This window comes from Passer domesticus, chromosome 6, assembly GCF_036417665.1.
Source record: "Passer domesticus isolate bPasDom1 chromosome 6, bPasDom1.hap1, whole genome shotgun sequence".
NCBI classification, from domain to species: Eukaryota; Metazoa; Chordata; class Aves; order Passeriformes; family Passeridae; genus Passer; species Passer domesticus.
In genome coordinates this window covers 28,062,993-28,135,081 of record NC_087479.1, presented here as the reverse complement: position 1 = coordinate 28,135,081, position 72,089 = coordinate 28,062,993, and the positions used below count along the sequence as shown (strand labels likewise).

The 72,089-nt window shown below is 35.8% G+C and overlaps 2 long non-coding RNA genes across 5 annotated transcripts; one reads left to right on the top strand and one right to left on the bottom strand.

The window, feature by feature from the left end:
* Positions 1 to 13,656: 13,656 nt before the first annotated feature.
* On the bottom strand, positions 13,657 to 22,433 carry LOC135302962 (uncharacterized). Its single transcript, XR_010364507.1, has 3 exons — positions 22,258 to 22,433; positions 18,829 to 18,915; positions 13,657 to 15,777 (listed from the first exon to the last, which is right to left on the bottom strand). It is a non-coding gene; the product is annotated as an uncharacterized LOC135302962 (long non-coding RNA).
* Positions 21,385 to 52,292, top strand: LOC135302961 (uncharacterized). 4 transcript variants are annotated; one of them, XR_010364505.1, is made up of 8 exons: positions 21,385 to 21,784; positions 25,974 to 26,098; positions 28,572 to 28,669; positions 31,782 to 31,833; positions 33,883 to 33,978; positions 37,210 to 37,255; positions 50,123 to 50,213; positions 52,191 to 52,292. It is a non-coding gene; the product is annotated as an uncharacterized LOC135302961 (long non-coding RNA). The 4 variants fall into 4 exon arrangements; XR_010364504.1 differs by having other exon boundaries at positions 36,013 to 37,255; XR_010364503.1 differs by having other exon boundaries at positions 35,998 to 37,255.
* The last annotated feature ends 19,797 nt before the right edge of the window (positions 52,293 to 72,089 follow it).

Sequence of the window (72,089 nt, the reverse complement as noted above, 5' to 3'; positions counted from 1 at the left end):
TTTCTTGGAAATGACATTTGCTCAGATACAAACTAACATTTGGAATGACATATATTGGTTTATTTGGGTTGAAGTAAAGAGAAGAGATGAAGTAAAGGGATGGCAATTATGGCAGTAGAAGTAGAGTCATTAGTTAAAAGTATTGCTTGAATCAGCAAAGCATTTTGCAAATTCAATGGAAGAAATTTCTAACTAGAAAGATACATTGCAGTGAAATATTACAAGTCTACCATGAAGAGTCTGGCTGTAAATTTTGCTGTCTTTTGAATCTCCTGCAAGCCAGTTGTTTTCATTTATGTGTTTAATCCTGAGTGTCTGCTCAGATCTGTACAGAAACACAGTAATAAAGTCTGCTCACCTTTCTCTTCAACAAACTTCACAGCAGACATTGACAAATGTGAATAGTTGTTTTTGGTTTCTTTATGTCCTCTGTAGAATGATAAATCTTGATGAGATATGTCATGGAAGGCTCTAAGGATCAATTATCAGGAAAATGAAAAACTCATCTTTATTAACCCATATACATTTTTCCTCCCAAGAAAATTAACAATTCAAAATCTTGCACTAAACTTCATTAATTTTCTTCATGAATAATTCCACTTTCATCTCAGAAATTTCTTTGAGAGGGTGAGAAGACTTACCCTTTTGTATTGCACTTGCTTGTATAAATGTAAATAAATCACAAGGAGCTAGTCTACTGCCCACATTTGACAAAGGAACATAATACCCTTCATGTTTATTGAAGTTTTTAGGTTACTTCACCAATGTTCCTGTTCAACTTAATTGTGACTGGAAATATTCTTAATGAGCAACTTACAAACTGTTATATATATGTTGGATAATGATACACAGAACTAGTATAACATCCTCAAATTAAATCCCTGAGGAGTCTCATTAGCTATGGTAGGAACAAAATACAAAGATTTAGTGAAAGAAGAGAAATACTCCAGTCTCAGACAGTGACATTTTTGCACTTCAGCATAAGCTTAATTTTAAGTCAGTAGTTCATAAAAAAAATCACATCTTTAATGATCACAACTTGCCAGTGGACATTACTTAACCCTTGGCTTAATCTCTAGTTATCATAAGCCATCTCAAATACCAGTACAAGTTTAGAAATAGTTATTTGTCAAAACTGTATCTGTTAATTTTTGTTCTTTGGTCATACACCAGCCAAATAAGCAAATGTTTTCTTTAGCGCATGAAGTCATGTCATGGTGTAACTTTAATGCTAATTAACATTCATTGGCAAGCCATTTAAGATTGTATGTAGGTTGACATAAAGACATTTTTTCCAAAAAGTTGTTACATTCTTTCCATGTTGCTGCATTGTGGATTTTGTGCTTAGCGTCTGACATGTTTTCTCAACTACTGCTTTTTAATGAAAACATGAAAGCACTCCGGGGAATGTGATAAAAGCAGAAATTCTATGATCTCTGCAAGGTAAATGACAGCATGGAATTTGTCACATCTGGATCAAAAATATTTCATCTATTTACCTAAATAAGCATATCTAAACATGGGTAATTAGGATTGTAATTCAATATAAGTTTCCCTTAACAGCTTTTCCATTTTCACTGATAATTTCATTTGGTCATAAGCATTCAAATGTTGTATGTCTTGCTTTTCTCTATTTCAGACAAATAAAAGATGATTTGAAAAAAAAATTACTTTTTGTGTCTCATCCCTTTTCCTATTAACACTTTGTTTCTTATTTTTCTCTTCATAAGAAGTCATTGTAACTTAAATTTTTAAATTGTATACAGGTAGAAAATAACAGAAACTATTTTTGAGACAACAGGATAAAAACTAGCTGCAATGTTGATAGTACTGAAACTTCAAAACCAGTATTTTTTGTTCAAGATAGGTGAAATTTTGCTCCTTACTCATGCTGGTAAAATCACTTAGACTAAATGGACTTCTTATATGAACAAACCATGTGAGCTTAAGCATTGCTTCTAGATACAAGAATTACCTTATAAATATACAGCAGATTTGCTATCGTGCACTTGTAGAAACATAGTATTTTAATTCAATAGTACTAGTAAACATGTTAAAATGGGTTCATTTAAAACACACTTCACAGAAATCAATTGTTCTAGGACTTTTATTTAACTGATTAAAATTTTTTAGCCAGCTCGTGATTTGAAAGAAGAGTTTTTATGGAAAAATACTTTAAAAATTGCATTTATTCACTTTGTTTTTCAATGAAACTATTTTTAATAACTGTAAAGACAGAGACAAACATTTTGTTTCAGTTCTAGTCACATGTCTTGCTTTGAAATTAAGATAATCATACCTCCTTGCTGAGCTGAAAATGTTTTCTTTAAATTTGGTCATAGGTCCTACTATTCAATTAATATAATCATACCTTCTTCTGCTGCTGAAAATAAAGCAGTTGTTTAATTAAACATGCCAGTTGTTTGTAATATAATGTTACAGAAATACTTGTTTGAAAGAAAGGCTAAAGATTTATATCAAACATTTCAATCTGACAAGTAAATTACATTTCCTCTACCAGAAAGAAAGGTAAGGCAGGAAAATAGTTGCAATATAAGAGTAACTAAGGTTGTTGCACTGAGGAAAAGCACACTTGTTCTCATTACTTGGAGATATGATAGTCATCAGTCTACAAAGATGACCTTTTCCACTCTGGAGATTAAAGCTGAACGTTTTACCTCCTTAAAATAAGGAAATAGACATTATTTTAAAATTATAACTATATTTTAATAGCTAATCAATTCAGAGATGAGAGAAAAAGTGTGAGATTTTAAATTTAAGAAGTGAACAGAATGCGCCTGAAGAGTATCTGTACCGACATTTTTAATAAAAGCAAGAATTAAGTTTTCTCTAAGGGTTTAAAAAGGTCTACTTATCCTCTCTTGCTTTCCCAATCTCAAATTATGATACTGTGTGTCTAAGACCTAAAAGAGTGGTCACTCCAGTACTGAAGCTGGCATAAGTTGCAGTTTATCCACCCCTGCAGGCAGGTTTTCCCATTGGAAGCTCTGGTGCTGGAAATGAAGCACTTCATGGTCTTCAGGATTTTATTGAAGGGATTCAGTGGTTCTTTAAACTGGCCATATCTTAATTCAATTTTTTTTTGAAATATAAACTTGTTTTTGAAGGGAAAAAGTTTTTAAGTGATCTCTGTTATCATTATGAGCAGTCAGAGCTTCTTGATGCCTGCCTGTCTGAAATCAGAAAATATCTCTGATAATAAATGGATCATTTGAAGAGAAGGAGGCAACAGTATCCGCCTGTCATATGAATCTTTTTCAAATCCTGAAAGACTACTGCAGTGTGCTTTCATAAACCAGCCTAGGCAAAATGCGGACTTTCTCTTGGTATCTGAAGAAAAAGAAAGCTTAGCAGCTTCCATCAAGTAATTGCTGAGATAGAATATTAAAAAAGTTAGCTGAAATGATGCTTATGCCTAGTCTTCAGAATTCCATGGGCATGGGGAGCTTTTATTTATCCCTCATGGGCCACAAGAATGAAGATGGGTATGATTTTTGCAAGGGTGAAATAGGTTGTCTGTCAATCGGGTTTAGGCGACAGTCTGTCTGCAGGCCGTAAGATGATCTGCATAGTGCCAGAGGAAAGCAGGCAGAATTCCTGGCTTGCAAGCACAGATATTGATCTACCTTAGCCACCTAAACAATGCCTCACCTGTTTGCCTTGTCCATACCTTATTTTACGCAGTCTAATGCTTGTTTTGTTTGACTTTTCTTTTATTTCTGTGGATCTGAGCTTTGATACACTTTGGGGAGTACATAAACACAGTGTTGTACTTGAACATCACCATCCTGCAGAGTAATCTAGTGGCTTTGGACCACCCCTCCCTGCATGAGAACAGCAGTGTTATTGAAAATTATGAGTGAGCAACTAAGTAAGTAGGCCACATACACAAGTGTTTGATCTATCAGACTAGTGTCCAATGACATTGAATGTGAGATGCTACTAATTACTGCACTATGTACTCCCAGTTAAAATTTCTTAAACTGGAGCTACTAAAAGGGTCTATTTTTATAATTTTTTTTTCAGCTGATGGTTACAAGATAAGCCACCACAGAGTTTAGAATCCTATCTACTTATTTTGAAAACAACTATGTTATTGTGTACTGTCTCAAGCAGGAACGAAATAGAAAACGACATTCATTTTCCCAGTAAAGTATAACATAAATATTTTACCACCATTTATTATTAGTTTGCCATTTCCTGCTGACAGCAATTCCAACTTTGCCAGCAGGCACTGTGTCTCACAATCATATTATGTTTGGAACAAATTAAGACAAACACAATTTCTTATAAAATAAATGAAAAAATTTGCAACAAAAACCTCTTCTGAAGCTAAATGAGCATTTCTTTTAAGTGCTGACACTTGGTATTATTTAATTTGCATACAGCACATTTCACTTTTACTGGAAAACAATGAAGTTAACGAAGAACGAAGTCATCTGTACTTTCAGGGATAATTGAACATTGCTCGATTTAGAACTGTTTTATATTAATGCTGTGAAGGAGCAGCCTACATCATGGTAAGTTTGTCAGCAGTTTCAAATGCAAGCATACTTTTGGCCCAGTGACATATGAAGTGGATGGATCAAAATGGAATGCTAAATAGATTGTAATGACACTTAATTTGAGCTGATATAGAAATACTTTAAATACAGGGAGTGACACTGAGCCTTTTTCTTCCTGTGAGACATAATCCTCACTTCATAAGATTAGTTGATGATTTAAGGTTAATAAAGAGAGAAATCTTTATTTCTTATAAATTTGCTCTTGTCTATGTACTTTCTCTTAGACACTACAGTATTTTCCTGGATGAAGTGGAACAAATAAAGGGATTTATGCTGGGACTACCTTCCAGTGTTTGTTACAGGTGTGTGAAAGCGTGGTGAACCCATGATTTGACTTACTCCCCAAAGGGTTTGAAGATACACTCTACCTATAGTACCTGTGGTACTGATCTTGAGAGTGTGAGTTCAACCTTTTTTAGACTTACAGAGTATAAATAGATAATACCTTTGGATTTCTGGTGTAGAAAATTACAAACAAAACTAATTGCTTAGAAGTAAAGAACTTCAGACGTAGAACTGTAATCAGAGGTAGGAATTGGTCCAACTCATTTATGCCTCACTTGAACTGAGTTTGATATAGAAGTGCAAACTTTAAACTGTACATTCCCTTCTTGATTTCCGCCCCTCTTTGCTGAGTTCACTCTTACTGAAGGCACCCAACTGATAGCATAGATACCAATAATCTTCAGACTTCTATAGACTACATGCATAATTTCTAAAAGAAATTCCCTGTAAAAAACTGCGGATATGCTCCAAACTTTAAATCAAGTAGCCCACCCTTACAGATGAAAGGCTGGTTTAACCTCTCCCTGCTGATTCATTCTTTGGCCGCTCAGCTGGGAATATCAATTGTGATAGTAATTCTTCTTCTTTAAATAATTTGGAAGGGTGACAAATTACAGCTGCTTCAGAAATTTTGCAGTCAGGAAAAAAGTGCAATTTTAAAATATATTCCTTCAAAAAATTTAAATAAGCAATACAATTAGCTAGCACTTACATTTTATTAGCAATAGCAAGTAAAATTAATAAGTAAATTCAATGAAAAAATGATTATGTGTCACAGTATATACTTTTTGCATTGACATTTCACATAATCTGACTTTGCTGAGAGGAGAAATCACTCGTCTGTTAAAATTACTTTTTAAAAGCTGTCAAAATTGGAAAACCTGCTGTCAAAAATATGATGAGAAAAGTTTAAAAATGGTAAAGTATGTTGACTTAGACAAAAAATATTACCTTTAGAGTGGAAAACTTGAATATTGTATCATTATCTTCTACACAGAGGAAAAGCGTTATCTTTTTCCAAGCCATCCTTTTTTTTAACATTTAAAATTTATGTTTTGCATTTACATTTCAATATGAATGGGACTTCATCCAATTTATGCTGCAGCAGAAGCTGAAAGTAGCAGGTATTTGGATATTTATATTTTAATTGTATGCTTGTATTTTATGATTTTTAAAAATGACAAGATTCACAGGCCTCTAAGGGTGAAGTCCACTGTTCATCTCCTCTCTGGCCTTGCAAAGTGCTGTGTGCAAGGGCCCATGGAATGGAGCTTGGCTGCTGGCTGGCTGGTAGGCTGCTGGCAGAGAGAGGTCCATCCTGCTTTCAGATGGCATTTTGGCATCGCCAGTGGTCACAGACCCTGCTTCTTCAGCATGTCTCCACTGTGTTTAAGAAGGACAGTTTCAAAGAAGGTGACAATTCAGTCTCCATGCACATTCAGTCTTTGGCCTCTTTGTTGAGACTGCCAGCAAGGATGCCAATTAGAGCCATTCAAAAAGCCCAGATACGCTGTGGTAATAATGAAGTACAGATTTAGAGGGATACAATCCAAATTCATAATTAAATGGAAATGAGAAAAAAACAGAATCTGAAATAAGATTTGACTAAGAGATACAGAAGTATATCTCTCTAAGTACATCTCATTTTTGCCAGTTACTTTTTCAGCCATTGCTGCCTTTAATACAATACAACCACTAATAATAAATTTTCTGTAAATTGCCGTTCCTGTATGCATGCAGGTAAGATTGACTACACATGAAGCAGTGAGAGTTGCTATGAAGGAAGAGTGCATATGGCAGTAGAAGCTGACTGTGATGTCTTAACCACAGTTCTAAACACATACTATTCAGAAGTCATTAAACTGGACCTGGGGGTGGAAAGTAATCAAAAGATTCTTTTGTTTTTACTTCACTAGTAGTTCGCATCTTCTGGCATTATGTCTGTGATGTCCTTTCACTCTCATCTGTGCAAAAGGAGTGAAGTACTTTTGCCTTCTAACACTCTTCCTTGAAGTACAGCCTGATCTAATCTTGCTGTTCAGCCTGCATTTAATACATCTCGAAATATCCTAATTTTTTCCAGTTTGGGGAATGGCTACAGAAAACTGTTAATGGCAAGATGACAAAACATATAGGGAAGCCATTCATGCAAATGATATTTCTGCTTAGGTCATGAATCAGAACACTCCATGGTTTCAGTTTTGCTTCCTCCAGATCTGAGCAATTCTTTACTTTTCCACATCCAAGTGCCCTTGAAAGATTTTTCTTTCCAGGTTTTCTACACAAATGATGCTTTACAGTTTTTCTCATAGAGTTTTTCTGGCCCACTTGTCTGCTTCTGCTGCTTAGACACGTTGATTCATGTCCTTATTTTAAAGTTAATTTGCACTCTGATGGCTCAAAAAACCTTTTCCAATATAATCCAGTAAGTAGTATTGTCTGAAGGCTTGAGCATACTTTGCTCTGTCTCACACTGGCCACAGAAATGTTTAACAGTCTTTAAATGAATTTGATCAAACGAAACAATTTTGTTAGCAGAGCAAATGGGAATTTAGAGTCAGATGTGGGAGGCTGCATCTCTTGCATTTTATAATCAGCCTGACTCACTTCAGGCTGTGTGGGGGCTGCTCTTTCAGCTCATGAATACCACCACATCAACACAAGATTCTCTGAGGTCCATTTATCTGTCTGTCTATCTGAACTCCCACTTTGTTTCTTGAGTGCCTCTGGTGCGTGTTGTCCAAGTTCTTGGCACTTATTTACTGCTTTAGGTTGCAGCAGAGGAAGGAGGAATAATTTCACTGTAGCCTAACGCACCTAACCAGGATTCTACTTTTGATTCTACTTTGAATTCTAATCGTGATGAAAACAGAGATAGCTGACCTCTAGTAGTTACTTTGGTGCAATACAGAATGATATGCCATTGCTCCAGAGAAGACAAGGAGATATATATTTTGATGAAAATTATTTGAATCTATTCTGAAGAGAAGTCACAAAGGAAGTATATATAAGGACATAAGGCATTTTGGACTGCTAATAAAATGAATGCAAAATCTGACCATACATGGCGAGATGAAACATTAGAATCTGAAGCTGAGACAAGATAAAAAGGAAATTAATCAAATGATAAATGAGAAAACATTCTTGTAAACTGAGGATAATTGGAGTTCTTTGGAGGAGGTTGTTCAGTATTTAAATTGCATGTGTATAGTAATCTTTTATTAGAAACCTAGAGGACCCTTCCGTTATATCAGAGCTGATCAGGTATCAGAAGAATCTCAAGTACCCCTGTGCGAAATAACAATCTTGCTAGTGATCCTTTGGAAAGGTTGGGCCACGCTGAGTATAATTCTAGTGAGCCAGGAAAAAAGGTATATACAGGTACAAGAAGATTTGGAAAATATGACTCAGAGCCCCTTATGTCATTGGAATAATTTGTTGAGGATGTAAACAGATAAAAATAGAGGATAAAAGGAAAATTTCACTCAGGCTTCTGAAATTCACCCTTGCCCTATGTAGCTGGCATTTATATGGCAATTATACAGATTTTAATACAACTTTACCACAGTACACAGACTTAGTGATTAATTTATATAATCCCTTTTGTTAATTTAAACAGCTGATTGCAGCCATCTTCTATAACTAACTGCTGAGATTTAAATTAAGATTACTTTAGTTTGGGAGCTATTAGAGACAAAAATACCATTAGTGTCTCTAAATCTGACAGTTTGGAGAAATAAAGGAGTTTGTTCTAATATGTCTCTATATTATTGCTATTAATACCACTTTCTATCACATTTCATTTGCCTGAGAGCTATATCAGCAGACTGCAGGTTCTGTTTTTTCATCACCCTGATCAGTGCAGCCATGATATATGGGAAGAAAGAGGAATTCATGCTTATAAAGCCAGTCTGTACTCTCAGTAGAGCAGACCATCAGATTAGCCAGAAAGCACTTTTAAAGAGTAGAGAAGCTAATTAAGACACAAGTAAGATCTATAGTACCTCCATGGAAACTCAGGCTCATTTATGAACTGCTGCTGTTTTTATGCTTGTTATGTGTTTTAGGTTAAACAGTGTTTTAATGGCAGGTTTGTTCATCACGGAGGAAATTGCACAGACTCATCAGCATTAACGCACCAAGGAAGAAAATACGGGCAGAAATGTGGTATGGATGTATTGCCAAAATACTAAAAAGGCGTTCTTAGAGACAGAAATAAAACACATGTGCTCGGCTAAAAGAGACATCTCAAACATTTTGATATTGTGTCGAAAGAAGCTGGTCTTTGGCCTGGCCATTCTGTGTCAAACCAGGGTATGCAAACGCTGAGAAATCTCTGACCCCCCTGAATTATGTGGCACCAAGAAAGTTGATGGCGGCCATACCGCAAATCATTTTCCTTTCTAGCACAAATGATTCTAAACAGTGCTTGTAGCATAACTTTCTTTAACTTTAAACGCTTGAGCGGAAGTAATTTTGCAATACAATTAGCATAATTATTGATTTATCATGCATCAGCTGCTCCAGGTTAAATGTTTGAGCCTTGACGCTTACTGTGAAGTTAATTCAAAGTACCTCATGATCTTTATCATGTATGCTGTGGGATTTCTCAGACAGCCTTTGCCACAGAGCAGAGCACATCTGATAACTCATTACTCTGTAATAATTTCTTGTGTTTCAAAGTCCTTTGGATCCAGAAGTATTATGCAAATATTTGAAGTATTCAAGAGCTATGTAGTGGGTGCATAAATCATGAGATTGCCTTAAAAACTGAGACATACTTGAACAGAGTGAGAAAGAATGGAGACATAACTAGAGAGAAAGGTAATAATAGACAGACATAGAATTAGAGGTAGATATATTTATGGATCTTTTTGCTCACATTGATTCAGGCCTAATTTTCAAGATCTTTCACCCAACTATTTTCATAGCACATAGAAGTGAATTAAAAAAAAAAATTAATTAAATTCATAACTTTCACTCTTCTTTCTAATAAACCACCAAATTATCTTGACTGTTTGCAACAAAATCACAGCATTCAGCAATTCTGTGGTTTTTTTTACACAACAGGTCCTCAGACTGCTCTTGACTCTAAAACTGACTTCATGTTTAGCATGTTTTTAAAAAATGAAGGCTGTTTTGCACAGATTCTTTGAGAATGGAATCTTCCTTTAAGCAGCATTGCAACAAACCTGCTGTTGATGGAAAGAATTATTTTCATCTCACCTTCCCATATGGTGCTCAAAAAGAAACTCGATAATCTAATCTTAAAAGAGAATTCTCTATATTCAGATATAGAAAATATGAAATGTTTGGAATAGAGGATGGGGCTTGCCATTGGATTGATGCCATAGGACATCTGTAAACATTGTTTTTCTTGTAAGAGATATTAAAAAAGGAGGTTGAATTGATCTGAAAGATTTTAAGATAGGAGAGTTTGATAAGTAATCAATTGAAGAAAATTGATACCAGTAGTTTAAAATCAAACTGCAAATGAACTGCAGCTACTAAAGAATGTGTTGCTTATTCATTTCTTTAAAATAGCATGCCCAGCTCCTAATCCCTGTTGTATTCTAATAATGACCCTGTCTGCTGGGTAAACTTATGACTCAAATTCACCAATTTCAATGCATTTTTTGTATTCATACATTTTTCTGCATGTGTTCCTTTTGCTCTGTCTTTAATTATAATCAGAAATGAGAGTAGGCTGTGGAGCTGAAACTAGGGAAGTAGGGATTTTAGAGCTTTCTGCTTTACAGAACCAAGAGAAAAATATTAAACTACCAAAAAGTAGTTATATTCTTCTGCCAGCTTCTCCTGGACAGGTTCTGATCACACTTCCTGTAAATCTCCACACTAACTTGATATGCTGATTTTAAAATCTCCAATTTTTCTAAGCTCATAGATTCCCTAGATCTTCCCGAATGACTGTACTTACATTTAGATGAAATTCTTACAGTACAATTTCTCTCAGCTTTATAGTGACAGTAGCAGTGACATACCAAAGTCATAATCACTTCATAGCACGATGTATAACCCACTCTTCCAACTTTGCTATCATGAACTTTTGTGTAGGAGGATCAAATGTTGGCTATTAATGGTTTCTGGAAGAGGCAAATGAAAAGAAGAAATAGGACAATCCTCTCTGTATCTCTCTTAAGAGGAAATCATCAAAAGGAGAGCCTTTTGGTCAAAATGAATACTTCGGCACTTTAAAAAGTCATGTGCAATAAAGCATTTCTGAAATGTCCTCATAGCGAAAGGATTTTAACAAATGAAACAAGAAATTATAATTCCATATCAAAAATCTGAAGAGGGAGGGAATATTTTTGCTGTGTGCAAGCTGAATCAAGTTAATGAGGCATCTAACACTGCGAAAAGAGCGTTCTCTATAAATAAATCCCGTCTGATTGGGATATATTAGTCTTCTGATAACACTCTATAGCATACAGATGCTTTGAATAGAATGTGTATGTGTGCAAATACTCAGATCTATTGGAGTTACTGTTCTCCAAGTCCTTGTCCGTGATGCATATTGCAGTCATTTTCATATTTGAGCACTGAATAAAACCTCAGTCTCACTCCACTGCCCGGTTTGAATAGGTAGGTTCAGCAGCTAGGCTCTGTGAAAGCTCTGCAGATCGTATTTCAAACACAACGATGTGGCTACAGAGCAGCTGTGTAGCCTGTCAGTGGAGGACTCTTCATCTGCTTGCCCCTCTGGTGAGCTCTCCCAACACTTTGCTAGCACTTTGCCAACACTTTGGTAATAATTGTGCTTTCAAGAGCTTTAAAGGATCAAGGGGTGAGGCCTCGTGTCACAGAGTATTTTCGCCCATCACTATCATGGCTCTATGCTTCTATGCATCATTGAGACTGTGGTGACTCTGGAGGCAGCATAGGTAAACAGCCAGGAGAAAAATTAAATGAAGTTACAGTGTCTGATAGCTTTCTCACAAGTCATTGTGTGTTTGCATTCAAAATCTCTAGTAGGAGGGTCAATTCATTGAGGGTTTTTTGGTGGTTGTTGTTGTTATTGATCATTTTTTGAGAGGAAAAGGATTTAGAAAGTTCCTTTGAAAAACTTTTTCTCACTTTTTTTGCTTGTTTGTAAGATTGTTTTTGTTTTATCCTCTAGGAAACTGAAAGGTCTTTCTTTGTGAAGTATCATACCCTTATTTTTCCTTAAAACTGTGCTATAGTTGCCTATGCATTTTGTTTTCACATTTTTCTAATGGATTTTCTTCTTTGGAAATATTATTTATTCTCTACCCAGTTTGTGAACAAAGAGATGGGGATCTTTGGAGAGGGTGTTCATGCTGCTTTGTTGTGGTCAGAAAAGGTAACCTTGAGTTTTGGGAATATTGTGGAGGAATTCAGAAGCTTTAGGAGTATTTATTGTGTGTAACTCAGAATAAAATAAGTAAATACCCAATACTTCAGTTCCAGGAAAGACTGGGAATCAGTAGAGCATAATTAACATGCAATCCTAAGAAAAAAATTAATAAAATACTTATTTTCTTATATATTTCCTTCAAATTTAGTAAGTGCTAAGTGCACAGCCTTTTTTTTTTTTCCCTGAAGACTGGGCAGGAGAGGGTTTACTTTTGTTTTCTATATAAGAGTGCTTGATGGGAAATTAGCTTTTGGATTAAAATGCAAAACTTATGACGAGCTATCAGTTAGTTATTAAGACACTGCCTATTCAAGATCACAGGAATTTAGGACACAGTTTTTTGAAGTCAAGTACCCCTCCATGCCTTTTGAGAATCTACATCACTGGACTCAGAGTGATAAGACTAAGAGTGAGTAATGATATATTTAAAAGTGTACCAACATGTCTAGTTAGGAAAAAACACTTGTCCTGTAGCTCAGGATAATGTGGTGTTACTTTATCAGAGTATTGCATAAAATTAATGCTTAGACACACACTTCATCTTTGCTTGTTTGATTTGTGCTCAATTTTGATAGTACACAAACTTGAATCAAAATGCTTTTTAATAAATCAAATCTTAAGACTCTATGATCAGTACCATTATGCTTTTTGGAGAGGAAGACCTCCCTGAAAAGCTGATATCAATCATTCTTGTCTGAGGTCTGAAGCAAATGTAACCTGCAAAGGCTGGTAGCTGGGCTATCTGCCATCTTTGCTGGCAGCATAAAGGCTCCGGATACAGTGTTCTAATAGAAGGAATATGGAGAGAAATCTGTCTGGTTTTAATGTGTGTTAAGTTTTTGAGATTAATTCATGTTTTTATGTATGGAAACAGTGATCTCTATTTCAGGGTCTATGGATGATGGATGGCTTTCCACTGTTGTGCCCTCTGGACAGTTTGTTGCCCTGTCTACTATTCTAGCTTTCCCCTTTATGTAAGACCATCTCTGTTTTGAGGAATGACCTGGGACAATTATTGGTTCAATTATATCAAAAGGTACAGAAGTCTTGGACAGAGATGTTGGCTTTGCTGTATGAATGTACAGTGCTAGTAAAAAAGGGCCACAATGAAGACAGTGGTCAAATGAAATGAGGACAGGATGGAAACTGCTTCATTATGGCACAAATGGACAGTTAGCAGTCATGCAGAATAGGGAGTGCTGAATACTTAATACTCAGGATTTAGCTACACAAGTTATAATTATCAGAATCTTCCACGACATGTTTAGATTTCCTTTCTGTAAATGAAGGGATTGTACAAATTGCTAATCACCGGATAAAAAATATTTAAAGGAAATACACCTTTAATATCACTTATGATGTAAACACAAACCCTCATTTGAAGTGATGATTGGAAGAAAGAAATAAGAGCATGTGAACAAGAAGAATTACTTTAACCCAGCATTTATATATGCATTAAAATGTTAACATTAATGACACTCTTCAAAACAACCTATAATAGTAAAATATAAAGGTCCTTCTTTTTTTATGCTAATAAGTAGTAGTCCAAAAAACCCCAAACCCAACCTTCAGAAAAAATATACAAAAATGTTTTTCCGCTGAATACATATTTAAAATGAAGACATGATGACAGCTTTCATTTGAGCACTGGACATTTTTTTTTCAGAGTTTGCTGCTGTTCATGCAAAATAAGTTGCTGTGATTGCAACATATGTATTATATGGCACATATGCTACCTCTTAGATAAAAGTGTAACTCTTGTGGTTCCTAGCATTTTTCTAAGGACATACAGTGTTTAACAGTAACAGATCTTTTTATAATACTTTTGCCATGTTTTTGGCAACTAAATATTTTTTCTTTAACCTTTCTCATTCATAAGTTAAATTTGTTGTTAGAGAAAAATGGAGTGTGGAGGTAGAAAGCAACAGTGTGAATAAGAGAGCAAGAGTGTTTTGACTGGCAGTTTTCTCTTTGGCTACCATTTTGTGTTTCTTTGTTGTAATGCAGAAGGGCAATAAATTGCCAGCTGCAAACAAGGGTCTGTTTAGCTGTGCACAGACAATCATATACAATCAATGGCGGGTTAAAATGCTGGTGTGGCACTTTAGAAATTAGGAATAAGAACCACTCCTAAAAAAATGTGGGTTTATTGTCTAATTTCTGACATATACAGTAAAGTACATGTATTTTCTATCTGTTTGTTTGATTGTGTTCAGTTGTTAAATCATTCTAAGGGTGTGGGCTTTGAATTATGGTATATTGAAACATATTTTCACACACATGATAATGAATCACAGCAATAAGACAAATAATCAAAACTCCACCCACAGTGCCAATGATTAAGTGTTTCATCTTGAGAATATTCCCATGAAACCAGTGGAACAAACCATATGAAGGATTTTTACTACAGGTGAGTGAGGAAGACAGCAAGCCCTTCTTTAGGGTTGAACATGAAGGAAGCTTTCTTTAAAGGATAGTATTATTTGTTCCCTACCAAAATCCTCAGTAAATGAAAGTGGACATTCAGTCTTCTCCCTCTTACTCCCAGAAATGATCCCATTATACTGGTAGTTCATAAATATGCAGCAAGGCCCATCTGTTCTATCTTGTGATTTAAGATAGCATCCTGTAATTCTTGGCGACGTCTGGATCTGATCACAAAGGTAGCAGAGGCAGTGCTGAAGCCACCATTACTCTCAGGTGTGTTGGCACAGGGCTTCTGAGGGGCTCTGACAAGACTATCAGTCTTTGTCAGAAGGGATCTTGTGCCCCGCTCTGCTGCCCATGGCTCAGGAGGGTGCTCTGCTCATAGAGCACTTCTGACATGGGGCTACCTGTGCTCCTGGAGGAGGGGCCCCTCGTCAGTCTCTAGAGCACTTGCCTAGGAATGCTTTCCCCAGATCAGGCTGGAGCACACCGTTACACTGTCAGGCTCTATCTTCAGATGGAGATGAATTTTTAGGCAATCTGTAGATCTGAGCTTACTGTCAGAATTATGAAAAGCCTTGGAAGGAATTCCATAAATGTTCAAAAATAGCTATTCATAAGCAACAACAGAATAGAAGTAACAGTTTGAGAGATTTTTTAACTCAATTACTTGTACATATTTATACAATATAGTGCCTGTCACAGATAATGTACAGCAGATTTATCATGCTTTATTATTTTAAAGAAGAGTTTGTTCTCTGAATGACGTTTGAAATAAATTGCAAATAAACAAGATGCTGCTTAATAAAACAATTAGTTCTCTACAGTCTCTGGCAGTGTTTTCTGAATTCTTATCAGCCCTGGTTTACAGCTGTAACTTCAGGATATAATAGGAGATTGAATCGTATACAGGCAACAAAACAGATGATCAAATTCACAAGGGATCATATCAGGCTTTTTCCAGTACCAAAGAAACATATTAATCCTTGTCACTGTTTTTTGAAACGCTGTGACAGAAATAAACCTGTACTGTAACTTGGCCCTTTTAATGAGCTTCTGGAGTGTGGGCCTTCCACTCAGCACCTGAAAAACACAACAAAACACCTTTTACATTAAAGATGTGAGGTTTGCTGCTGGCTAAATTTGTACACAGAAGTCTATAAACCAGTGCTCAGCCAGCTGGGAAGCAAGAAAGCAAATTCAGATTCTGTCATGAACTTCACAGACCAATTATCTACTTGGAATCATGGGAGTTTAACAAACAAATACCAGCCCCTGCTGAGCCTTTTCAGTCCAGCAGCTTATGGGTGATTCAGTTGCATCAGAGGCTTTTAGACTGATCAATTCTTAATCACAAAGCGCAAAAATTATTCTCAGACTCATGTCAGTTTCTTTGGACACCTTTGTTAACAATCTGCTTCAAATCATTTTTTTAAAGAACTGCAGACACTGTTTTTATTGACTTGCCACTTGTAAAATGTTTATAGCTTGTTAATTTATATTTACCCCTTTACTTTTGCCTGCAAATCAACATCACTTAGCACAGTTTGGTTACACTTTGTCCAAAGGAAATTACAGAAGCCTGCTATGGGGCTAAAATGAAGGAAAGCTGAGGAAAATCAATACACTGATGATTAAACAGATCGTAGCAAATTCACGGTTGTAAGCTACAGCATGGAGACATCAGTGTGATGCCTATCTAGCGGTTAATGTCCTTTCAGCCAGTTGAAGAAAATTTTACAATAAGGCAAAATGTAGCAGAAAAAATATAAGCTACTATAGAGCAATCTTTCTTTTTTGCTCGGCAGGAACAGTCCTGTTATTCAAATTTTATTTTGCTATTTGTCTTCACAGTAACTATAGAAAAGGCTTAGATTTAAGAAAAAGAAAATCTATTTTATAAGAAAATTTGCAGTGGGAGTTTTAAAGAACTCTTTGACTTGCAGTATCATTCACATCTACTGTAAAAGCTCTGTATTTACTGTTATTTTAAACCACTCTTTTCTGTCAGTGAAGTTCAAGTGTGAGATTTTCTATTTTAATCTTCCTTTTGCTTTAATTAGAAGACAAAAAGGTATAAGCCTGTTTCTGAACAAGTATCCTAACAAGAATGAAAATATTTAGTGTAAATTGTATATTGTTTAACAAAGTGAGAATCTGTCACTGCTCATTTTAATAGAGAAAAATTAGACTAAAGATAGGCAAATGGGGTTTTTTGCACATTCAATTCTTGTTTACATTTAAAAGCATGGAAGAAGTATTCAAGAAATTGACATGGAAGGAGGAGAACAGCCCTGGGAATAATAAGCAAACACTAGTACCAGAATAAAAGAAGGGTCCTGAGTGGGTCCAGAGACTTCAAATTTGTAGACACTTCTAACTTATGCACAGGACAGGTTTCCTCTCTACTACCCACTGCAGTGCCTCCACAGCACAATGTGACCCTGTGTGGTGTAGGTTTACTAACCAGTAGCCATATACAATAGATTATGTATAATGAACTTGAAGCACTAGGCTAAAATTATCACTATTGATAGGAACAGGGATGTCAGAGAAGAATTGGTTGCAAACAGATGGAACAAAACAACTCTGACTCGAGCTTTTGCATATCAGCATATGCCCATTTCGGGGGTTTCAAAGGCCGGGGTAAGGAGATGGCCCACAGAGATGGCCTCATTCCCTCCTACGAAAGGATATTCAGAGAGCAAAGTTTATTCAGGGAGAGATTATTTCTCTCTCTCACACAGCTTGAGGATGGGCAGAAAATGCTCACCCTGGTGAAGGAGCATTGCTGACCTACTCCTTGATTTTCCTGCCAGCCTGCAGCCTTTCAGTCACCCTGCCCTGGAGGTGCTGGCGCGCTGCTGTGGTGGCACAGCGTGGGCAGAGGCTGGCGGAGCCGGCAGGGGCAGCGGTGTCCGTGCGCTGCCAACTGCTCCGACCACATCCCTCAGCACTCCCCGGAGGGCCCACTGAGTCACCAGGAAAGCACAGCTGCATTCAGCCTTCCTCTTGCTGTGCTTTCCTCTGTTTATCCACAGTTGTGCCATGGTTATAGGCTCACTCAAAAATCAGTAGAAGAATATACTTGGGCCTTACTTTTGAACTCTAATGCGATAATGCAGCTTGTCATGGATGCATACCACCTTTCTTTTGACAATTTCCAGAAGAACCATGGTTTTATACTTGAAAAATAATCCTAAAATTCTTTATTTTAATTAGGAGAAGCATCATAAGGAGAACATGAAGTGCCAGAAACTTTATCTGTGTGCTAAGCTACATTCTGCTGCTGATTTATTTATATGATGGACTGTCTTTATTTAGCTGATAATTTTATCCTTTATCCAGTCTTAAAAAATCTGCTGTTTTTCTAAGAGGTTCTACACCAAAAAAGATTTTTGTTTTGGTTTGAAGCAGGTACATGCATAATTGCTTTAATAAATAGTATTTAATTAGTTGAAAAACAAATAAGCTACAACTAATTTTTCTGAATGATAGCATCTTGTAACCTGTGGTGTCATCTCGGGAGCTATAGATTCAGCAGTATTTTAAGATGTTTAAACATTCCCAGTAAAATATAGACAGAAATATTCTCAATACTAAAAAAGCTAGAACTCTAAATACATACAAATAGATTTCAAAGAAAAAATAGTCTACTCCGAATTCAACCTGTGCAAAAATCCAGTCACATTTCATATTTTTATTTAAAGTTAAATTGTAAACTCTGTACAAAGATGAAGAAAATTAAAAGAAAATGCAAATATGACAGATATTAAATATATAATGCAAAAGAAAATTAAGATAAAATATGTTATTAACAGAAGATTTGTTGCTTCCACAATTCACATGGCAGTTTAAAGTAAAATTTCAACTAAAATGTTTTAAAAAGTGTTAATGATGTTTTCCGTCATCGGAATCATAAACATGAATTAGAAACTTACCTTTGAAAAGATTTACTTCTAGTAATCTGTGTAATAGACTGATAATTCTACTGAAAGATTTAACTTCTCCTGTGTTTTTCTCTAATTCTTTATCTAGACCTGTAATGAATAGGATGAAATAACTGATAGCGAGAGTTGTAGTAAAACATGTCTGCATGATATTGATAGATTAAAAAGTGAAAAAAAAAAACACTGGAAAATGTGGGAAAAGATCCATGCCAGAATCCTCTTGGGTATGCCATTTTAATTGTGCTCTTGGGTATGTAGTTTTAGAGATTTTCTTCAGTTGTGGCATTGAAGGAAAAGTAAAATGAAGTGACAGAACAGATTAGAAGGCGATAATGGAAGGGAAAGTGAATAAACCAAGTGTAAACTTTTGAGAGGAAACACTAGTGTAAAGCCCACTAGTTATGCACTATTTAAAAAAAAGTTTTGTAGCTCCAACACTTTGATGAAGATGACTAATGAACTTTTTAATTAATTTATGATCCATATTCAAGAGTAAATATGAATGTGTTACCAAAATATCCTTTTTCAAGGGGCAGGTTCTTTGAAGTTACTAATAATCTTTGTGATTTATATTAAAATTACACAATAAGTTTATTCTGAAAAAAAATATTCTACTGCTATTCAGTTGCTTACACTTATTCCTATTGGACTATGATATGCTATTTATGAATGGAATTCTTGTTAATTTTGGCATATATAATTTATCTAATTATAGAAAGTATATAATTAAAAGAAAGTATAGCCATAATAAATCTTAAGAGGTTTTTGATAGCAAAAGAAACCAAATGCAAAGTGCTCTATTATGATGTTTGATGAAACTCCCTATCAGCAACAAAATTCCTTGAAAACCTCTGAACAATGCACTTTTTTTTTAACTTTGTCGAGCTGATTAGCTTGCTAAAGATCTGATCATTAAGAGTTTAGATTGTTTCTCTGTTAAATCAGATATGCCTCCTACAATTTTTACAATACTTCCTTTATAAATTAATTGTTCTGCGGTTATTTGTTAAAGAATCTCCCCCACGTGAAAAAGCAAAATCTCAGTAGATGCGGATTTTACACTGCACTAGATCAATCCCAATACCAGTAAATGGATATTATTAAACAGCATGGGGTAGTGCAAACTGGGAAAGAAAACTTGTAGTGTGCTGCCTTTGAGCAGACCTGGCTTGCATGCTGTGACAGGGCAATTGTCGACATGCTTTTTCATGCCAATCTGCAGCTTTTTCAACTCTAGATGCTATGGCAACCAGGGTTTAACAGACTAAGCAGCTAACAAGCTTCCCTGATGGAATTGTCTGGTTGTATGATTGCCTTGTCTTAGTGAAAATATAAAATAGACCAAAGACACTTGTGGACATTTGTCAAACTGATTATAATCTGGACACTCAGCTCATAATTATCTGTTATATATTGCATAGTATTGACCGTCAGTGTTTTCCATGCTGTCTGTAGAGAGCCCAAGTGCCTTTCTGTATACCCTGTTTCCTGTGGAAAGAACGTGTTTTGCTTAGGCTGAGTTGGTCAACATGGGAGATAAAATTACATGGATGTAGAAAATAAATGCCATCCACCTCTTTTTCTGTTTTTTTTTTTTTTTTTTTTTTTTTTTTTTTGTTTTGTTTTTTGTTTTGTTTTGTTTTGTTTCATTTTTACTTTGCTATTAAAATAAAAGAAAGGAAAGAAAAGCAAAATTTAAAGTAACACGATTCTTTACAAACATATGAAATGGAAAAAAACCCAACACTTTCAGGAAAGGGTTTTAAAAATCTGTGAGTTTCTTATGTCGATTTATCAGATAGTTGAGTTCTTTTTGGCCCCAAAGCATGGTTTGTGTTTCTTACTTGCTTGTTTGTTATTTGTTAATTTATTCTCAGAAGAAAAGGGCATTCACCATAAAACACGGGCCTAAGACTACATGTTTCCTAGCACCTTTTACAAGCTGAAATCTGTGGAGCTCATTACTTTGCAAAGGCTGCTTGGCCACTTGTAGAACACTGCTTTATTGTTTTGAATCTCTTTCAATTCTATTAAAAGCTAAGCAGAATGTTTTTACTGTGTTATTTTCTTGTTGTTGTTGATTGGTTGTTTGATTTGTTTGCTTGCTTTTGTCCTGAGGAGCTAAATTCAGAATTCATACTTTTCTATGTAGATTTCTTTGTGGCATTTTTACTCATACTGCATTTTGGGGTGAACCTGAGTAGGCTGCAAGAAGACTCATAGAATGCAGATAAAGTCTGAGTTCACAAGTAGGACCTTTGTCTTTGCCAGTTTGACTCTTGGAATTATGTCACTGCAGATGGTCCTGACTAAAGGTATCCTCTCAATGATCCTATTTTAGGGATGTTGTCTGCTGCTGTACCTCTATGAGGCCTGCAAATACCCAGCTATTTCATTCTTTCCTGTAGGCAGCAGAGCTCCTTATCCAGTTGTGCAGGTCATCTTCAAGGCCTCAGGAGTTAATGTTACAAATGTGCAGTGTTTTTTTTCATGAAGGAGAAGGTGAATGTTATGGACAGGATATTTGGAATCAGGCCTACTTCTTGGAGTAAATATGAGGAGTTCATTCAGTTCCACAGTGAAAGAACACTATATTGTTAAGTGAGTAAGGAAAAAAAACTAACAAACTTTCATTTACTGAATGGACAGACTTGTTAAATGTTCTGATGTTTAAGATGCCGTATTCATGTGTGGTTCATAATTGTGCCCACATGCTCAAAAAGGAGGTTGGCATCCTGGCCTGTATCAGCACCAGTGTGGCCAGCAGGGTCATGACAGGGATTGTCTCCCTGTAGTCAGCACTGGTTAGGCCACACCTTGAGTCTTGTGTTTGGCTCTGGGCCCCTCACTACACAAAAGACATTGAGACATAAACATGTCCAGAGAAGGTCAATAGAGCTGGGGAAGGGTCTAGAGAGTAAGCCACAGGAGGAATGGCTGAGGGAGCTGGGGTTACTTGGCCTGGAGAAAAGGAGTCTTAGGAGATACCTTATTGGTCTCCACAGCTGCCTGATAGGAGGCTAGTGAGGTAAAAATTGGCCTCTTCCCCGAGGCAGCTAATGATTAAACAGAGAAAATAGCCTCAAGCAGCTCTAGATGAGCTTCAGGTTTGAACTGGGAAGAATTTCTTCACTGAAAGGGTGAGTAGGCCTTGAAAAGGGCATCCAGGGAAGTAGTGGAGTCATTGTGCATGGAGGTGTTCAATAAATGATTGGGTGTGGCACCTAGTGCTATAGTGGTGTTTGGTCAAAAGTTGGGCTCAATCATCTTGAAAGTCTTTTCCAGTGTCCAAATAACTAACTTTGGCTGTGGGAAACAGTAACTGTGACCTGTGGTGCCTTTGGTCACTGTCTCATATATGGGCCTTCCAGGTCTCAGCCACCATCTAGCCACAGTGCAGGTCATTAGCCTCTTTTTGGCCATCTGACTTGGTGCATGCACTATTCATACTGTTTGAAGTTCACTGTACTTTGAAACAGAAGATATAAGTTTGCCACTTACAGGAAATCTTTTTACATGAGTTCAAATCAAATATTACAATTAGAAAGAGATATGAAGAAAATTAAAAAAAAAACTACCCCAAACCCTCAATCACTGTATGTGTGATTTATACCTTTCTGCTGTGTGTATTTTACGATGAATCATGGGGATAAAATGTGGAAGTCTCCTCCCTGGAAGTGTTCGAGGCCAGGTTGGTTGGAGCTTTTAGCGGTGTGGTCTAGTGGAAAGTGTCCTTGCTAATGGCAGTGGGTTGGAACCAGATGATCTTTGATGTCCCTCCAAACCCAAACCATTTAATAATTCTGTGATATTTTTTTTTCTTTCTATTAATGTACACATTCAGATTGGATGTAGCTGGCCCTTATCTTTGAAAATCAGATTGTTAGGAGGTAAAAAGCCACCCCAAATAACTTGTTTTTATATTTATTTTTTTTTCCTGAACATCCCAGTTTAAAACAAAATTAAACAGAAAACCATTGGTTTTGGTCCTGTCTGCATAAGCAGAGGTCTGGCAGATTTTGAACTGTGATGAGACTTCATCTTTTTGTGAATATTTACCTATTTAGTCTTAGAAGAATGTGATATTAAATTTTCTAACTATATTTACACATAGAATTTACCCATAGGAAACACAGATTTGTCTTGAAGGAAAAGCTGAAAGGACATCAAAGAAGGTCTGTGGAAATCCAGGGCACCGGGAATATTTCCCTGTCTACTCTGGGGTGCTCTGACCCCCAGGGGAGCACTGACTTCCACCCTCATTCACGGAGAAAGTTTCCTGGACTTCAAGACAGACTAGAATCCACAAAAGTATGAAATAGATTCTAGAGAGTAGTGTAGGTGTATCACCTGGGGAGAAATTTAGGTTTTGGGATTTTTAGTTTGTTGAAGATGGAAGTAAGATGGAGGGCACAGGGTGTTGTCCTGAGTTTCTTCTTCATGGGTTTGGGTGGCATTTTGTAATTGGGCAGAAAAGTCCGCATTGCAGGCTCTTTGGGATCAATTATTGGGTTAAAAGGGAAAATAATCTAGGTGTCAGTTCTTAATTGGATAGCTTAGTCTTAAAAGACTTTGTAAAAAGAGATTGTTAGCCATTTTGTGCCTTCTAATGAAAAGCTGCCGAACTCACAGTAGTGAGACTGTTTTACTGATAAGAAATAATAAACACCTGAGTCCAAACATGAACTACTGTCTCAAGTGTCTTCAATCCAGACCCAGAGAAACTGATGACTGATACAGCCACAAAGGTCCTGTAAGGTACTCCTAAAAAGCATAATCAAAAAGCATTTAGAACACTGGAAAAGTGAGCAACACATCAGCAAGTCATAATCAATATACAAAGGAACTTCTGCAATATTTTGCAATAGAACAGAAACACAGTGGTTTTTTTTTTTAACATGGAATACTATGGATTGTCCTGTTAAACGGAGATCACATTAAAACTACATTTTTTCTTTACATAAACATAAGCATAAGAAAAAACCTGTCTAAAACCTAAATAAAGGAGTGTAGCATCAGAATGTAACTGCCAGTGATCAAAGCAGTTAAACATGCATATTGCCTTCACTTCTGTATTTAATACAGTGGGACTGGCTAAGATTATCTTGATAGAATTCAACTCTGCTCTAGGATCTATTCAATTTTTATGCTATACAAATAGTACAATAAAGAAATGTGAAAAGAATTCCCAGTAAATGTCATGCAGTAAAAAGCAACCAGCCCATCCCTATTTATAGAAAAAGAAGTAGTATCTTTTATAAGAAAATTTCAGTTAGGACAAAAATTGAATTTTTGGTATGCAACTTATCCTCATAACACCTGAATTGTTAACACTAAAGGGAAAGAATTTTAAAGAAGCTAAAATTTAAATTATAGCTGAGACTAACATTTTTTTTTTCTATCCAACTGTGTTGAATCTCAAGTTATGTATCTTATTCTAAACAGGTATTAGAATATATATACCTCACTAGAAATAATTTCACAACAAAAAATGCTAATTTATGCATATAGACTTGCAGATAAACGTGCATATGAGACCTTGAAAAATCTCACCAAAGACTAAAGACAATCTGAACATTTAAAGCTTTCTAATTAGATATTAGAATATTTTGTTATTTTAAGTGTATCCATGTATGCATTAATATATGAATACATACTAATTAAGATATTTTTTTAATAGTGCACAAATAAATTTTTACTTGGTGATCAGATTTCTGATCTTTGCAATAGGGATAAAGTTGCTAACAAAGGATTTCAACTGCTTATTTAGAGTTTTGAACTGAAAACATTGCTTCATCTAGGTTACTCCATTTCCCCTGTGATATCCAAATAATTCTGATTTCCATCTTTTGCCTTTACATGCCTTTTGGTGACTTAATGAATGGCTGTTTCTCATGCTAGAATTAAAACAGTTAACTTTTGCAGAGAAGAGATATGTCAGTACTCATTTTGCTTAAAATGCTGGCAATGGAGAAAAAGAGTAGCAATATAATGTGACCTGTGCATTGTATAAGAGAGAGTAATGCTTCCTTATTATGAGAGAACATTAAAAGACTTTCCTACAAAGGTTTAGCTTCTATAAAAGAGTAATTTTCAGGAGCTTGAAACGGTTGGCTGAAGCACACATCAATTTGTTTGCTATTTCTAGAATATATTTTATCAACACCTTTTCTCTACAATTTACATTTTTCAAAATGTCACTGTTTCTGTGTGAGATACTAAGTATGGACCAATTAACTATTGATGCTTTCTGCCAAGAATAAATGTTGCAATATAGCATATATGCAGGACAGAATAAATATTCTGTGATGGAAATGCAGAAATTATGAGGCTACTGGTGAGTAATGCACTTGAAATTACCTGAAGCCATGAGTCAGATGCTAATTATTAATGTAGAATCTGTTACAGAGATAGTTGAAAATGGTGAGGAAAAAAAAGAACATAAAGTCATCTAATGCTTTAGTTTTTATCTTTCCTAGGGAAAAAAACCCAGTTTACCTGTTTTGAAAATTTATTCAGCTAGGAAATTTTTAAAATATGGTTTATACAGCCAGAATGGTTTCAGCACAATCAGACTAAAAACCTTAGAAAATACCTACACAGAAGGAAGTAGGTCTGAAAAAATTAAATCTTTTCTGAAGCAACACAGAGGCTACTCTATCCAGGTGAAGTTGTGATAGAAAATAGAAGGGGTCTTTTAGAAAATCTCTTATCCTCAAAAGTATTTCTTGTTCTTTTAAATGATCTGGAGAGAAGAAGAACAATTTCAAGTCTTGTGGAGCCTTTCAGGTTTTTTTTTTTTTTGTTTGTTTTTCTGGTGACTAAAGTAGGGACTGAGCAATGTCAGAACATCTGGAGGTGAAAGCAGTTCACAGGTACTTGCTGGTGGTTCCTGTGTTCCCTGTTTATAGATAACTGGCTATTAGTCAAGAAATCACGGGTCTTGGCAGTAACTCAAACTACCAGTAGCTACATATTGGTAGAGAATGGTTGGGCAGAAAGATTCTTAAAAAATTACTTTGGTTAAATTTTGGTTATTGTCACCAGATTTTATTTACCACCATATGGTTTCACTGGATGAAGAGCCAATCTTATTGGCTCATCATTTCTAAATTTCTAATTTAGAAAATGTTAAATTTTTATGGCAGCTGTATCTGCATGTTATTTCATTTCAAAATAAGGTGATGTCTCTGTAAATACACACCCATTAAAAATGGTCAGGTTTAGAAGTTTTATATAACCTTAAGGTAGCTGCTGGGTCTCAAGAACCTCTGTAGGAAACAGAAAAAGAAAGTGGGAGATTGTAGTTACATATTTTTTTTTCCCCAGAGCTGAAGTTTCTGAGGTCTTAGTCTCCTGACAATCACAAAGATGAGATGTAGCCATAAGTGCAATCTTGTGCTGCCAGAATTCATGACACGAGCCGGCTGCATCAAAGGAAGAGTTTCTTTAGAGTGAGTGACTATTAAGGAATTTGGGTGATGACATGTAATCTTTCACAAAGATGCTTATTGAAAAACTGTCCCTCATACAGGCACAACCTCCTCTGGAGATCCTTGTCTTCAGCCCACTTCAGTAAAATTCAGAACTCCTGCCTGTGCTTAGTTGCATATTTTGTCCTATAGGACTATTTGTGAAAGTAAACCACCAAGGTTGTGTTCATTCACATAAATAAGCATGATTTTGAAAGGTAAAACCTTGTTTCATACGGGTAAAGCAGCACATGTATGCACATGCTTGGATTCTCTGAAAAGAGAACTCCACTTTCTCCCTTCACATTTGGACACACTTCTGCAAGCTTTACTCCTATCCAAGAAGTTTTAAATAATGTTTCATTAGGTAAAACATCTGAGAATAAATGGGTAGTAACATGTCAGACTGTTTACCTCTTGTTTGGAGTATCTACTTCAACCATTTCCTTTGGTGAGCCCTAAGTAATGTTCTATACTTTGCAGGCTTCTCTAATTTTGTGGTGTTTGAGTAAAGCAAAACTGCAATATTAATTGAAATATTCACTTTGGATAAATGTTTAACCTAGTCTTCAAGATACTGTGTGTTTTGCAAGTTAAGTGGACAGAATTTTTAAAATAGTTGTACTGCCATCAGATCTCCTTTCTCCTGTACAGGGACCTTCTATTACTATTGGGTAATGATGTATATAACATAATACATTAATGTTGCTTTAATGTGTTCAATAGTACAGAAGAATGTAGCAATTAGGCACTAAGGGATTCTTTTTGCTATGATTTGATGAGGTGGTCAATTACCTGTGCTGTACGACAGCAAGCGGTACAATTGGTTTAACTTAATAAGTACATTGACAAAAAGGGCCACTGTGATGTACATTAGTTGCACTTAAAAGGTTCTTTTGAGTTATTACCAAAGTAATACCTCAAATATAAATTAATTTAATTTGTTTAGAACAGTTTACAATTTACACATCATTAAATCTTTTTCTATCGCAGATTGTAAAATACATTAGGTAAATTATAAACGTCTAACCAAAAAGTGAACATTTGACCATAATGGCTACTTAGAAAAGATAAAAGGTAACAATTTGAGTAGAACTTGCCTTAAACTGAAGCTCTTAAACTAAGATTGATGGAAAACAGTTTTTGAGAAGAAATAATGCATACTGATTTATATAAAATGCTGTTCATTGTATTTTCCTTTTCGTATTAAACTTAATGAATAGATATACCTTTTTTATTTTGTGGTACCCTACCATTAAATGATACCATCTTTTTTTCCTGCCTAAATAAATTCTAATTCTTGTCACCTACTATCTGTACAGGAAGATTTGAGACATTATTCCTAATTGAGATTTTTACTGAATATCTTTTAAAGATAAATTTGTTTTATTCTTTCACCCACTATTTAAAAGGATTTTTCACATTTTTATCTTCTAAAGGAATTGTCAATGAGAAACTAAAACTGCATAGACTATACATTAAAATCACTTTAGTTTTTAAGCTGTCATGAACTGTTTCAAAAAATGCTAAGTTGCTATTGTTTAATGTCTGTCATTTTATAATGCTTTAGAAGTTATCTATCCTGTAAAATTATTAACTGATGCTAAAATTGCCTTGTAAGTATTAGGACAATAGCAATTTTGTAACAGCTGGGACACTGCCAATGTAAGATAAGTACATTTTGCTCTGTAGATTCATAAAGTGCTTTGAAATGGTTTGTAACTGATGGATGGATGCATTTTCTAAGTGTAGAAAGCAATATTTTGTAGAGGGAAATGGCTTGAAAGCTGACACACATGCATGCAAATGCCATTCTCTTCAGTAAGTAATTTGCTTTTTCTTTCAAAAGCATAAATGGCATAGTTAGACACATTATTTTGTATATTGCACATAACAATACAAGATGCACAAAAACAGCAAGTACAAAACATTTCATATTGATAGAGGAACCCATGGCTGTAGTATATGATTAGCATAAATGTATACACACTGAAGAAATGCCTTCAGGATTAAAAAGTAAGGCTGAAAACAGGAAAAGTTCTTCTAACTTCAAGAAATGAAAATATTTAGAATATACTTTTTACTTCTAGAGTTTAAAAATAGCTAAACTGCATAGAACCAGAATCAGATCATGTGCTCAGTATTGCATCTGACCCAACAGCCTCATATCTGGCCTTCATTCTGAAGACAAATAATTTCAATTAATCTTCCAAATGTTTGTATGCCAGTGACAAAACCCAGGAGGATACTACTCTGGAATATATGCAGGCATGGATAGTCTTGTAATTTAAAAACCTTTCAATGCCAGAACTGATATCTGATTTTTATAATTGTTTCCTATTTGTGGTTTATATAATGTTATTATTTAGGTCATCTGCATTGTAAAACTCACACTAGCTATGAAAACTTCTGGCCAGCCTTTGTAATGATCTTTCATATTAACCTGATGCTTTAGGTCCTTGCTCTTGGAAATTTCCAGGTTCACTCAGCCATCCAGCACTGATGAATCTCAGCCTCACTGAGCAACTGAGAATACAGCTAAGCCTATACTGAGTAAGTGAAGTCTTAGTCTGGAAAATGGTCCCCAATGAAATCTTTGGAATATCAACTTCAGCAGGTCTACTCGATATGATTAGTGTCAACATATGGCCTTTTTGTTTAAAGGAAGGAACATTTCCTTCATAGAATCTTGTTAAATCTCTCATTCTACAATTATTGTAATCATGACCTCTATTGTTCATCATTTCCACTAAAATTTTTGCTTCTACATCAGCTTCTTAAGATATATATTCCCATTAGATACAAAACAGCCATTAATCTTAATGGAAGCTATACTCAGAAATGGAGTGGGAAAGGTACCCAGGAGGTTTTGTCATATCTTTAAATTCAGTAACAAAAAAATCTATTTGAGCAAAATTCTGATAATGAATGCACGTTGTTGAAGAATTAAAATTTAAAATATATTTACATACCTCCTGAATTTATATTAAGAAGAATTGAAACAATACTTCTACTGGATTATGGGGCAGAACCCATGCTGATTTCATCCTAAGAAAAGCTGCTCTTTTTGTTTTACTGTAGGAAAGAGAGTAGGATGAATAGCTCATAAGAACAGCTTATCTGACAATCTGGGTCTTAATATGCTTGATCCTTGCTTGTGAACAGATGATATTATTTTAAGAAGTATACAGTTTTTTTACAATATAAACCCATTTTATTTATTGTTTTTCCCACAACTTTATATTTAAAATTCAAACTTGGAACAGCAAAGTTTGTTATTCACCACATCTTTCACTCTTTTTCTGAACTTGATATCTGCAAAATGCATGAAAAAACCCTTGAAAATTATTCTCTTTTCTCGGGAATAATCTCCTTAAAAGCATCCTGAAGATTGTTTATGTTTTTGAAGTATTTGAAACTCTCTTTTTTAGAATTAATTGTCAATTTTTTTGATTGCAAAATTGTGGCAACATTATAATACAATGACTGATAAGAAGAATATAGCCATGATCAAAATAAAAAATTCAGTCATTATAATTGTCCTTCAGAAGACATAGTTATCCCTATGTGTACTAAAATAAAATAAAATTATTAATAATAAGAATAATTTGTTTTTAATGGAAAATCCTGATTGCAGTTCTTTAGAAGATTGTCATAATACCTCTTTGTTTTGAAGGGTCAGTTTGTAGCAGGGAACGTGAGAAAAACATTTAATCAGAAACTGGCAAACAGTCAGTAGAGTGGCAAGAATTTGATGGTAAACAATACTTCTCCATAAAATTGCCAGATTGAAAGGATCTGATGACTCCCACTTCTAGGAGCTACTTGGAAGAGTCACAACTATTTTTATATGCATGTGTTTTTAGAAACACATTGCAAAAAAGAATCACAAAAATCATTTTACGAGAGTAAAATGGGTTAGGTGTTTATCTGTATTGTATCTGCCCTAAGGAGAAATTTCAGCACATGGAGTACGTTTGTCACTTGAGATTAAGGCTATAACACATCAAAACCTTCTGCTATTTTGATAGCTGCTGTGACTGGAGGCCACAGGTTGAAACTGAGCCTTGGAAGACAAAATTTTTTGTAATCTATAATATATGCAACCTTTGAAACACCACCAGAGATCAGTTAAAAATACATCTGGTTCATAAATCAATAAACTGAAGAAAAGTATTGTATTTGCACTTTATTACAGCTTGACCAACATTATAGTTTTCCTGAAAGCAGTATTTAAATAAAATGATCTATGGTTTTGCTTTGCAAAAAAATAGCTAATTTGTTTGCTTTTGAAAAAAATTAAAATTATGTGCTTCTAGGGTGTAATACATGAGAAAATTAAAAAGGGATTGTGAATACTACTTTTAGAAACTGCACTTTTAAATTTTCTTTCCTTTAAGTGAAAGTATAATTAATTATTAAGAAAATGAGAAAAAGATGTTCGTTATTATTTTTTCAATTCTCTTATGTTTTTCTTAAATGGTGTCACATAATTTCCCTGCATGTTTAATTCATTCTTTGTAAGAAAACACATAGCCAAAAAAACCCCTCCCTAAACCAGACAAAAAAATTTAAGTCTTTTTAGTTAAAGTCTTGACTTCCCCACTTTGTCATTCTTCTAGAAATTTTGTGTGTGTGCGTGTGTGTGCACAGCAACAGCACACAACCTTGTGTCAGTTCTATTGCTAAGCAATGAACATAAAAAAGTTCTTCAGGAACCAACTGTTCTTAATGTTCTTCAAAAATTATGCTGAAGCATTTGTGAATAACATGAAATCAGATTATGTTTTATTTGAAGAAATAAGTAATATGAACAAATATTTTGAGTACTGTGCTTTCCCAGAGTGTGCATATTGACACTGTTTAGTTACCATATGCAATACAGTGCAGGAAAAGTACATCTTTGGTTTTAAGATGATGAAACTACTACTTCACTAAGTAAAGCTAATTAGAGGCAGAAACTAGACATCACACTAGAGACAAAAGGAATTCTGTTGTCCCAGCTTTCCGATCAAAACCACTGGAAATTCTTTTACTTAATCTCATAAGGAGCTTGAAATATTGGTATACTGCAAAAGTCTTCAGACTCCTAAATTGGGAATTTGTTTTAGAACAGCCATAATGTTTGGATTAAAACTGCCTTTGTATCTTTTGGAAAAGAAAAAAAAAAGAACAAAAAGTGTCATAATGTAAATAGTATAAATAACTGAGACTTGCTGTGCCTTAGGAAAAAAACTGTTTATCAAGAAAATGCGTAGTGAGAGTTTGGCCATGATTTAGGCACTACTTTCAATTCTCCCATTTGGCCTTTGGTGAAGCAGAAGCGATCATTTTCTTCTACACAGTTTCTGCAATTCCATCTCACTCTTATTTTAGTACATAATTAGGTGTCCAGCATTGTGAGCATGTTATACAGAAGAATATATACACTAGTGATTTGAATAGGTTTTACGTACTCTAGCTATCAAGACACATTAACCTTTAATGTGTTAAAGTCAGAAGAAACTTGGTGAGAGGTTCAGAACCCTTGCTTGCCACACTCATAAGTCCCTCATTCCCGTTTGCAACTTCCAGGCTGTGACTCAATAGCTAGTATTCTGAGACTGAGATGAAACAGTAAGACAGTTGTAAATACATCATTACACCCAAAATGTTTTATTTTCAGAATGCAATGATCCTGGCAACAAAAAGACTTGCTTCCAGTGAATCACTAGCAGGTACTTTCACATTTTAAAATGATAAAATATGTGAGATTCTGGCAGGTTCACTTACCTCCTCAAATTGTCTTTTATAAAATTTTGCACATCTGTCATACTTTTTATCAACTTATTTTTAAAAAAAAATAAAAAATTGCATGTATTAAGGAATTGAGTATGAGCATTCTCCAAATAGGTCAATGATTAATGTCATAATCTTTTTTACAAGACTGAGAAGACAAAGGTTTAGTGCTGATTATTTATGCACCATCTGTAAAATGGTGAACCCCTTTAGCTTCTATTAATTTATATACATGCATTGACATATATGCATATATGATATATAATGCATTCATATATGTGCATTGACATAAATTAAGATTGAGATGGGTCTTATTCAAGATGAAATAAGACATCAGTGGTACAGTACTGGTATAGTCTGTGGTGGTATAGTCTAGATATTTGAGGCAGTAATAAGGCAGAAAAACTTCAGAGGCTACTAAGAAGTTCCTCTCACTTAAAATAATGAATAAAATAAAGACCCTTCTCCTGGGCTCAGTCCTCATCAGAGGCAATAGATCACCTGTGTTTGCTTTTCAGGAGACTATGAACTTTATTGGATATAAAGACACAAAGCAGAAGAAGTTACTGAGTTCAAGGCTTCTCTGAGCATGTCAGGATAATCTAGTTCTTCACATACAAATTTCCTTCCTTCCTTCCTTCCTTCCTTCCTTCCTTCCTTCCTTCCTTCCTTCCTTCCTTCCTTCCTTCCTTCCTTCCTTCCTTCCTTCCTTCCTTCCTTCCTTCCTTCCTTCCTTCCTTCCTTCCTTCCTTCCTTCCTTCCTTCCTTCCTTCCTTCCTTCCTTCCTTCCTTCCTTCCTTCCTTCCTTCCTTCCTTCCTTCCTTCCTTCCTTCCTTCCTTCCTTCCTTCCTTCCTTCCTTCCTTCCTTCCTTCCTTCCTTCCTTCCTTCCTTCCTTCCTTCCTTCCTTCCTTCCTTCCTTCCTTCCTTCCTTCCTTCCTTCCTTCCTTCCTTCCTTCCTTCCTTCCTTCCTTCCTTCCTTCCTTCCTTCCTTCCTTCCTTCCTTCCTTCCTTCCTTCCTTCCATCCCTATTTTCCTTCTGGCCTGCTAAAATAACTGTGTCTTTTTTTGCTGCTGAAAGGATATGTCATTTACATCTTAGATAAGTTCTTGTAGCTTAATTTCAGACCTATGATTTACAGCATAATTTTAAAAGTTACTGAAAAAGGGAGGAGATAAAAACATTTCTGGGGTAAGATAAAAGATGAAATAATCCATATTTACATGAGAGTGAGGGTGATACAGGTATTTGCATAGTGTACTTTTTTAATTACTAAATTGAATCTTCAATAAAATAGAGAATATTTAGTCTTGTAAATAAAGAAATAATCTCAGTTCTGATACTTTTGTAAAAATATCAGTACTGTATCAGTACAGTATTTCACTGTATTATGTATCTGATGCATCTATACTGAACAGTAGAACAACTTTACAGCGTCACCTTTGAGAGTGTCATGATCTCAGGTGTCCTAATGATGAAAGGGACTGAATAAAATTAAATAATTCCATAAATCTGACTTCACCACTGAAATGTCATATTTCTGTGAGCTGATCATATGGGTCTTCCTGGCCTGGGGTTATCATCTGGGAGGCAGAAGAGTGATCTAGAGGTAAAATGGTCAGGAAATAGAACTACTGTGTTAGGTGGCATCAACAAGAGAAAGAGGCTTTGAGTAGAGCTCCTCCTGACTGACTGCCAGGCAGAGGAATCGGAATTTCAATATAGTTAAGAGGGAAATGAAGAACACGTATATTCTGGGCAGTTAAGAAAATCATTCTTAGAATTCAAGGCTGTGTGTTTTATTTATTGTTTTCAAACCTGTAGTTATCAAATGTCTTTCACTTTCTGCAAGTTAGAGGTCTGAGTTGCTGAACCTGACACCATGAAAATGGAAAAAAATCTCTAGGAATATTTTTTTAAATATTTTTTATCTGACAATTAGACTAGTTCAGATTTTTTTTCTGGTTATTTAAATTTTTTTTTTCCCAGATATTCAGTGATATTCTACATATCTATAATTGGAAATTGTCTTGCAATTGGAATGATAGTGTTGAAGGACAACATGAAGGCTCCTGTATGACTAAGGTATTCTCAGTAGCATTACAGCCACATATAGGTAGAGTAAGTGAAAAACCCACATGTATAAGTCCAAAGTTTTCAGTTTTATTGAATGGTAGTTACAGTAACTACTTCATCATCCTATCCATCTTATTAAACCAATACCATTGTAAAAGCCACCAACAGATTAAAAATTTCTCACTTCCATGCATCTGAGTCAGCATAGTCATAAAGTCTCATGGTCACAGCTTCTACCAGTTATATAAATTGAGCTAAATAGTTAATATTCTCTGAATCCTTTCCTAATTCTGCTACTGGAACAAGTTGTTCCCCCACCACCCATGTATTTCCCTCCTACACACTACTTCCATTCAATTCCTCTGACAAAGTCTTATCAGATTGCATGTACCCCTGTGCCTGATAATTTTTCTTAAGGCTTCTGCATTTGAAAGATATCCAGATTTACAAGAAAGAAAACTGACTCTGAATCCCTAGAGTAATAAAAACTTCTGGACAGCTGTTCCCATAAGGAACAGAAACTGGTTCTCAGAAACATACAGTGATGGGGGTTTGACTTCCCTCTACATGTAAATTATATCTTTATATCTTATATATACTATTGTATAATATTTATATATAAATACACATTTATTATGTATAACATAAAATATGTATTACACATTTATGCTAATGTTTTAAAATTCACTTAAAATGCTGAGTAGCTTCAATTCTTTCTGTTTCTGTCAAAGTCAGGCTTAGGTTTCTCATGGGTATAGAGAAGTTAACCTAAACTCTTTCTGGCCTGTTCAGAATCAAGGACAACTCGTCCTCCAGAACTGCTCAGTTTGGACAACATTCATAAGCTAGACAGTCTTTCAGCTACTCATCTTTTTGTTGTGTATTAAGTTCATGTTTGTCTTGAGAACTGTTTTTTTTTTTTTTGTTTCATTTTGTTTCATAATTTTCAGTTTTTCTTCCAAAAAGGCACAATAAGCAAGATCCATTCAGTGTTATGATTGTCTGCTGAAAGGATTTTTGTGCCATCAGACCCATATCTGGATCTTTATTTTGTGCAGAAAAACATCAATATAATTCTTTGATTTTGTCAAAAGTTGTGGAAAGGGAGAACAAGGTTGGAGGAGACTGCTTTATTCATGTGTTCTCAAATTTTGAATGAGAAACCACATGAGGATTCCAAGCTGTAAGGCAATCCACTGTAGTAGGTGAACTTCAGAGCAGTTAAAAAGTCAACCTTGTAAAAAGAACTAAGTTCTCAACATTACCTCTGATAGAGATAGTGTTCTGCTGTCACAATGCAGGCCAGACTAGGCCACCTAAGTTGGTATTAAGAATCCAGAGAAGGAATAAAGTACCAGACATAGTGCAGCAGCAGGTGAGAGACTATTATAAAGCAATTTTCATGATATTTATTATAGACCCCTAAACTAAAAAAATCAGCAAAAGATAGAAAGGAGCTTTACAACAGGTTCTCTGTTGTGGGTTATTGTGTTTTCAGCTACAATGAACCTGATAATGAAGTCAGCTGAGCAAGAGCATAAAGGTCTCACACTGACAAGAAAAAGACATCCCCAAGAATAAGGCAACAGAAATGTTTTAACATTTACTACAAGTACAGTAATATAGAATAGATTGTTACTAGTGACAATGAAAAAATAATCAAGTAAGCAAAAATAATGTTTAAGCTCCAAATAAAGGTTCCTGGTGTCTCTGAAAGGGCAAATAAATAGAGAATTTAAGTTTAGGATTCTGAAAGAGTAGTAGGGATTATCAGAAAGCAAATGCTTTGCTGAATTGCAGCATGCTGACACAAAACCCAACAGAGACAAACACTATTTTATCTGGTTCCAAACTGCATTAGCAATGATGGGGAGGAGAGGAAACAGCCTGGTTGTTACCACAGGGAGACTAGATTGGAAAATTTTTGTTGTCTTTAGCCATCATTAAAAGCATAATTTTCACACAGACAAAGTCAACATTTCATAAAGGTAAAAATATCCAAGCCTGTGGTGTGTGTCTGTAACTTAGTTACTTTGAAATCAGCGTCTCAGATGAGGCTGGAGGACCAGGGCTCTTGTGTCCAGCTGGGACTCCGAACTGCATGAATTTGAAGATGGACTTCAGCAGTGAATCTGAGAAATACTTAGTAAGGGCTTTTGAAGCCTTTAAAATGGGTTGGTTTTTTTTTCCTTTAATTGAAAGTACTTGTTACTTTGTGGGTTTCTGTCTACAGGGACAATACAACAGTTTTAAAAACAATATAGTACACTTCCAACTCTCCTAGAACTTGTTGTAACCCCAAAATTAATCTTTATGACATGGTAATCCCATGCCCAAAAGGATCTAATTTAGATTAAAAAACATATTTTTTTTATCCTGCACTCCACCAATTACAGATCTGGCACATTATGTGTTGCATATACACATATAACAGCCCGGTCATTATGAGCTTCTTTAATAGGTTGGTAACACCTCTTTGTCAGGGACATAATCCATTCTTATGGCACAATGACTCCAACAAGCTTCTGATGGGAATTCATTTCCCTGTGTAGCAGCTGAAGAATTATTTTCTTCTTTCAGTTGCCATCACTCCTCTTTGCTGCATATAATAAAGCTGTAGGGCTTCTGCATTATCAGCAGAGCACCTTTACCTGCCCTCAGCTATCCTTAGAAGAGTGATACTCATGATCCTTTCAGGGTAGACACAATAGACACTGGAGCACAGCTGCCACATATAGCAGGTGTGCTCTGAGCTCACCTCATGTTAAAGGAATGGTTTGGGAATCGAATGAAATGCCATTGTAGTTTTCCCAAAACACAGTGACTGGCACTGCTGAGGGTATTTTGCAATAGTTTCACAGTTAAAGCTCTTACTCAGAAATGATCTGATAGAAGCATCCTGTCCCACCCTCCAGACATGTATGAAGTGGTGCTAGGGAAATGATCCCCTTATGTCTTTATTTATGAACCCAGGCCACTGGAGTGAGATAAATTGTGCCACTATAAGGAAAAGTTAAAAATCACAATGCTGGTAAAAACAAGTAAGGAGGAAGGAATGTGGTTGCACGACAAATTATGTTTCAATTCCTGAAGTTGTTTCTTATCTCTTTATGAATGATATAATTAAAATGCAGGTGCTAGGTGAGCATTATCAGACTTTGAGTTTTGTCTTTCTAGGAAAATACCTGTTGACTGAGTTAAAAAACTGTGTTATTTTTGGCCTCATTCCTTTTTCTACAGGTGAACCTCTGGTACCAAGAGTTTGCCATGCACCAGAAGAAGAAAGGTAATTGAGCAAGGTGTCCTGTTTATCCATGGTACTGGTCTAGTTATCAGACATTTACACAAACACAGGCTGGGATCTGGCCTATTTCAAATGGCAAAGCATTGCACATATCCCAGCTCCATGAGTGGGCCAAGATGATATACATATGAGTGAAAAGCATCCTTGTCATGTACTGAATTAGGTAACTAAGCCCTGGAGAGGGTCAGAAGTCCAAGCCAACCTCATGTTGAAAGTTTTGTGTTTGCTAGCCTTTTGTAATTTTCTCTGAAGTGTGCAAGCTTTAAGCTCCCTCTTCTGAGAGATCTGCATTTTGGTTAAAATGGAATTTAGAGATTAGACATTATAAATTGAATGCTGAAGTGTATATATTTTAAAATAAAATTTAAACCTTGTCTGTCTCAAATAATATTTTTAAAATTTTAATTACTTTTTTTGTGTCATGTTAGAAATAATTACTTTCCTCAGTTTTAATCTACTTATCCTAAGAGCTCTTTGAAACAGGAAATAGCAGGCTATGTCTGAATTCTACCCTGGGACTGAATGTAGAATTTAAGCAGGATGATCACTTCTATTACAATGAAAAGATGCTAAAACAAAGTGATACCTCAAGCCTCATCTGCAGAGCAAAGAATCTATGTAATTTCAGTTTTCAAGCCACTAAAATTTGTCTCTGAGAATACCAAATAAATAAAAATATAAAAGCAAGTTATACAATCAGGCAACTAGATCCCCATCTAAACATGACCAGTAGAAAATGCTTTTGATATGATGAAAATGCTTATTTTTATCTCACTTATATGTTGGACATGGATCACATTTTTATACTATTTCAGAAGATCTTTTATATCTTTCAAGAAAAAAATCTTAAGGAATTATGAATAATTAACAAATTCTTCTTGTATTGCACTATTCTACCAAGACAATATTCCCTAAGTTTTTTAATCTTTTATTTATTAAATTACCTCCACATCTAAGGAGAAAACATTTTTATACTGTTAATATTAGGACTTTCATAGATATTTTTGATTTATAAAAAACTTCTCAAGGGATTTGACTTCAGTGCTGAGAAAATGCAGCAAAACTGCCTCATAATTGGATATCTTTGAGTAGGAGTTTGAAATAGTAATTCACTTTTTAAAAAAATTTAATTTTGTAAAATTTTTCTTAGGCTAAACAGAAATCATATCTGTGAATCCCACACACTGCTTTCACCAACCAAAAGGATGGATTTTTACTGTTTAACAGTCCATGGTGCCACATTCAAAAACATGTGAACAATTTAAGCATATGCAAGCATGAGAGCCTGCAAAGGAATATAACAATATGATATAATAATATAATAATTTTAAGTGGACATTTTTAGCAAGGCAGTCCACAGCTTAGTCTTTGTTAGTAATTCATTATTATTCACCAGAGAAGCATCTTGTCCTAAGGCAAAAGGCTGACTTAGTTGAAGTCAGTAGCAAAACTCCCACCTACTTCACTGAGATAGAGATAACATCTCTGGAGCATTGTTCATTAAATTATTTTTTAAAAGAATAATAAAAAATAATCATAGTTTTTTTTCCAGTGAAATTTACCCCCAGAAGGCAGTTAATTGCTTTACTGACTAGAGGAGTTTTAAGTTTCAAGGCTGTATATCATAAAAAAGCTTGAAATTTCAATGTGAAATAAGTGATTACATAGTTTGGCATAATTGCAATATGTCACAAAAAGACAAGCTGTTAAAAACTGCATTAGAGCTGGCAAAGTGAACACCTCTGAAGTACAACCAACGTGGTGTCATGCTTGGAACAGCAACACATATGTTCCAGAACATAGATTGCATCAGAATAGAAGAGGAGTTTCTTTGTCAAAGAAAGATATCATCTGATATTCTACCTACACACAACAAAAAATTGTCTTTATTTATTATTGGTTATGATATTTGTGTTAAGTACTTTCAGTAGAGGAGAGTTCATGGTGACGCAGATCTCACAAAATTAAAAGGAAGCAAACAATAGGAAGCAATAATATTTGACCTGGGACTGATTTCAGACAACAACTACTGTTATCACTGCTCTGTGTTTTGTGTAGCAGGTAACTTCACTGTACCACCCTCTTATAAATTCATTGGTACATCAGCCTGTAAGCAATAGGGGAGTGATAAGTGCCATTGGGAAACGCTGCTTCCACTGGTGTGTCTTGAACTCCTTTTTCACTATTACCTATAATTATATAAAATTCCTTTGACTAAACAAATTAGCCTTAAAATTAATTGATCTTTCCTAGAGTCATGACTTCATCAGCAACCCCCCCTATAATGGCTCTCATTCTCTCAAATCTTCGTGATCCATTCTTGACAAAGACCATGCTTGAGTGGTCTATTCCACTGCTGTGGCTGAGGATTTTCTGAATATATGAGATTGTTTCAGAGCATTTACTTCCTTGATGACTGGACATACAAGGACCACAGACTGTGAACAATCACCCTACATGACTTTATTTATATAAATGTAATTTCTGTTCAATGTAGGCAAATGGCCTCACTATTGGTGCTTATCAGCGGACTCTCAGTGGTCATACTTCAACCTATGCTTTTTCAGATAACATATGTGTGGCAATTTTCTATCCTGTTTAGCTTTTAGGCTTCCAGAGGTATTCCAGGTGACCTTGCTGCCTTTCACATTTGTCAGTGGATAATATCTAGATGTGTCTACAGAAAGGCATATCTAGAATGATGCAAAATAGACCTCTCATTTCCTTGTTAACCTTTTCCATCTATATGCTCCTGAGTGTCTAGAAGCAACTTACTATGCACGCTGAAGAAACCTGGTTATTAGCCAGCACTTTCAGACATGAATGTGCCAATTCTGGTTACTGTAAATAACACATAATTACTATAGCATTTCAGATAGCACACCATATTGGCTGACTTCTAAAACTGACTGGGAAACAGCACGACAGGAAGCAGTTGCAACATGCCTCATACACTACAGCTCATCTGAAACAGACTTTGAGGATTTGCAAGGCTGGGCATTCAAAGAAGCTTAAGGCCTTTAATTCATCTGACCAGACCCTAAAGGAAAGCACTGTCTTTAGGAGTTTTTCCAAAAGAAGCAGTTCCCTTGAGACTGAGCCTGCAGAATTTAGACACCCAGTATGAAATAACACATTCTTTTAGGGTAATTACCTTGATTTTTCTGTCCAAAACACTTGAGGAACAACATTGATCAGATGTCTGGACCATCTAGGCCTGTAAAATCTTTCTTGGCTTCCTTTGTGGCTTTCTTCTTAAGTTGATTTATTGTGTTTTTCTGTGTATTTAGCCACTAGTCCATTACTGCAGCTGACACCATAAAGACCATTATAGTTTTGAACACACACACACACACACACACACAAGCCTACAGGTCCTAAAAGATGTGTGCATGATCCTATTGATTTTAACAATACAGGCAGGCTACATTGAACAGAAATTACATTTATATAAATAAAATCATGTAGGGTGGTTGTTCACAGTCTGTGGTCCTTGTATGACCAGTCATCAAGGAAGTAAATGCTCTGAAACAATCGCATATATTCAGAATATCCTCAGCCACAAGCCTGACAATTTGTTGTGTACTGGGCCACAAAAAATATAACCTTTGGATGGTTGTTTCCAAAGGTTTGCTAATTTCTGCCATATAGAATGTCTACTGGTCTTTAAGTAAAAGAGACATTTAAAAAATATTTACACTGTATATTTTTCTTTTTCCTTAATGAAGTCACATTCAAGTCTTAAACTGAATTAATATTAATCTAAATTAACACTAAGTGGGATGAAAATTCAATTGAACAGTGTTTTTATGCAAAAACTCTTTACATAAGGATGGTTTTGAAGCTAAGACAGGAAACTTTTAGGAACATAGATCTTCATAGAAGTTTTACTTTGGATGAGAAAAGAAACTTTGAATGCAAGTTATAGCTTCCATATTCATTGAATCATCTGTCATTTCCACTATACCTATGAGAATCACTTTCCCCCAGCTTTATGCTGTTACAGGAAGGCTGTAGCTGTAGAAATTATAAGCAAGTTGCAACTTTCCAGTATTTCTGACAATTCACTTCTGAATTCAACAGCTAACTCCTCTTCCTCTTTCTCAGAGCACCTTATTTGCACATAAATAAATGTCTGTTCATTTAGAAACGTCTTCATAGAGCAGTTCTGTGCATCGTAGCAATGTCCCCTGTGTTTGCAGGATAAAACCAGTACATATTTGACTAACACTTTCTCAGTTGTAAAAGGCTTATGATGGTGATATTCAGCATGGTGACCAAATGGACAGATAAAAATAAGTGGAATACGGTTATGCATGAAATGCTGGCTGAAAAGTACATTATTAGACTTTCATGTCACAGTATATACCTCAAACAATGAGTTAAGAACTGTATTGAGAAATCTCATAGTTTCATTGGTGACAAGAAGGAAACATGCTGGGAGGCCACATAAAAGGTGGTGAAATCAAAGTTCTGTGTAAGCCAAGGGGATCCTATTGATGAAGCCTTCTTACTCAAGCTACAGGAATCATTACACTCTCAGGATTTCATTCTGCAACAACAGCAACAGATGAGGAGCAGGCTGAGGTGCTCAACAGTTTTTTTTTTTTGCCTCAGATTTCACTGGCAACCTCTCTTCCCAAACCTCTCCAGTGGGTGGACAGTAGGATGAGTACTGGGGGAGCAAAGTTCCTCTGACTGTATGTAAAGAGCATGTACATGACTACCTGAGGAACCTTAAAAAACGGTGGGACCTGATGGGATGTGTCCCAAAGTCCTGACGGAATTGGCTGATGTAGTTGCCAAGTCATTCTCCGTGATATTTGAAAAAAACATGACAGTCATGGGAAGTCCCAGATGACTGGAAAAAGGGAAATATTATACCTATCTTTAAAAAGTATAAAAATAGGATCTTGGGAACTAACAACCTGTCAGCCTCACCTCTGTGCCTAGGAAGGTCATAGAACAGATCTTCCTAGAAGCTGTGCTAAGGCACACAGAGGACAGCGAGTTGGTTTGGGACAGGGATCATGGCTTCAATCAGGGCAAGCCCTGCCTGACCAAGTGGCCTTCTCTGGTAGAGTGACTCCACCAGTGGACAAGGGAAGGGCTACAGATGTCATTTACCATCTTCTCTCCAAGCTGGAGGGAGAAGGATTTGATAGGATTAGGAATTGGTTTCATGGACACATGCAGGGGGTCATGGTCAACAGCTCAGAGTCCTGATGGACATCAGTGACAAGTGATCTGTATTGGGACCAATGTAATTTAATAACTTCATCAATGACAGAGACAAAGTAATTGAGGGCACCCTTGCACCCTCAGCAAGTTTGCTGATGACACCAAGCTGAGTTGTGCCATTAACACACTGGAGGGATGGGAGGCCATTCAGAGGGACCTGGACAAGATCAAGAAATAGACCCATGAGATTTAAAAAGACCAAATACAAAGTGCTGAGGAAAACCCTGGTATCAGTACAGGTTGGGGGATGGAGCAGCCCTGTTGAGAAGGACTTGGGGGTGCTGGTGGGTGAGGGGCTGAACGTGGATTGGCAATGTGCACTTGAAGCCCAGAAAGCCAAAGCCCAGTGTTCCAGGCTGCATCCCAAGCAGAGTGACCAGTAGGGTGAGGAATGGGATTCTGTCCCTACATTCTGCTTTTATGACACCTCACCTGCAGTGCTGCATCCAGCTGTGGGATGCCCAGCACAAGGAGGACATGGACCATTCACCATCTGGGTTAATCCAGAGAAGGAACACCAAGGTGATTAGATGGATGGAGCATCTCTCCTACAATGGAAGACTGAGACAATTGGGATTGTTCAGCTTGGAAAAGAGGTCTTCAACATGACCTAATTGCAGCCTTCCAGTGCTCTGTTTACAAGGTCATGTAGTGACAGGACAATGAGGAATGTCTTCAAATTGAAAGAAAACAGGTTTGCATCAGATATTAAAAACAAATTCTTTACTGTGAGAGTGACGAGGCACTGGAAACAGGTTGCACAGAGAATCTGTGACTGTCCCATCCCTGGAAGTGTTTAAGGTCAGATTGGATGCAACTCTTAACAACTTGACCTAGTGAAAGTTACACCTGTCCAAAACACGGAGGTTGTCCCTAGAGGATTTTTAAGGTCCCTTCCGTTCCTGTAGGCCATTCTATAATTCTGTAAATAAAAATACTTTTCATGCTCAATGGAGGCATTTCCAACTTGAAAACATTGGGTATAGAGTTGCTACAAATTGGCAACCCGTCATATTCAGTATTCTAAAAATTACAAATAATTCCCACATTCATGTCCGTATCAATTAACAACACAGAACAGTCTCCCTATACTTCAGATATTTGAAACTATAAATTGCTAATACAGGTAACAGAGTATAATTGGAACATTCCTTGGTGTGAAATGGTGATGTCTTCCTTTTTAGTCCCTTGTACCTGTAAATCATTCCACATAACACATCTTAAAACTGAAGTGACAGGACTGACGAACACATTCACACAGACTTCGTGTAACACTTCACACTATATCCCATTGAGTGTTGCAATATATGTCAATTAATATTGCTTCTTTACCTTACAATAGTTTGAACACATTTTGTTCCTTCCAAGTTATCTTGGGAATAATTTTATTTAATAAAAATAAAAACCTGAGACTATAAATGGTCTTTTACATATCTAGTATAAAGTAATAACTTATCCAGGTATCAATTCTGAGATTTTCCAAAATTATTTTTCTAAAATAAGTAGGATTTAAAGGACAGGCTGGTTCATTACAGTTTTTAAAGAAGACTATTGTAGTACTTAAAAGAACTTGCTTTTCTTTTCTGTCAGTATATATTTAAGTATTTTATATAACACTTTTTTTTTTTAACTCCAAACTGATATTCACTAACTGCTGTAAAAGCAATTGGTAGACTGTGATTTGCAAATCTGAACACTCCATAATTGGCATATAAAATTCTCAGCAAAGACTTAATACAAGAGACTTGTAATGAGGTTTCTTCTTATGTGGATCCCCTTTCCTTAAAATTACAAGGATCACTAATACAAAAAGAGGTGTTGTAAAAGTGTAATTCATGTTATTAAATAATAGCTAATTAGCAAAATGGAATACGTTAAAATTAGCTATTTACTTACTAATTTGCAAGGCTGTACATTTTCATCCCAAAAGAATGTACACATGGAAGAAAAGCAAAATATTTAAATTATATCTACGACCTTAAAATAACTGAACGAGAAATATCTTTATTATCTTCAGAAGTTATGAGAACTAGTGACAGTCTACTTCATTAGAATTGCTTCTAGTATTATTTCAAGCCCCAGAGCTCCCTGTTCCTAAGATAATCTCAGGGTTTTTCTCTGTAAGAAACTGCTTTTACAGTCCCACAAATATTAGTTAGCCAAGATCACATCATGCAATGCATGATTACTATAAATTATTTCTAAGGACAGATAGCTGAAGGATAGGACATTTAAGAAGTGGATACAATAACAACTACAGCAATACCTCACTGAGGATAAATACTTTTTTCAGGCTACAGTTGCAAAGAGAAAATATCAGGAAAAAAATTGTGCACTGGGCACCCTCTCCAAAAGAAATCAGCAGAGCTTTACCTCAACATCTGGGCAAAATCTTTAAACCATAACATGTAGTATCAGTCATTGGAGCATATAGTCTGCAGGTTAACTCTCATCCCATGTACACAGGATAACATACAGGAAATTGAATGAACGTCATATAAAGTACTGAGAAGATTTCTTCATTAGCTTACTTGAAACTATTTTTAACATGCAATGCATAAACAAAGTATTTTCCCCTATTTCTTAGTTTTTAGTATTTAAAATACCAATTATTTTAAATGAGGATGAATATTGTAACCTTTTTTTTATAACTGATTGATGGTAAATTCTATCATGAAATGTAATTTCCTATTTTAATGCTTTTAAACATTGGTTGATTAACATTGCTTCTATGTTTGCATAAAAACAACATTTCTTTGTGCAAAAATATTTCTATTAATTCTATTGACTTATCTTTTTACAGCTGTCATTGACACTGACTTGCTCTACAGCTTTGATTTCTCAGTGTTTCTAATGATAACCAGAGGGACTAATTTGAGCAACAGTTTTAAATTAGTGGAAACATTCCATGCTAAGTAAGCAATTGATAGAAATATTCTCTTCCTATAATACACGGTATTAACCATTCTAAAAATCCTCAACATGTATAAACAACAAAGGCAAAAGTATTTTAATAGTTTTACAAGTGCTTTAAAATGCATTTCTCTAAAATTGTTGCACAAATAATAATGGTTTGAATGAATACTAAGATACTGTAATAATTGAAGTGATAATACTGAATATACATATAATGTTAAATGTCAAGTTACAGTTCAAACCTTTCCACATGCTGCATAATCCAAAATTTCATACTTATCTGATCTCAGTCCCTCCTAGATTAACATGACTATATATGTCATCTTTTGAACACAAACACTGAAAAATAAGAAAATAAAAAATGAAATACTTATTTTTTGGGTTTTTTTTTTCCTTCACTAGAAGGTGCACATATTCTGTCCAAAATAGTATTTCCTCCCTGCTCAGGAGCAGATGGCTTAATATATTATGCTAGGTATCTGTGCACAGAAGGAAAGCTGAACAGTCAGTGGAAGGATGGAATCCCTTGAACAGCAAAATTAAGGGTGCAAAAAGTTCTAGAACAACTTTTAAGTTTGATGATGGATGACTCCTTAACCTGTCAAGACCATACAACATTGGCAATGTGAGCTAATATCTATTTCTGGTATCCAACTAACCACATAACTCTTGGTAAGACAGAACATTATATTTACAGTGATAGCTCTTTAACTCCTGAGAACAGCTCAATATTTGGTCTTGAGAGTGCTGCCAATCAAATATAAAAAGGCTGCCTTCAAGACAGCTGGGTACCATTTCTAAAGAGGCTAAAAGAAAACACTGTAAATACTGTTATCAAAATAGATGAGCATGCTCTACACTCTGTGAGAAAAAAATATGAAGGAATAATCTTTGCTACAGCCTTTGGCTGAGATTCAAGGAAGAATGATTTGGTATCTCTGTGTTTGGGGCCATGAAATTCAGTGTTTAGCAGGAAGCAGATATCACCTTTTCTCAAAATTGCAGGTCTTTGACCATGGCTGATCTGATCTGTGAAAAAATTCTGGCTGCTCCTCAGGAGCACCTCACAGAGACCCCTCTCTGAGAACAAGCAGTCTTTTCATGCCTTTCTACAGTGAGACCACTGCATTTTTTCAGACTTACCTCTTTTGGGAAGGAGTGAACAAAGGAGGAAAAACTAGTGGACAGTGCACTAACCATCTAGACTGTATAGTGCAAAGCCCTATTTCTCATAACAAATGCAGAATGCAAGCTGTTTTTAATCTGAATATAAGAAAATGTTTCTAATGTTTCTGAGAGTTGTTAATAGGGACTTCTATGGCTTGTACATGTTTCCTGATGTGCTGGAGCCAGACATTTAAGAGCTCTCATATCTACCTTGTTTGTATAAAATGAAGAGATGTCTTGCTAATTGGCATTACTTTCTTTTTAAGTATTTGAAATAGGAGCATACCCTTCCTTAATTATTACAAATGAAGCTTCTGTTCATTAAGCATAATATTAATATTTTCCTTTTCTTTTTACTCATTACTTCCTCTCAAATATTTGCCACCTTGAAATTTTGTTCAAGTTATACACTTTAAAATTACAAGCAATTTTTTGTGCACTTAATGTTCCATATTAAGCAAGTGGAATTTAAATTCTCGTTTCCTTGATGTTCTGTTTTATGTTAAACAAATTGAGGATTATGCATTGATGGTATAAATATACATATAATCACTTCTTTAATTATGCATATGATTGCTGCCTAACTTCGTAATATGTTCCTACAGTTACTGCAGAAGTAAAATATTTTAATTTTCAAACTGTTTTTCGAAATGTTAATTTGCTTTCATTTCAGGGCTTTCTATTAAATGCATTTAAGAAAAGATCTACAATGGCCTTGATATTCACTTATCTGCATATTAATTGATTTATTTTTCTGTTTTCTTTAACTTTTTTGTAATGACAATTTTTAACCTCTTCAAGGGATGGAAATGTAATCTAGAAATAGTACTTAATATATCTTCTGTTCTGTAAATACTGGAAGAGGGGACTTGCAGTGTCATAAGGATTATTTCTCTGTACCACAGTTAAAAGATTTAATATTTAATATGAAAAAATACTTGCTACAAAAGCATCTTCAGATTTTCAAACCTGACAAAGGAGATCACTTAAGAGTGCTTGTTCCCTGTCCCATTTGTTTGCCAGTTCTGAACTGAATAAAGTGTTTTTCAACCAGGAATACTCAAGGCAGCCAATAAATGGTGGCAATGTGTGTTTGAAGTTTCTGTGCAGAAGGGACCATGCCTTCTGTGTGAGAAGGACCACACCTTCACAGAGCAGCCCCACAGCCCCTCGCCTGAGGCATCAGGAGCTGGGAGTAGATGCAGCTGGAGGGGGAAGTGGAACGTGGAGCAGGAGGGGTTAGAGGGAGGACAGACCACTCTGGGAGGGGTGAATGGCACCAGCGCCAGTTCTTTTGGCTCTCAGCAGTGGAGGGCTTCTAACCCTCCTGCTACAAAGGACTGAAGGCTACAGAGAAAGTAGGTCTTGCAGCAGAAGGTTTTGTGATGGAGCTTGAACTGTGGTGTCTCAGCAGATATGGTCAATCTTAATCCTAGGTATCTCAGTTGAGGAGTGCTGGACAATAAATTGTAGCCTGTTAAGCTACAATTACACTAGCAGGCGTGAAGCTGAAGGGTGCTGTTAGTCCCAAAAGAAAGAGCTGTCAGCTGGGTAGGTAGAACCACATCCTTCTTGGCTTGTTTTCCCTCTGAATGCTGGCCAGCTGCCAGCTAGGTGGCTGGGAGTGCAGTGGGATGAGATGGCTGAGCTGACTTGCCTGCTTGCTGTTGCTGAAAAGGCAGCACTGTGTACCCACTTCTCTGGGCTGTGCATTTCCCCTGCTTCTTCTTTGTTGCCTGATGCTTCTCTGACCTCTATCTGAGCCAATTCAGTTCGTTAAACCATGGGTAAACTAACCCAACCAATAGAGGAAATAGCTTTTGGTCGGAATAATGAGTCTGTTTGCTGAGGGGTCAGATACATGCCAGGGATGGAATGCAGGGCAGAGGAGAATGGGACTGCTCCTTTTGGCATCAGAAAGCTGTTAAGCCTGCTCAGTTGTTCCTGGAGCACACACCTCCAATCACAGCCTGACAATGCAGATAAGGCCAATGAAAAGGCTAACCCCTGCTGAAAGGGATGTTCCCACTTCCTTCCTCTTCAGCCTGGCTTTGTGCTTCTCCTGGCACTAATGCTTATTTAATCCTACCACCAGCTAGTTTGGGGGGGAGATTACTACATTCTTTTGTCTGTTGGGGTGGCTTTCTAACCTACTAGCTGAGGGGTCAGATGGTGGTAGGAGAGAGGTGGGAGTGCATGGCTGGACTTCCTCTTAGCGTGCCAGTTGGCCTTTGAACTGCATGGACTGCTTTGTTAGGCTGTGATCTGCAGTTCTGTTGGCTAATTATTGGGAGTAGCTAAATCCCAGAGTAAGATGAAGGCAAAGTGTGCAAGCCTGTAGGCTCAGAGAACTGTTTGTCTGTAGATTGCTGACAACCAATGACGACTTGGATGATCCTCCATAGAGGTTGAGGAGATTCAAGAGAAAAAAATCTGTAAGCTGGGTGACTGAAAGCTGGTAGAAGGAGGTCATGCAGCTGAAATGACAGCTGCTGTAATGGATGAGTGGCTTCGTTCCCAGCAGCTGTTGTGCAGTAGCAATAACTCACTCAAGTGAAGTATGATTGATTTGTGAAGCTGGCATTACTACAAGTTTGTGTGTGTACACATGTGATATGTGCCTACAAGAAACCCAGTGACCAGAGTCCCAAACGGAGTCTCAGCAGTAATGAAAACTGCAAACATGAGTGACCAATGAACTGAGTCTCATCTAAGTGGAACTACCTTTCTAACTTAAAGTTGTTTACAGACTTTGGTCAAATCATCTGTTTAAATTATTTGACTATAAATAAAGAAAAATATTGTGTTTGCACTCGAAGATCACAGTGAGGCTAGGAACAGTGCTGAGTTTATGTTCACACAAGCTCTGGTAGGGAGCTATGCTGTAGACATATGTCCACAAAATTTATATATTATTTTTTCCAAGATACTCCTGTTTTCAGAGCACCTAACGTTTTTCTCCCAGAGGTCTTTTTTCTCCTCTGATCATGTACTGCATAATCCATAATATTTTCTTTGTTTGTCAGACAGGGGGGACCCAGTTTCATCTACTCATTTTGCTTGTGTAATAACTGGCCAAGTTAGAGAATCAGGTGTGTATAGGACATGGAGTAAATATGATCTTGAGTTTCTTTTTATCTGTGACAATTAGTTATAAAACAACGTTTATGAATAATTTCGATGGTGGGTGAGATTTCAGATAATTTGTAGTAAGGCTATAGATCACAATAAGCAGTTCCTTCCCTAGATAAGTTACTAGGGATAGAGTAGTTCTGCACACTTAATTTGCGATGACTGGCATTTAAAAGGAGAAACTCAACCTGGTGAGCAGCAGCTCTGTAAAAAAGATGCTGACAGCACAAGGCCCACTTCTGCTCTTGCAGGCTCACAGCTCACTGCAGAATGGATGAGCGAGACTGAACTGTTGACCTCAAGCAACTGGCAAGTGTTTTTTCAGACCTGTGAGAATGCTGACCCTAGAAAAAGAAGTACTGCATGCTAACTTTGGATTAATTATTTCCTTAGGATTCTGGAAAGGTAAAACTCCTAATATCAGTGCTGAAGGACAGACTTGCCACTCTGACTAGTGAAGACAGACTTGATAACAAGCACTGAAGTAAGTAAGCAGGCCAAGCACACCCCAAGAGGGTGTTAGAAGAGTCTTGTGGCAATATTCTTGTTAATTTTTGAGACAGATGTATTGGGGGTGGGTGTTCTGGGGATAGGTTAATTTATGTTGGGGTCAGGTAAAGACCCTTAATGAGGATAGATAGGTAGAAAATAAAAGCAGACCTAAAGTGGTTCACTTAGTTGCCACTCTGGTATGCACAATCTGCACAGATTTAAATAATTAACACATTTAAAGTCCCTGTATCCAGTACTTTTGCAGAGATCAACAAATTGATTATTTTTGCAGTGATTGATTTGAATTCCATTGGTTCTTCTGTGATGAAGGTTGGTTTAGGTCAGTGTAGTGGTTCTGAGCCATTAAGTGCCTTTCAGGTAGTATCATGGTGAAAAGTGAATGCATGTATGACATACACAGTAATATATAGAAAGTACTTTTCAGATTTACTGAGACTGAGCATGATAGCAGAATGAAAATTTAAAAAGGAAAACCAAGGTCTGTGCTTTGACTAGCTATCAATATAACATAAGTAACTAAAATTGAAAATTAGGAAAGTAATTTTGGCCTCTACAGAATAAGACTTTGTTCGGAAGGTACTTTACATGCTTAATGTATGATTTATCACCTTTTGTTCTGAAATTCATTGATGTGGTTGGAAAAGTTAAACAATCAACACAGGCTAATAATTACAAATGTTAGTAGTCCCTATAACAGAAGTGTGACAAGTTCTTGCTCCACTTGCACTAAAGGATGTACTTATTTCATTATACAGGTAGCAGCTTCTGAAACCTACAAGAATAGTATGTGTTTTTCATTAGTGGGCAGAGGAAACACTGGATGAACCCTTGCCAATGCAGCTCACATTAGAACTGGAAAGATTCCAGAAATACAAAATGTAGAAATTTCATCTTCTCCAAACTTCTGTGACATACCGACTGTGAAATAAGTTGCTGGAGAGCATAGGACTTACACATGTTTCACCAGAGACTTGATAATGAAAATGTATCAAACAGCTTAAAATGTGCACCTAGTAAATATATGTGATAACTGTAAGAACTCTCTTTCGTTCAGAGCTAGACTAAATTAATATTTTTTGATAGGCAAGATATCTGGTATTTATTTCAACACCCTTTAGTTTGCCTTTTATACTGTTCCCACAAGACCGACACACTTGCCACGTAATAATAATAAAGCAGATTTCTTAAAAGAAAAGGAAAAAAAGGAAGAAATTGAATCTCTATATTCATGGTTACAAAGTGTTTGCATATATTACCCATGAATGACCAGGGAAATCCTAGGTATAATCACACATTGGAATTTTGAAAGGAATAGTGAGAAGATGAATGCAAAAAATAAGGCCATAAGAATGTAAAGAATATGGCAAATAAAAACAATGGATAAAAAACAAATGTAGCTTGCTAGATGCATATATGGAGTTTCTAAAATTCATATTGAAGCATAGCAAATCATTGATTTTCAGGTTATCAGTTAAAATTCAAAACCAACTACATTTTATTCAATGGCTGATGTCATTAACATTTGCTTTTATGAAGAAAAAAAAGGTGTTTTTAAAAGAACTAACTGTGTTTATTAAGATTTCCAGAATGTATGTTTCAGTGCACTCACAGTACTACCAAAACCAAAGACTTAATTCCACAGCAGGAAGAGATACTTTCCCTTTTGCTTTGTAGTTCAGTAATGCTACCGCTTCTGAAGCGATAAATGTCTGATAAAATTCCTCTAAATGGGTACTAACTATAACTATTGAAAGTGATGCACACTTGGATTCTTATTTCAGGTCCAGCAAATACCTGCCTACATGACTTCCTAAAGAAAAGATTGAGAAGTATTCAGGACACTTCTGTAGTCTGATGACCCGGGTAGCCTGCCCCATGGGGCCAGTTTTGTTTCAGACTTGCTGCTCTGAATAGAGTGGACTACTAAGTTATGTTTCCCATTTTACAGGGAGGACTTTGTTGTGAAGGGGGAAGGTTTGGAGAGAGGATTACGAATACAAGGAAATTCTTCTGTCTCTTCTGATGAAGCTGTAACCTTTTTCTAAAGCACACATTGAATCCCAATCTAGAAGCCAGATTACCTGTTTCTAATAAATGATTCATGACCTCAGGCATCCTACAATCTGTTTCTTCACACAATTTATGCAACAGTAAGGGAAAAAAAAACCAACCCCTATGTCTGTTGATTTTCAGTCTAGGTCTTAATTTCCTTATCTTATGCACTGGAGGCAAAATAACAAATTAGACCAGATAAATGTCTTTTATCACTATTATTCTGATTAAATTTATTAAGGAGTCCCTTGGAGTTTTGCCTGGCAACTGTGAAACAGGGCGATGCTACAGTGTACTGCTGCTCTGACTTCAGCATCAAATTAAACAAAGCATATGTTCCCTCTATGCAGCTGAGTTTTGGTGGGTGCTGTGATGTAATCAATGGGTCTGCAGATGCAATGGGTGCCCTACAGAGACTAAGCCCAGTGAGTTTCAGGCGTTCCCTTGGGGAGAGTGGTTGGAGTCTGAAAGCTCAGACAGCAACCACTGCAGCGAGCCTCCTTTGGCTAATTGCAAGCTTCTGGGAAGTACCTTTGGCCTGTGTTTTTGTACACAAGGTCATTCTAAATGTGATGTTATTTTAATGCATTTTTAAAAAATACCTGTAAATGAAGAATTTCTTCCGTCTGTCAAATTGAAGACTTAAAAAAAAGATTTCTGGTTTGAAAGAGAATAAACTTTCATATACTGACTTATCATTTTCAGAATACCTTGCCCAGAGGTTATCCTAAAAATGGGTAATTTTTAAAAATCATATTCGAAGGAACAAATTTTTCAGAAAGCATTTTGATATTTTGGGGAGGGAAGTGACTGTGACAAGCAAATGTTTTTCAAGACCTGCAGGTGTGTAATTGTAATGAACACTTATGGGAAACATACACTTCAATGATTATTATTTTTCAGAAAATAAATTTTTTGGGAAAAAAACCCTAACACAGTATTTCCTGGCATCACTATATAAAAAAAGAGCCAGATTTTGAGAGTTCATTATGTTCATATGTAGATTTTGTTTTATGGTTCTAATTTTATTCTAATGTGTCATATTCAGGAAAAATATTTGGTTAATTAAGAGTATGTTGTAAGGTAATTTTATGTCAAGAGGACACTTTATCTACTATTATTTATTGTATATGATGCTTTTGTTGTTCTAAAGCCAGGTAGATATCAGTATATATCTTCCACCTATTTCTTTTTAAAAGAGAGAGTGATTGCTGTTTGATTTTTTGCAGGCATCATAAATACCTTATATGCAGCAACTCTTGCAAATACTTCCACTTCCTTAGAAAGTTTTTCTCTTGTTCTAGAAATTTCAGCAACTTATCATTTCCTTGCAAAAACCATGCTGAAGTTCATTTGCATTTAATTTTTCTATTTTAATTCTGTAAAATAGTGAGGGCGCAGTTTATATTTGCACTCTCAATTCCATTTTTATTTGTTTCTTTGAAGGACAAATGACTTGTCAATGAAAATATTTGCTACAAATAGTCACTTACATGTGTACTTAGAAACCAGCAAAGAATCCAAGTCTTCATACTTAGTGATAATAGTAAAATTGTTTCATATTAAAGTAGTGCCTTGAAATGAAATAAAAATCTGTATAGATGTGTCAATTCAGTTAAAAAATCATTTTCTTAAACTCTAGCAAGGGTTAGTAATTTTTTCTGTTCAGAAATTATGAGCTTAATAGAGTAATATAATAAGCTTTAAGGTTTGTCATGTTCTAAATAGTCTACAAGGAGAAACACATCAGAAATGTAGTTACCTGCACGGTGAGTTGGTCTGTGTGAAGACTGCTATGGATGGATAATAATTTTATGTGTTATGGAAACACAAGGCATGAAATTATGAATTAATATCATGTCAAAACAAGCTTGAATAATGGAACGATGACATGGGGAGCAAATGTAAGATTGATGATCTTGTAAAGCATCCCAGTGAAGAGCCTTACAAGAGCTGAAATACTTCCATGTCACACCACAAGCATCCCTAAAACCTACAAACTACAGCTCAGTTGTTTGGTTTACAAATGAAGACAGACTGCTGTGATGTTTTCCCAAGGCAATGGGCAATCTCTGCCCTGGTGTCTGTCCCCATTCTCTTTGGATGCATGTGCCTGCTGCTCTCCCAATGCCACCTCCAGCACTGCAGTGAGACGTGGGAGGAAGCAGTGTGGGCTTCTTTGAGCAGAAAGAACTAAACTCAAAGCAACCAACATAAACCAGCTAACAAAAGCACCAGGCTTTTAGGAACTGGGGAAACAATGTTCAGCTGAATACCTCAGGTTTAAAGGCTTTGTGCTTTGTGCTCTTTGCTGTGGTCCTCCATCTCCAAATAATAGGGTGCTATGTGACTCAGGGCTTCAGACCCTGGAAGCCTGAAGATATATTCTAAGCTAGAAATCCCCGCTTTTCTGGAAAAGTCTTGAAGTATTAAGGCTGACATTTTAAAATGAGGCAATGAGAATTTTGGCGTTGTCTCTGGATAGTTAAGGAGCAAAGAAAACGCATTTCTCCTCTTTTATGGAAACATTAATCACAAGCATTTTAATTTCTCTCCAATAACAGCTTTAATGCAAAATGTCTGCCTTCCAAATTGTAATGAAGGAAAGTTTTGAATCTCTCAGTAACAGTGATCCTAGGTTTGGTTGTTTTCTGTAATTTCAACTTTAAATCTGGACAAGAAGCAGGCTTGAAACTACATTTCTGAGCTTCATTCTTTTTTTGCTCCATAGTCTAGTTTGCAAGTAAGGGAACATAGATGCCAGTGAACCAGCTCTGAGATCAGTTTGGCTCACTATTTACTGATAAGGAAGGAAGAGACTTGATAGGACAAATCTGAAGATGGCATTGTATCAGAATAATATTTCATTTAAACGCTTCTTAGCTTTATGTTTAAGAAAGTTTTCATAGCAGGGCTTTAAGATACTAGAGTTTAAACACACCTGAAGTTCAAAACACCTGAACTCTCAAACATCTGAGAACTGATTTTCCATTTCAAGCAGAAGAAATCTGTGTTAATGTTTCTGCTCCTACAACACACTTTGTAAGAATGGTACACTGAATATAATATTTGACTAAGCTCCATTTTGTTTATGCTATTTTTGCTGGTTTAATGTTTTAATAGAAAAAATTATATTACTGCTGCAACTTTAGTTGCATTTTAAGTGAGAATTCTAAATTTATAAGGAACAATCTGTTGCTTGACTTTCTAATTTCAAAAATTGCAAGCAGTCCATTATAAAATCTGCTCCCTCTCAACTGGTGTTTCTCAATGCTTAAAACTTAGGGGGCTAGATTATTATCAAGATATCCCCTCAAGACATGGTTTCTTCTAGAGAAGGCTCTTAGCTGATGCATGTAACAGTGCAACTGTTTGTGCAATACTTAGGCTTGGTTTTGTCTTATGGGTTCTCTTGCTCTTGGATCTCTGTGCCAAGAAATTGCCCAAGCTTATCTGCCACTTCTGTCTGCTCCTTCAGTGCTGCGTAGAAGAATCAATTTGGTACACTTTCAAGTGTCATTTCTGTGAACAGCAAAATACTTGATGCCAGTAGCTGGTGCTCCAGAGTACACAGCTGGCATCCCAGGCTTTTGTAAAGCTGGTTTAACTTCTGCAATGCCCAGAAAATGGTGCTCTTTGTGGAGCACTCTCAGAAATGTCCACAGATTCAATGAATTTACTTGAAAATATATTTCTATGCAGATTTCTACTTTTTCAGAGGTTTGCCTAATGCTTCTATTTTAATTGGTTTGCAAGTCCTTTTTGTTCACTGTGTTCCATGCCTGAAATAGAACCCCATCTTAGTAGGGGTGGCAATAATACTCAAACCAAGGTGTCTGAGTCTGGTTAGGCACCTTATGTTTATTGAAATGAAATTTCCATTTGTAAAAGTACTTAGACAACTTAAGTGCAGATGGTTTATTTTCTTACCTTGCCTTGAGGAGTTATCAGTTGTGGTCAGAGGTACCTAATTTAGCAACTTACTACACATGGAAATGTATTTCTGCAAAAAAAAGGTAACACTAAAAAACCTAGACAAGATTATTCCTAAGGATCTGTTAATGGGCTAAAAATGACGACCAGGGCTCAATGAAGTAACTGGGAAATAAGAGGTATTGATATTTGATAGATAATTTTCTCCACAGTAAATTTAAAGAAATGTGCATTAAGCATTAAGAAAAATAGAATGTTTTCCTGAAAATGGCATTTTAAAACATGAAAACTGATTCAGCTGAAGTGTTCTAAATTTTAGCTGCCTTTAGCTGTCTTTCTACATGTTCTTCCTGGTAGGATTAATACACAAACACAATAATTCCCGTTCCAGTCAGACGCTAGTATGAGGAGTGTATAGAGAGATTGTAGCCATATAATTCCCACTAGCTTCAATGATGGTATTTGCTATGTAGCATTAAGAAACCAAGAATTTAACTAGACATATTGGCTGATGTGATCTATGCTATGAATGAGATGAAAATTAAATGGGATCATGTTCATTTAACAGCCATAATTTTAGGCTCTAACTGTATGCTTACATATGTCTGATTGTCATGTTGCAGTATACTAAAGGCTCTAAACTATCCTTAATTTCATGTGAAGAACTGGGGATAGCTGCTGTCCTAGAGCAGGTATTGTTCCCATAACCTACTGAGGGTTTTAAGAATGGATATCCTAAAAGAATTTGTGTTTTTCAGAGGCATCGATTACATTCCTGTATGTGCAAAACCAGAATTCAAAACACACACCAAGAGTTTTACATTCTCCAATTTCTACTGGGGAGAGTGGGGGAGCAACTACTTTCTGAATTCTTTTTTGCTCTCTATAATTAGTGTTCAGCTTTTAGAATTGAGAGCATCACAGAATTTTTTTTGTTAATAGTTTTTTCATGATAATTTAAAATTCATATATCACAAAGAATCCTGTTGCTTTTTGATAGAAAAAAAGAGTGCAAAAGTAAGTAAGTATTTGAATGTAGTCTTATTTTTAGGGTTGTGAAGAAAAATTAAAAAATTGAATTTAGCTTCAGTATTTTTCAAATTATTCTAACTCAAATTTTTACTAGTCTAACACAATAAAATGCAAACAATGTAAACAAGTGCTAGTGATGTCATTCAAGGAAGTTTTCTCATGCTCTTAGTCCATTTGGTGAAGTAAAGACATGGCAGGGTAGATGATTAAGTATTCAGGTTTGCTAACATAGCAGATACTCTGGATCTTATATTAAGTTTGTGAAAATGACTCATATTTTTGACTGCAGTGAAGCTAGATCAGTGGCACAGATCCAATTCTCTCTCCCTATATATATATATCTTACATTACTTACTAGTTATATTAAAATTCCAGGGGGTGTTTTGAGAAATGGTGGTCTCAGTCTAGATACATATTATTGTATTGTAGGTATTCATTTAGAACAATAACACAAATCTAAGAATGCTTCATGTTGCAACATAAGAGTTAATGCATAATTTTTTTTTAATTTAGAATCAACATTTGAAACTCTATTTTTCTTTATGTTTAACACCCTGTTTGAATTGGTTCCCTCTTTCTAATTTCTGCCAATGGTAATTTTCATTAAGACGCAGGAAGGTTAGAGGGTTTTTTGTTTGAAATGATAACAATTTACATACTTCTGCCACAGTAGTGAGAGAAAGAAGGATCTGTCCTTCAGTCTGTTCATAGTATAGTTACAAAAAAAGAGAAAAGTATAAACACTGAATTCCTGAGCTTGCTGTGAGATGGAAGGTCATTAACAGGGCACTTGAGCAGATTGGTATTACAGTCAATTGAGACGCTGAAACATCCTAAATGGGCTAATGCAGCAACTAAGTGCTTCTTAAATTCCAGAACTTTTACTTGAGCAGAGTATTCATGTCTAAAGTGAATTTCCATTTCCTTTAGTAAATGCTGTTTTTATATAGTCATAGTTGAAGAGGCAACACAGTGTAAACACAGCAGTTTGATTCTATCGCCACAGCGGCACTAAACTAATTTGTCAAGTTATAAACATGAAATCTGAGTCTCTGCTAAAAATTTATTTTCCACATTGAATTAATAGAAGTGGCAGGAGTTTGTGTGTTAATATATACATGCACTGTCAGTATAGCCCTGTCAGACTAATCAGCATGCAAATAGGAATGGTTTCATCCTTTGGGAAGTCTTACCATTATCTAATCAATTCAGCACTATAGAAAGGGCAAATTAGATTTCACTTAACTTCATGTAAATTCATCAGGAAAGAGGAAAACACATGGTGTTTTATTTTGTTTGTAGCCAGCCTAGTAATAAATTTTCTTTATATCTAGCTGTATTTTGTTTATGTAAACATTAAGGTACTGTTTGTAGCTCTGTCTATGTCATTCAAAAGTTGTTAGAACTTTATTTGAGGGACAATAGAGAAAGTGACTCCCCGTGTATAAATTCCTATATGAAAGACGATATCTTCATGATTCTTCATAGTAAATAAGAGGACCTCGTGTAGTTTTAATTGTGAAGACTGCAGGTGGAAGAAAAGGGCATCTAATCTAGTGGAAAAAAACCAACCAGCCTTTTTAGCTGTTTTTTGTGGACAGATTAGACCAAATGCAGCAGCTGCTGAGTGATAACAATAGCAAAGTCTGAAGTTTTCAGAATGCTAGCACTCTATTTGGCAATACTGAATGTACTGGCATGCTTGCATGGGAATCATATTTCCATCAATTAAAAATATGTTCTTTTAAAAGTTTAAACAGTCTGTGAACCAATATGAAAAAATATCCTAAGGTAGGACTAGGATGTCTGGCAAATGTCATTTGCTGAGCCTTTCTGTAGCTATTTTTCTATTGCTAGATCATTCCTTTAGCCAAGGTTATAATTTTTGTAACAGAAGACAAAAGAGAATACATGGCTATGCCTCAGCTGCCCCAATTTACTTGAACACCTTTTGAGACTGGGCTCATGCTAAGGCTGTGATTTGAAGTTGCTGAGAGCAGCATCTCTTTTGCTGACTGTGATAGAAGGCTATCTCAGAGGAGGGATAGCTATCAAACATCCAGGAAAGAGCAGAAAAGCAGGTCTATCTTAGTGTCAATTCTTTGTTGACTTGTGTGAGTCAGAGAGCTCATTTAGTGTTTCATGCATTACCACTTATATGTGTAAACAATTCCCTCATTGCATTTTGTGCAGCAGTGCAGACCTTAGTGAATGAGTGCAACTATGACCTGTTCCTTTCCTCCAAGTGAATCTTTAACAAGTTTTTCCTAATTTCAACAAGCAGGTTCTAAACTAGGTGGGTTTCCCTTTTGTGTGCTTACCCTCCCAAAGTCTGTTGCTGTTAGAGACTTCACAAGGATGGCCTAAACAATTTGAAAAATTGAAGGCTCTCATGCTTTAAGGACCAAAGCACGAATCCAGCGATGCACTCAGGTGTGTTAAGGCCACTCACAGGCATGCCTAGAGCTAGTGCTTTCAGTCAGAGCCTGCTCAGATGTATTGCTCTTATCTGAGGCCATATGTTGCACTAATTCTATGTAAAGGCCAAGACTAGGGCAGAGTCAACTGTTGTTAATAGCTTTCCCTTTTTGCCCCTCTTTCCAATAGAGCTGCTTCACTTGGGAAAAGCAGAGAAAAGAAACAAGGAAGACTATCTGTCTATACAGTAAATCAATAGAAGGAAAATAAAGAACATTTTGAAATAGATTTTTAAAAAGTGTTTCAAAGGAAGGATAAACAGATATCTAAATGTATACAAAACTTGAAACTCCATATTTTGAAATAGAAAAATAATTTCAATTGCTTTACTGAATATTTTAAACATGAAATCAATTTATTTAATAGCAGGGTCTTTGATTTCTAAGTTGTACTGTACCTGGATAGGTAATTTTGACTACTTGTCTTAATTATCTGAATGTGAGCACATTTTCCAACTGGTAAGACAAAAATCAAATTTCAGTAAATTTTGTCTTTTCTTTAATAACTTGGTATTCTGAGGTATCAAATTCCAAAGATTCTTTTCTAGCTTCCAGATTTGCACTCTTATCGGTATGTTTGTGTACTACAAATGATGATGTCAGTGTCTCAGACTAACATATTAGCCATTATTTCACCTTTCCAGAGCAGTGTTTCCCTTCTCTGCGAAGCCAGAGACAGCATGTGTTTATATGCACAGCAAGGCTGATGTGCACTGGATTTATGGCACAAAAATGGATGTCCAATGTCTCCAGTGACGCTACACCAGAGGTACATCAGATATACTGTGTCATCAAAACAGGATAAAGTGGTCCCTTACTCTGCTGTTTGAACACCTTAAAATTTGACCAGAGATGCTTGTACCCATGGTAGGAAGCGTAAAGCTGGAATTACTAAAGCAAAATACAAAAAAAGCAAGTGTGTGGTAAATGACATCTGAAAACCATATGTTCAGACTCAAACTCATACTCAGGGCTTGTTTGGGTGTTTTGTGTTTTGTTTTCCTGAGTTTTTTGTGGTTTTGTTTTTGTTTTGTTTTGGGGTTTCTTTTTGTCATTTAGACTCTTGCCTAAATGGGATTGATTTAATAGACACAAATAAAATCCTGCTTAAAGTGTTTGTAGTTGTATCTGTGCAAGATTGGTGGCCACTCCTAAAAATAGACATGATTAAAAAAATTTATATATTTTTGGCTGTTCACTGAAAGCTGAGGAAGAAAAGATAGATACCCAGGGTAGGCAATGTTCTATGTCACAACAGGAAATGCTCTTTATTATATTTATTTTGTCTCAGTGGGAAGAAGTCTGTGGAGGAAGAGGAGTTTTTGTAAGATACCTCAAATCAGCAGCCATGTCTAAGGATGGTGCTGTCATTTGCATTTTTCAGTTTGTACATCTTGAGTCTAAATTTATGTTAAAGTTAGTCTCAAATCACATTGGTCTGCTGGCATATTATGGTGCAAAATTAATTTCTCAGAAGATCTCATTTCAGCTATCATGTAACATTCTGCTTACCCACTGATCTTTTCAACTTTTGAGTCTCTGCACTTCTTCCCCTACCATGGTTTTGTTGCCACCTATTACAGCTGTAATGTAAACACAGTTTACTGCTAATAGTTTCTTATCTTCAGTAACAGATTATATGCTTTGAAGAAACACTATGTTCTTCCAGTAGTTTCTATTATGTCTTGTAATTTACATCTCCTTCATCTTTTACTATACGTATTTTTTAAACCAGTAGATATGCTACATGGTTTTACTTGAAATTTGATTTGGATAAGCACTTCAGGAGTTTAAAAAAGCTTAATAAATAGGTAAAAATTAAATTATTAATAAAATCTTAAATATGTTTGCATGTCAGTAGACGTATTCCCATTATCTTTAAAATATGGTTTCTGAACCACTAAAAAAGCTGTCATATGACAAGAAAATAGACAGAAAAAAGCTGGTGCAAAAACTGGTGAATAAAAATTCAAGATGAATTATAGGAAAACATTTTAAAAGATTATTAAATGTCTTAACTATGGCCTCTTACAGTTATTCTTAGAAGACAAATAATTTCTGGATTTCTAGTTCTGCACAGGACATGGGAGCAGTGAAGAGCAGACTTTAGTTGATCTGACAACAGCAGTGTTTTCAAACCCTAACAGGAAAACGAAAAAAACCTTCTAAAATTACATTAAATCCTATCCCTTGGATGTCATTTTATGAAACATGGTCAAAAAAGGTAAAAAATCAAATACCAGCCTGCTTTTTGGTCAGGCGTGAGGAATTTAAAACGTTTACTGCTTAAGTCCATGTGTTACACTCATTACCAATTTTAAGAAATAAATGGAAAGAAATTTCCCAGTATTATTTAAAAGCAATACATTTGCTTCAAGCCTAACTACTTAATTTTAAGTGATTTGCTTGTTATTGCCTGTATGCTGCACAGAGTGACTCAAAAGAGTGCTTAATTTATATCCAATGAACGTTTTACTACAGTGTCTTTTTATAAGGAGAGATGCGAAACAGCTGTGGATGGGTAGGAGGGCCTTTTCAGAACCTAGAGACAGTATTATCAGGTAGCAAGTGCTTGTAAAATCTTTTAGAGCTACTCTGGTTTATTTTTTGAAGAAAACTTTGCTTCTGTTTTGCAGAGGAAAAGAGATAAAAATTTTGAGGACTCTCCTGTGACTACATCACTACTACAAAGTAAATGGACTTTTTTTCTGCTGGATGGTAAAGTTATGTTGAGAACAGCCATAGCCAGCAAGAAAAGTCTTGAGATCAACTCTCATCTCATCTCATCTCATCTCATCTCATCTTATCTCATCTCATCTCATCTCATCTCATCTCATCTCATCTCATCTCTGTCTCTGCAGAGTGAAATCAGCACACTGTAACCAGTTTTCATCATGGTATAAACAATGTGTATTAGGTTGAAGTTGCAAAATTTTGTAACATGCAGTATTTTGCATGCTCATTTTTCTTCTCTAACTGACTTTCTAATCCTTAAATCACAGCAGAACCAAGTGTATGGCTGCCAGCTAACTGGACTAGGTTAACCAAGCTTGCCTTAGTTCAAGAAGTGTTTGGACAACTCTGTGAGACAGGGTGTGATACTTGGGACTCTTCTGTGCAGGGCCAGGGGCTGGACTTTGATGGTCCTTATGGGTCCCTTCCAACTCAGGATATTCTATGAGTTTAGTCTAGGGTTTGATGAGTAGTAAGTATCTCATCTTATACAGCCCACAGTGCAGGATGCAGTGATTACACTTCCAGTTTCACAATACATTAACAGGACTAAAATGTTACTTCTCACATGATATTAGATAATGCAACCACTTTAAAAAATACCTCAGTGGTTTCATAGAACCAAAAGACTTCTGAAAACACCAGTAAGACAAAACATTTAAGCGATTTTTAAAAATTAAGCACCAATCATGTCACAATTTGGTTTTATGATGGGATATAATAAATAATATTATATATTTTATAATATATTTTTTATACAGGAGTGAATATATTCAAAATTAACTATTCCTGATTAATTTTTTGTATTATAAAACTTTACACTGATTTAAATGAAGTATTACTAATATTCCTATTTAATAAAATCTAGGATGAAAAATATCTCATGAGGGGTTGTATAATAGGTCTCAGTCATTTATTTTCTGATACAATTATCAAAATTCAAAGTAAGTTTCAGAATGTGAAAAAAGCAACAGAAAAATAACATTAGTAATTTTTTTTTTCCAGGGATGAGGAATTCACAGCCATTAAGTTTATCTCCTTAAGTCACACACACACAAAAAAAGAACTGAAGATAAAAAGAATTTTATTTCCTTGTGGATTAAAACATTATTCATAAAAATTTATGAGACACACAATTTGTATGAAAATTATGTGACTGAGACAGGAATGAACAATTTAAAACAAGTCAGTTGGAATAAATAGCTTTTATAGAATCTCAGAATGGTGTAGGTTGGGAGGACCACTGGAGGTCATCTAGTGCAAGGCAGCTCCAGCAGGGCCACCTAGAGCTGGTTGCTCAGGACCACATCCCCATGGCCTTGGAATACCTCCAAGGAGGAAGGGCCCACAACCTCCTTGAGCATCCTCAGTCATCCTCAGAGTTAAAAAGTGTTCCCTGATCAGAGGGACTCTCCCTCAGTTTGTGCTCATTGCCTCTTGTTCTGTCACAGGGCACCACTGAAGAGTGCCTGGCCCTCTCTGCTTTGCACTTTTGAGCCAGGTGTTTATAGACATTGATAAGATCCCAAAAGACATCAGATAAATTACATGAGAAAAACTATATTGTAATTAGATAGATAAACAAGTATAAATTTCTTGCTGCATTGAAGATAAATGTATGGACTAATTGAATGTTTTTATTTTGTTCTGAAAACTTCCCAGAATATTCTATCACTTCTAACACTCTTAAATATCCTTCTCCCAGACTTATAAAATGTGGATTACACTAACAAATTTAGTGGCAACAAAGCAGGTTTTGAGCTATATTTCTCAACAGAGCATCAAGAAAAGGCACTATGCAATTGATGAAGTAGAATGGTCATGCATCATAAAACCAGTTCATCTGTAATCCTTCTTACCTTAATACCCCTGGAATGAGACTGAAGTCATTATACTCAGGCTTTTGTACACTGGTGAGTACACAGCCTTTCTGAAATCAAGGGTGTCACTTCTGTATTCATTTAATTCTTTTGTCGGACCTTTAAAAAGTGATTTTAATGGCTCTTTGAAGACTAAAAAGGAATAAAACTGGTAAAAAAATGTACATTTTAAAACATTTAAATGGGTCATATACTGAGCAAACTGTTCCTAAGTGAATTATGAATTTAGCAAATTTTCCTTTCTCCCAAGCCCACGTAGATTCTGTCAGGAATATCCATGAATAGACTTTAAGTAGTTCATTATTTTTAATTTAATTTCAATACTTGCAAGAGTGTCATGTACATATACCATCAGACTGCTGCAAATTTACAGGCTGCTTGGAATATAGAATCCTTTCCCATCTCTGAGAGATTAAGACATTTTTGTTCCTTGAAACTAGTCTGCCTTGGCCCCTGGAAAATCATCATTTTAGGGGCCCATGTGGAAGGAAAGCTCATTTAAAAGTCAAAAGCCTTAGTTTGTCTACTTTGACTATTTAAAGCCTATCTTAAATATCTATGGGATATCCTCGTACACTCAAAAAATCTGACTTATTGTCTTGGATTTTTGCTGAAGAACCCTTCTTGATTAGGCTCTCCCCCCCTTCCCCCCCCCCCCCCCCAAATCCATGTCTTTTATTTATTTCAAGGTTTGTGAAGAATTAATTGGGACTTTTTTTTGTTGCTGTGGCACAGATTGTAGCCAAAATCAGTATTTTGTCCTCCTTTAATGTCTCCCAGCTTCCTACAACACAGATACGAGATTCTCATCTTATCCCTTTATCTAGCTGCAATTCTGATCTGTTTTTTGTTTCTTTCCTAAGGTATCATTTGTCCTGTTAGCATTCCTAAAACATGAATGAAAGAAGAATAAAGGTTAAAGAGCTTTCAGGATGGATGCAAAAGCCAAGCTCTTGCCCACATATAGCTATGCATCAGATTATTAAAGAACTTGCTCTCTGTTGGTGTTTGTACCAACAAATCTCAGATACAAAACCCTTCCTGAATTTTTACTGAGCAATTACTCAGAGCAGCAAATGCCATTAATGTAAAACTGTGGTTCCCAGCTGCAGAACTCCTCCAAGTCAGCTGGTAGTCAAAGTAAGGTGGTGAGACTGAAAAGTGGCCTATAGGAATTTTTCAGGGATTCTCAAGAAAAAAATTCCATTTCATGTTATTATTTCTCATAATGATTGTGTATTCTCAAAATGTAACAGCTTCTTGAAAGGTAATGTTCTCCCCTTTAGCACCTTTCTTTAAAAACAAAACAAAGAAATGATGGGGGGCAGGGGAAAAAGCCAGCAAGAAGTTGTGAAATCTGTTTTGTAGTGAAGTACATTGTTGGCTAAACCCCTGTGCATGTGGTATTGTTATAGCGCCTATTATTTGTTCTGTAGAAACTAGCAGCACTGTATTTACAAAATATATAGTTATGGACTTTGGAACATTTATTTACTTGGATGTCCATAATGGATCTGAATAAACTGCTGTGTAAGCACGCATTCAAGCGTTTTAAAAAAATGCATATTATTTACTTCATTGACCATACACAAAACCATGATGGAAGCACTATTGTTTAGCCAATACTGTTTTGAGGCCATGCCAGACTAATAAGTGAATAGGCATTCATAAGTGTTTCTAAAACATATATCATTTACCTGGTATTAGGAGTGTAGCTTTTCAGAAGTGCTCTAAAGTGTACATTACTAATGTATTTTCCCAATAGTGATTATAGTTAAACACTTGGGATTTTTTTTTATCTTTAAGAAAAAGTACCTCTGAAAATGCCTTGAAAATTTTTAAAGCTTTACTGTGAATACAAAAATAGGAACTGCTGTATCCAATAAGATGAATGTTGTTGTTATTACTATTAAGAGCAATGGTACAGTAGTGTTTAGAGGCTGCAGGTGATATTAGGGTCCACTCTGGTATGCACTGTGCAAATATGCAGTTACAGTACTTGCAGTTTCTGAGCTGATCTTTACAAACACCGTTTAGTTAACTGACTTTCCTAACATAAAAAGGTTTAGTCTATCTATCTGCTTATATTCACAACAGAAAAGATAATAATTCTTAAACATTTTTAAGAATCTATTTATCACACGCTAGCTTAATCTCGGATGTAGGTTGTCATTATTAATTTTGCAGTAATATATGTAAAGATGAATATAATTTCTCCTCAAGAAATTAGTCTTACCCTGAAGAAGAAAAATAATTGCAGTATATTCATATTCTGATATACCAAAATAGCTTTATATTTACTGAAATTAATTAAGTGTTGATCAGATGGTGGCATTTTCTCATGTTTTCTTATCACTAGAACCTTCAATCTAAATGTTTTTTTTTACTCCAGCCCAATGTAAGCATACTGGAATATTGTTGTTTGGACTTACAAGTGTCTTCAATAAGTAGTTCTTAAGTAGTTCTTCAATAAGTGACTCTAGCAATCCCATCACAAATATTTTCTTTTTATCTAATCACAATTTTTTCTGTTGCACTTCAGCCTTTGCTTTTATTAGTCACATCAGAAAATCTTTTTTCTTTGGCATTGCACTTGAGAATATAAGAAAAAGGACCTATGCTCTTGCAACTACATCTAGACCATATAATTTATACTTTCCTTTCAAAATCTCCAACTAGCCTCTTTGTTTGGAGAATACTTTATAATATTCATACAATATTTTCAAAAGAAAATCTTTCAAACTTACTATTGCTCTGCTTCTTTGATTCTATAATTGCCTTCTACAAATTTTACCCTTTTTACCTAAAGACTCTTGCAAGTGCACCAAACTCAAACACATTTCACTTTGTAAGGGTATGCATGCAGGTTGTATCAGTTCTACTAGAGATATGCAGCCACAGACTATTCATTTTAGTGATACCATTTTAAAGATTTCTTTTGTGCTCATCACATTTTATTTAAGAATATATATCTTTCAGTGTTTGACCCTTATGTTACAATCACAGCAGCAAAACAGCACAAAAATAATGTCAATGGACTCAGAACTTATTAAACAAAAAACTTATTTTTGCTTAGTCATTTTTGCTGAAGGTAGAGCTGTAGATGTAGGTAGAACTTTTCTATGAAGGTCCAATTTAATATTTTCTGTTTCTCCAGGCTTTTGGCTCTTGACAGGAAGTGTCTTGAACCAATGTTCCATATTTAAGTGGAGGTGATTATGGAAAAAAGCTGTCATTTATTGCAAGTACTTTTCTGAGTATATAAACAGTGCCTTTCTTTTGGACTAGTGCTCCTTCAATGTTTAAGCCATTACACAGGTAAAGGTGTGATCACCTTCATGCCACCTCTAATGAGTGCTGCATACTTTTACATTTTCCCTTCTGTTCTTACATCTTATCCTGGAGACTAAGGAGACTAGGACTTTCAAAAGCACTTACCTTCTGACTACTCTCTGCATTTCATATGGCTTGTCTTTTTTTTTTTTTGTTTTCTAATAATTTAGCAGAAGAATCCATTGCAGTAGTTTACAATTCATGGTTGACAGTAAAGTATATACAGAAGGATGGCAAATATGGTACTGTTGTTGCTTAAAATTTGTGGATCATTATTTGAATGTTTTGTTTATTAGTCATCACCACAAATTGCTGCAGAAACCGTAAACTATACAAGCAGGTATATCAAGTGATTAATTTTCATCCTTACTGTTAAATGACTGCTTATTCATGCCAAACTGTTTGGTTATTTAGTGCAATTCCAGAATAAAATATCAAGAGAAATACGAGTAACCTTAGATTAATTTACTCTGGGTTTTTACATCAGGTTAGGAAATATTTAGTTTACAAGTATAAAAAACACATATAACTTTCTTTTATTCTGACAGTATTTGTCTAAGACACTTACCGTTTTGTGTCTTTACTTTTCCCATAATAATAACTTCTAAAGGTGAAAAATTGTAACCATAAACCTACTTGATAGGGCAAATATTTTTTTTTTCTTAAAGGTTGTTGGTCTAGAAGTAAATTTGTTAATTATCCTTGGGAATGGTGAACTTGCCTTATGGGAGGCTTGAGTGATGGCAGAGAGCTTATTGGGGGTGTCTTGAGAGCCACTTCCTTGACTTCTCCTGTCTCTCTCCAAAGACATCTTGGCAGTGATGAAATACTGGCAGTTTGTGATGATAGTCTTATGAAATGAAGTTATAGTACACACAGTATGGTTCCTTAGTGTTTTGTTGCTAAGTAGTGCTTGTGCATGTTTAATCCCTTCCTTGAAATTTCCAAAATAGAAAATAGACACCTGGAGGGAAGGAAAACTATTCATCTCCGACCTGAAATATGTTTTCTTACATTGCTAAATAAAGGACTACACAAATTCCCTTATTTACACACCCACATTATGCCAACGTACATGTTAACCTTTACAGTTGGCAGAAATTGGGAGACTGGCTGCCAGTTTCTGTTTTGTATAGATTGATGTAATCAAGCATGGCATTGCAGTATGAAATATGTAACAAATGATGTTAGAGTATATCTCACAAACCTGCAGTGAGCATGAAAGGAGTGTTTCAGAAAGACAGCACAGGGCTAATCTTGTACCTTGCTTTGTCTTATGTACTGGGGAAGAAAGTGAACAAGCAGTTTTACTTCTGTAGTGGCATAAGTATCTGTAAATGAGATCTGCAAGTAAATAAAAAAAGATTATAGAGGAAGAATTCCTAAAAGGGGGAGAATGAGTTATTTTGGTGTCACATATGTAGATGTGTATTATACCAGTAGAACTACAGCAGGGATGACGTTCCGCCCCTGCTGGAACCAGTGGGACAAAATTCCACTCAAATGTCTTTAATGGGATGCAGACCTAAAGACAATTTTCCTCAAGACACTTTATATCCTTTCTAGTATTCTTGCTGCCAGCAAAACAGCTTTACTCCACAGTGCAGATAACTTTTCAGATCTGTCCTTAACACAAGATATTTGAGACAACCTCTGTTGCTAACCTGCTGTAGTGGTGCTAAATTCCAGAGGAAAAGACTCAGCAATCAGTTTAACAAGGTGCTGGCATAAGCACAGTTTCCAGTGCAAAGCAGAAGGAAAGAGAACAGATAATCTTTGAAAGAACAAAGCTGTAGAAAATGGCTTAGAAAGATGGTTTTCACTACTTAATTTCCTTGCGCCACTGGAAAGCATTTGTTCAGTATAGGAGAAGAGCTACGACAAAAATTTGGAAGAGATGTGCATTGCTACCCAACTGAAAGGAGAAAAAAAGCCAAGATTGATACTTGGGGGGGGGGGGGGGGGGGGGAAATTATTCTCTTTACACTGACATTATCTCATTAGACTGTATGAGAAGCTTTGGAGACCATCAGCTATCAGCTCTGATAGTCTAAAGTTGTCCGTCCAAAATGTTTTTGCAGAAACCAGATTTTCAAATCTGAGACATTTAGGAAAGTGAGGAAGCTGAGATTTAAGAACATTTGTATTTAAAGATGGTCTCATTTGAAAAATTAGTCTACTTATTCTTTTTCATATTTTACTGTTTTATAACAGTGCAAGAGAACTTCAAGAATGTATTTCACACAGTGAAGTTGTGTTTCCAGAAAATGTTGCTCCTTGTATGGTAATTTATGAGGATATAAAAGTGAACTTTAAATTTAAAGGTCAGTTTTCCTCTCAGTGTGGTTCAAAATGGCCATTGTGTAAATAGTAAGACTTAAATTTGAGTTGTCTATTATTTCCCATTCAGCTTGTGGCACCATTGCTCTCAGAGGTTTAGGTTTTTAATTTTTTGGCATTTCTAAAATAGCCGTGTTCTGTGACTCGTTCTTGTTTCAGGACAAGACTGATGCTGTTCTCCCCCTAAGCTGTTTAGTGCAGCATGAGTCTGGAGGAGCAAGCAGAAGACAACAAGCTTTTGCAATCCATTTTAGAGAGTAGTTGAAATATATTCCCTGAAATTGGCAGCTATGTGCCGGCCCCTTCCATCTGCAGGCACTGGTACAGTTGGCAGTTTCCACCCTGCAAAATCAATCATGCCCCTTCCAGATTAAAGACCTAAATAATGTTCATGCATTTTAAGAGCATTTTTTAATTTCCTGATATTTATAACAACACTTGGGGAAACTTGACACCGAAATCTGTTTCCCAACTGCATTTGTTTTTCCCTCATGTGTGCACACTGATTCGCTATTGCAAGATTGCTCATCAGTGCTGGGCTTTTTTTGTTTTGGGGTTTTGCTTAGTTTTAAGATGCAGGATTAAAACACTCATTGTGAAAACAAATGTGTATATATATGCATATATATATTTATATATAAGATTAGTTTTAGGAAGTACTGAATCAGTGCTAATGATTTCTTTCAGCTTTCCAATACCATGTTTTCAAAAGTGCCCTAAAATGCTAACTCCAGCTCTTCTTTTGTTACATGCAGCGAGTGAAAAATGAAACTGAAGACGAAGGTTTTGTGCTGACCTTAGACCAGACATCTGCCAGACGAGTCACCTAGTACAAGCTCCAACCCCATGCTCATATCTGAAATACTTTGGAAAGAAAGGTGCTAAATTGGTTCTGGGCCACTGGATGATTTTCCTCATTGTTGTGATCTGTGAGGTATACTTTGCATCAACAGTATCGTACAGGATGTTGGGATCTGGTCAGCCTCTTCAAGAGAGGAAAAAAGTTTGACCTATGTAACCAATTTCAATTAATGGAGAAATTTTAGGATTTAGATTTTGACTGGAAGTCACTTCTTGATGCATTGATATTCAGCAAGCATGCAAGAAATATTTGAGTTAATAGTCTGATTTATACAATTTCTACATAAATTAATTTGAAATATCAATTGCAAGATTACTTACTCACCTGCTATCTTACTGCTTGAGAATAATGTTATGTTCACTTTGGTCAGATTCTTTCCTCTCTGGAGAGAACATGTGGTAACTTCCTGACTGATGATCAATTAAACTGGAACTAAAGAGCATTGCTTGCTCTTTATTTGCATAATTGACCTTCTCATGTTGATTTTTGCATATTTTCACCCCAACTTTAATCCCTAGGCTACTTTTGGTACTTGGCAGCAGTACCTTATCACCTATGCACTGCATATTTTGTCCCATTCCATGTGGAATAAATTCTCACGTTTCCTTCAATGCCAAGTTCTGTTAAGTGATGGTGCCTTTGGTTGCTCAAAATAAGCAATTTCCTTCTAGTTGGATGCATGGTTCAGGTAAGAAGTAAGTAGAAGAGAATTTGGATGATCTTACGTCTGTGTAGCCAAATTCATTAGCTTAATTTAAAGAAAATTGTTTGATTTCCTTTGTGAGTATTACTTTATCTTGCTGAAATAATGATACATGTTGAGGAGTTCAGGATTAGATTCCTATTTACCTATGCATTTCAAACAGTCCTGGGACTGTTGCAGAGTAAGCTGCAAAAATGTTTCTGAAGCCCTACTTATTCAGGAATATCTGAGGTGTTAATTTGCCTTCTCTAAAATAGGTGTATGCAAATACAGGAAGGATTATATATGTTCCAGATGCACTATACCAACTGTGCATGCACTAGGTTATGTACTTGCCAAACTGAATAATTTTCCTGTAAAGCTGAGAACTCTTCTACAACATGATTCATGCCTTTTGGAAACCTAAGGGTCGGCAGCTCATGTTTGGACCTGTTTGGTGAGCTGTAATTCTGAAAAATAATGCCGAGTATAAATCTTAGAGAGTTTGAATTGTGTATTCATA